The sequence below is a fragment of the Stomoxys calcitrans genome, chromosome 1 (genome assembly GCF_963082655.1).
Source record: "Stomoxys calcitrans chromosome 1, idStoCalc2.1, whole genome shotgun sequence".
Taxonomy (NCBI): domain Eukaryota; kingdom Metazoa; phylum Arthropoda; class Insecta; order Diptera; family Muscidae; genus Stomoxys; species Stomoxys calcitrans.
The window spans coordinates 142,445,938-142,518,026 of NC_081552.1; the positions used below are offsets into that span (position 1 = coordinate 142,445,938).

Here is a 72,089-nt window from a genome sequence, read left to right on the forward strand (position 1 = left end):
CCGCCCCCCTTCAGATATCAAAAAATGTAGTACCCTATTTTCACCACGGGGTCATTATGTGAAAATCTGTGAAAGTTTCAAGAAAATCGGTTCAGCCGTTTCTGAGTCTATAAGGAACACACAAACATACAAACATAAATTGTTTTTTATATATAAGATTATAGTCTTGACACATTATAGCAAATATCAATTTAATTTGTCAAAAACATATATATTTTCGTTCCACCTGCCGAAATTTTTGGTTATGGAACTGGTGAAGATAAGTTAAAATCTCTTAAAGATTTTGGAGGTACGTACGTGAAACCCTTATAATCTGGCCCTAACTCAAAAATAGCATGTGGAACAAAAATGCATCAAGCCGTTGGCTTAACATTTGTCAGTCTCTGCATGTTTATATTTTGCACGTCCTTGCTTTACCCAAATATTTGTTAGCAATTCGTTAGAAACTTGAATACAAACCTACATGACTTCAAAGTATCAAAAATTCGAGGCATCTTTCTTCGGATTTCAAACGTTTCGATACAAGAAATAAAGACTATGGAGTTTTTGTATAAGTAGTAAGTAAGTAAGATGTACTTTGTACATTTTATGTATAATTATGTTTAGAAATAAATACAATAAATGACTTTATTCCCCGGAAAGGGACATACTACAATATTTAAAGGTACATTTGTAATGGAGTTATGTTTAATCTTCAATTAGACTTAAATTGAAATATCCATTCTGATAGAACTCCAAAGCTAAGTCCTTCAGGCGGGAATGATATTCAGGTGTTAGTTTTTGTGTGCACTTGATTTTTTTTGCGCTACTATTCATTTCGCTTATGGCATCAAGATTGGGTATATTGTTGGGATCGAAGGTCACCGCAGGCAATATCCACATGCATACAGCTAGCCCATAAAGTACATGCTTGTAGTACTCCTCGGTAATATTGTGCAATGAGTATGTATTCCGCAGCGAATCCAGATCCCTTATAGAGTGTATAAATTGCTTCTCCAGCGTGGCTGACAACTCCACAGAATAGGTTTCTAGCAAATGCTTGGTGTATGCGTCTCTTAAATCGCGTTTTGTGCTGGTGTAAATGAAATGCAAAATATCAAATACTAAAGATGTGTAACGCATCGCTTGAAGGTCGAAAAATCTTACGTCGCGTGGCAAACTCTTTGTGGTATTGATTGCGTTGGTTCCATTATAAGCTTCTTCGTCAAATTCTTTGCAGTCTGCATTGGTCGTTGTGAACATAATATTGTTCACCCAGAGATCACCGTGGCACATCACACTCATATGATCAGTTGGGTTGCTAATGCTGTTCTGAATTTTTCCAAATAACTTGTATTGCAGTTTCTCTATTAATTTTATCGGCTCTGTTAAGCATCCATCGCTATTTGACGTTCGTAAACTATCCAGGGACTCTTCAATAGACGTTTCCAATATGTTCCTATAGAATTCTTCAGCTTCTTTGCAGTAGACTATTTCGCGCACTTGTTTGCATTTGTCACGAAACATTTCGTTGTCTAATTGTTTGGCAGCAATGGAAGCTGCGTGAAGTTTCGCCAGTTGCTGAAATAAGTACAGACGTGATTATATCGTTTTCGTATGAAATCGTCCTAACACTTACTTTCATAACAATTTCGCAATGATTCAACTCAAGACCCTTTATGCGATTTTGCATTCGGAAGCCTTCCTCCTTTAAATCCTCCAAGACAATGATCTCTCCCTTGCCATCATGTCCAGCATAGAAACATTTGGGAAATATCGTATCGGGCATATATCGATCTAGTAGAGGGACTATATGATTGTAGGCATTTATCTCGTTGCAAAACGCTTCATCACATCGGTACAATTGCCGTCTAGATAAACTAGGTATCTGTCGTTTAATAATGATAGACTTTGAATCTGAAATAAAAGATACATAATTGTAAATGTTAGTGAGTTTGTGTCTTTATTCTATTTAAACTGGTGTTGAAAGTACTGAGTGGAGAGGCTTAGTTTTTTAATCGCTCCGGAAAAGTGTTTCGCCACATAGTATAAGAATATAAGATTTTTTCGCTATAGTTTTCCAGTAAAGGCCGGTACTATATTTGGTTTTCGCGTTGAAATTCCATATAAAAAAAAAATAAGCGGAAAAATTCGCCGAAATGTGTTCGTTTCGTCATAACTTGTTTTTTCATCTAGGGAAAATTTACATTTCTGGACGCCCATTGAAAGCATAAATAAGAAAGTATTTTTTTTAACATAAGTAAATAAACTCGAAAGAAAAATAAATATTTCTTTCACAACATGCAATTCAATCAATCTGTACGAAATAATAAGGTTTTTGAAAGAAGGTGTTGCGCTTTTGGTCTTGCAATTACAACAACAATATTTGGATAAATGTGGAAGATGCTGACAAAGGCTTTTGGAAAGTTGTGCTTTTTTATTTAACTTATGACAGTGAAAATACTACAAAATCTAACTATTTTTACAAATAAATTCCGAATTTGTCTCTTTTAAAATTGTTTTGTGTTTCATTATATATGTTAATTACGAAGGGGTGGGTTTTTGTTGAAATTGCAAAAACATACATGAATTTCAGTTCGACCCATACACTCACATTTGTGTGTACACATGCTCGTAAGCAGCTGATAAATTGTTTGATGCCATATTATTTTTTTATATGTAAATGGCTACATTTTGGCCAAAGAAACCCAACACAAGTAAAAGAGTACTAAATTCGGCCGGGCCGAATCTTATATACCCTTCACCATGGATCGCATTTGTCGGGTTCTTTTCCCAGCATCTCTTCTTAAGCAAAAAAGGATATAAGAAAAGATTTGCTCTGCTATTAGAGCGATATCAAGATAAGGTCCGGTTTGGGCCACAATTAAATTATATATTGGAGACCTTTGTAAAATGTCAGCCAATTTGAATAAGAATTGCGCCCTTTGGGGGCTCAAGAAGTCAAATAGAGAGATCGATTTATATGGGAGCTGTATCTGGCTATAGACCGATTCAGACCATAATAAACACGTATGTTGATGGATCCGTCGTACAAAATTCCAGGCAAATCGGGTAATAATTGCGACCTCTAGAGGCTCAAGAAGTCAAGATCCCACATCGGTTTATATAGCAGCTATATAAGGTTATGAACCGATTTGAACCTTATTTGACACAGTTATTGAAAGTAAGAATAAAAAACGTCATTCAAAATTTCAGCCAAATCGGATAGGAATTGCACCCTCTAGAAGCTCAAGAAGTCAAGATCCAAGATCGGTTTATATGACAGCTATATCAGGTTATAAACCGATTTCAACCATGCTTGGCACAGTTGTTGGATATCATTACAAAATACTTCGTGCAAAAATTCATTCAAATGGGATTAGAATTGCGCCCTCTAGAGGCTCAAGCAGTCAAGACCCAAGATCGGTTTATATGACAGCTATATCAAAACATGGACCGATATGGCCCATTTACAATCCAAACCGACCTACACTAATAAGAAGTATTTGTGCAAAATTTCAAGCGGCTAGCTTTACTCCTTCGAAAGTTAGCGTGCTTTCGACAGACAGACGGACGAACGGATGGACATGGCTAGATCGACATAAAATGTCGCGAAATATATATACTTTATGGGGTCTCAGACGAATATTTCGAGTAGTTACAAACAGAATGACGAAATTAGTATACCCCCCATCTTATGGTGGAGGGTATAAAAAAAGAATAAATGATGACTATTTATTAGGTAGTCATATGGTATGGTGGTTGTCTATGAATGACTTTTCATAGACAACCACCACATGATGATCCACTCCAAGCGAGTAGCACTAACATTTAAATTAGCGCTATCTGGCAGTCTTCAATTGAATTTACTTGATCCAATTGGATTTAGTTGATCCAATTAAAAACAGCCAACATGAACAGAGAGAGTACAGAGTGGTAAAAATTAATCTTTGTTATGACAACCTATCGGTCCTTTGAATAAAGGAAAATAAAATATAGGAATTTCGTTGCGGTTGTTTGCGGTATTATTTTTGAACTTTCCCACGCAAGTCTATCATTATTAAACGACAGATACCTAGTTTATCTAGACGGCAATTGTACCGATGTGATGAAGCGTTTTGCAACGAGATAAATGCCTACAATCATATAATCCCTCTGTTTTTAAGGTTTTTAATTGCCAATCTTTGCCATAGAAAAAAATTATATTAATACAAAAAATTTCTATAGAGAAAAAAACTTTGCAGAAAAATTTTATTAGTTAAAATATTGTCAATATTTTAGAGTAAGAATAAGAATAAATTTTTCGCGTGGTACCTTTCCCCTTACCCTAATTTTCAAAAATGACTGAATTCGGAGATGGGTAGGGTGATTTAACCGAAATTTTGTTTACACACTTACAGCGACCTAAAAACAAAAAATTTGGTATCAAATACTGGGGTGGGGTGCTTAGGAGGACCGCCCACCCCCAAAACCCGGCAAACGGATTTATAGACCAATCACTTCAATATGGGACTAAAATGAAAGGTATTTGAGAGTAGAAAACGAATCTGATATTCAATTGCGGAACTAAGAGTTTCGTGGGTCACCCCACCCTCATAAAACCCCTCAAATCGGACATATTTACCAACCAAGGCAATATGGATTTTAAATGAAATGTCTTTGGGAATAGAGCACGAAATTAACTTTTTCTTTTGGGACCAAGTCTCTGGGGGTCCAACACATCCCAAGAAGGACTTTTACTGACCATTGCAATGTGGGGTTTAAATAAAAGGTTTCTGAGTGTAGAAAAATCCGTAGGAAGATTAGATTTCATTTTCAACAACAATTACGCAGAAATATTCAAATTTAGAGTACTTCTCTCCAACATAGCATAATCGGGCGCAGCAGAGCGGGCCGGACTCAGCTAGTCTTACATATAAAATTCAATTTGTGTTTGTTTGTTTGTATGTTTGTTTGTCGGTTTGTTTGTTTGAGCCGTATAGACTCAAAAATGGTTGAACCGAATACCTTGAAATTTTCACAGATTGTGTAGGTTGGTCTGGAACATAGGCTATATAATTTTTTGATATCGGAAGGGGTGCGGACCCTTCTCCTTACCCCAAAAGTACTACCCAAAAATAAATCTGGACTGATCAGAACAAAATGGGATTCAAATGAAAGGCATTCAAGAGAAGAGTACGAATTTCATAATAAAAGTTGGGTCCAAATGCCTGGGGGGCCGCCCCAGCCCCAAAACCCCTTGAAAAAGGTTTATTTCACGATAATGACAATATGGGATTCAAATGAAAGGTATTCGGGAGTAGATTACGAATATGGTCATGAAGTAGGACTAACCTTTATGGTTTTATTGATAACGGAAGGGGGCGGACCCTCCACCGTAACCCCAAAAACATCAACCAAAATCAAAAGAGGACCGATAAGGACAATAGATAACGAATCTGGCATACAAATTCATGTCGAAGTATAGGGGGTCACCCCACCCCCACAAAATCGCCAAAAATGGTCACAAAAGCCAATCACGGGTATATGGGACTCGGGTTTGTTCCGTATAGACTGCAAAACGGCAGAACCAATTTTTTCGAAATTTTCTTGTCTTAATTACAAATACTATTGAAAGTTAGTCGTACTTATTTTTGAAATTTCTCCTTCGAATATTTTTATATTAGCCTTTAAAAGAACATTTCATTGACATTTTGTCTTTAGAACAAATTGCATTAAAGTATATTCTTTGGAGAAAATTTCAATAAATTTTGTCTTTACAGAAAATTTTAAAAAAAGTTTTCTTTAAAAAAATAATGTCGGGGTAGCCTGGCTATGCCCGGGCCTTTAGTCTCAAGAAAAAAATTTCATTATAATTGTGACGTAATAATTTCTCAGAGAAAAGTTAATTTCATTCTGTGTTCAGAAAAAAATGTTTTAAAATGTTGTGTACAGAACCAATTTTATTACTATTTGGTCTTTGAAAAAATTTCATTAAAATTTTGTCTTTTTGGCCTGGTTACGTTCCTGAGCGGAAACATTTGCGACTGAGACGTGTTGGATGATAACATCTTTTCTGTTCACCATTATATTAGTTTCAGCCTTGGGGAAAATACTGCAGAAGTGGTAACTCGGCTAAACAGATGAAAGACGGATTGGGATAGATTTCGGCACACATTCAGTACAATTATCCCTTCTAGACCAGAAAAGAAAGTGGAGATGGCGGAGGACACCGACATAATAGTCAAGCGTGTCAGCATGTCCCGGAGTCAAACCAAGGAGCAAACAGCGACCGCCATGGCGGACCCCGGAATTGGTTGGTCTGAGGAAGAGCTTCAGAAAACACTTCAACAGGGCGAAAGCCACAAGGCCACCACACGATTGGGACGTCTAAAAGGCTGAGTTAAGAAAATACAAGGGAGCGCTGAGAAAGGCTCAGAACAAATCCTAGATGGAAATCTGCAGCTACGTGGAGGATACGTTTGAGGTATCGAAGCTAAGAAACATCCTATCCTCGAAACTTATGGAAAATGTCTAGTGAGGAAACACTAGAACTACTCGTTGATAAAAATTTCCCGGGAAATTCTCCAACGGACAACGTTGCGCCAGAAGAGGTTGTCACTAGAGTTGGCAAACTAACGATAATCGCAACATTCGATATTTTCGATAATTTTATAATAAATATCGATAGTATTTATTTCAAACAAAAATGAGAAGAAAACAGTAAGAGCGTGCTAAGTTCGACCGGGCCGAATCTTATATACCCTCCACCATGGATAGCATTTGTCGAATTCTTTGCTCGGTACCTCTTTTTAGGCAAACAAAGAATTATGAATATGAACTGTTATGCTATTGGAGCTATATCAAGTTATAGTCCGGACCATAAATGAATGGAATGCTGAATATTGTAGAAGTCATTGTGTAAAATTTCAGTCCATTCGGATAAGAATTGCGCCTTGTAGGGGCTCAAGAAGCAAAATCGGGAGATCGGTATATGGGAGCTGTATAAAGCTTTAGATCGATTCAGGGCATATTGGACACGTATGTTAAAGGTCATGAGAGAAGTCGTTGTACAAAATTTCTGCCAAGTCTGATGAGAATTGCGCCCTCTAGAGGCTCAAGAAGTCAAGATCCCAGATCGGTTTTATATGGCAGCTATATGAGGTTATGTACCGATTTGAGTCATACTAAGCACAGTTGTTGGAAGTCATAACAAAACAATTCATGCAAAATGTCAGCCAAATTTGATGAGAATTGCGCCCTCCAGCGGCTGAAGAAGTCCAGATCCAAGATCGGTTTATATAGCAGCTATACCAGGTTATGAACCGATTTAAACCATACTTGCAGGTTGTTGGAAGGGACACCAAAACACCACGTGCAAAATTACAGCAAAATCGGATAAGAGCTGCGCCCTCTAAAAGCTAAAGAAGTCAAGACCCATGATCAGTTTATATGGCACCTATATAAGGTTATGAACTGATTTGAACCATACTCGGCACAGTTATTGGAAGTGATAGAAAACACCATCAGCAAAATTTTAGTAAAAATCGGATAAGAATTTCGCCCTTTAGCGACTCAAGAAGTCTAGTCCCAAGATCGGCTTATATGACAGCTATTAAAAACATGGACCGATTTGGCCCATTTACAATCCCAAACGACCTACACTAATAAAAAGTATTTCTGCAAAATTTCAAGCGCCTAGCTTTGCTCCTTCGATAGTTAGCGTGCTTTCGACAGACAGACGGACAGACATGGCTAGATCGACTTAAAATGTCATGACGATCAAGAATATATTTACATACACTTTATGGAGCCTTAGACGCATATTTCGAGGTGTTACAAACAGAATGAATCCTATGGTGGTGGGTATAAAAATCTGGAAATCGATTTATATAAAGGGTGATCTTTTAGTTATTATCTTTTTGAAACATTGCTTTAAACAGCTCATGCACGTTTCGTGTTTCATCTTCTGTTTGGTCTATCTATATTGAATCGACTTACAAACGAACAACGCTTCCAAATTATTGAATTTTTATTATCAAAATTATATAACGTAGCCGTTGAATGGAGCGGACGTGTTTTTATTTCGCTCCTCGGAATAGGTACTACCTATTACGAAAAAATTGTAAAGCCTTTTGGAGTAGGCTAGAAATGGACTCCAAAACTCAACATCTGCGGTGGTGGCGTCAGACCATAGCGTGTTGTCGGCTGTGCATCCGGAAGGATTCCACCAGATCATCGGTCCCAAGTGGAGAATCTGGTAAACGATCGGATTTTTGAACATGTTTGGAATTCTGTAGAGGGTCCACCCATACAAATGATGTGCTGCGAGTTTGGAGGGGACATCTTTACGCTGCGTTTTGCGTCTGCAGCGACCAAACTAAGGTTTGGTCGCAGAGAAGTGGGAGGTCTTCCACAGGGAGGAGAAGGAGAAAGGAACTCTCCTTGTGGTTGGCATTGATCAAGCCTCCGTGACGAGTTTGGTTAAGACTAAATGGTTAATCGCACTACGGGAGCAAAGCTGTCTTTTTCAAGATTGTGAAGATTAGGATAGGCAGAAATTCTCATTTTGAGACACCAGGCCGTGCAGTGGCAGGAGACTCAACACCGCCCAAAGAACAGGGGGCCGACAAAGAGACAATCACTTCATCTCACAATATTGGAAAGACTAGGATAAGCAAAGATCCTAATACTAAAATATCAGGCAGTGCAGTGGCGAGAGACCCAACGCAGCCTAACAAATAGGAACCCGACGACGGACCCATAACCGGCTTCAAGATTCGGAATACTGGGATATGTAAAGATCCAAATATTGAAACATTAGGCAGCGCAGCGACAGGAGTCTCAATTCAACTCAACGAACAGGGAGCCGATGATGGTACCATCACCTACTCCCAAGAAACCCATTTACTTCCGATTTGGAAGGCTAAGATAGGCAATGATCCTAGTATTGAAACATCAGGCAGTACACTGAATGGAAATCCAATACAGCTCAACGAACAGGGACCCGACGATGGAACCATTACCGACTTTATAAAGATTAGGAAGACTAGACTAGGCGAAGAACCTAAAACGATTACATCAGGCAGTGAAGGGAAAGGCAATGCAGTCTAAAGAACAGGGAGAAGACGATGAGATCATTGAGGTAATCCAGATAAACTTCCACCGGAGCGAGACTGCTACACACACTCTGATGGAGAAAATCAGCAAGGGCAAGATTCATATTGCCTTAATTCAGGAGCCATGGACGACCCGGAACAAAGTTTCTGGACTGAACCATGTCAACTACCAATTATTCTATGCTAACACTGGTACTCGGCCGAGGACCTGCGTTATTTGTCATAAAAATTTTAATTATGTATTTTCGCCAGAGTTGTCAACGTCGGATGCAACAGTGATGAGACAGGGAGAGAGTGGGGCATACCTGGCATCACTTTATCTGCCTTTCGACTCTCCGACACCGCCACCAACGTCGGAGCTGCAACTGTTGGTGAAGAAAGCAACAGACAGGAAATGAGGTACTAATAGGGTGCGATGCGAACTCTCACCACATAGAAAATCTGATCGATGAGGTTCAGGATTGGAGGGTTTTCATTGAGCATTCCTTCGCAGACCATCGCTACATTGGGTTTAAAATAGCACGGCCAGCGCCGAATCCGATAAGCTTCCGTAATAAGTTGAAAACCAACTGTCCAAAATTCGGAAGACTACTCAAAAGAAGACCTGGGCAAGATAATTTAGATTGTCCAATAATAGAAGACATTGACGACAATGTCAACAGGATCACGACTGCACTAGTGGGGTCCTTCGAAGATAAGTGTCCTCTTTGGGAAAGGAAATCAGCAAAAAAAAAACCCCTGGATGACCGGGGAGATTCGCAGCATTGGGAAAGAGGTCCGCAGACTTTTTAACAGAGCAAATGCAAATGCAAATTTGCCATGAACATTCCACTAAGGAACAGGGGCAAACATCTCACATATCAATGAGTGCAGTCCGATTCAAGTTTAAGCTCAATGATAAGGGGGACTCCTTTATATAGCCGAGTCCGAACGGCGTGCCACAGTGCGACACCTCTTTGGGGAGAAGTTTTACATGGCATAGTACCTCACAAATGTTGCCAGCATTAGGAGGGGAAAACCACCGTTGAAAATTTTTTTCTGATGGTATCGCCAGGATTCAAACCCAGGCGCTACGGCGGCCTCCTTTAAACAGAGCACGTCGTAAAAAAGCGAAAGTTTATTGGGATGTGTATTACACACGGCTCAAGGAATACAACAGGATTACCAGAGCGGCAAAACGTGCCTCCTGGAAGCTTTTCTGTGACCTGGTCGATAGCGTTAATGACGCCGCCAAGTTAAAAAAGTTTCTCTCAAAAACCCATGTCCAAACTGAAACTTTAGTAGACGACATGGGAATGAGAGCAGAGACAACGGAGGATTTGTTGAGGCTTTTGTTGAAAACCCATTTTCCACAGGATACGACGGGACTCACGGAGACACCGGAAGGTTTATAATTACGGAATTTATGGTGAAGGAATCCTTGAGGAGCTTCAAACCATTTTAGTCACTTGGACCTGTTGGAATATATCCGGCGTTACTACAGAAAGAGGCAGATTATGTGAGCCTTATCTGGCCAAAATTTTCACAGCGTGCCTAGGACTTGCATTTACTCCGAAAGCCTGGCAGGAAGCAAGGGTGGTGTTTATACCCAAGTCCGGCAAGGCAAGTTATGAGACACCAAAAGCCTTACGTCCTTTGTATTTAAAACCATGGAACGTATTGTGAACACCAGCGAACTGTTCAAATACAAACAGCATGCCTATGTCAAGGGAAGGTCGGTGGGGACTGCCCTGCAAGAGGTTGTGCATAAAATAGAAGAATCCTTCGATGCCAAAACGTACACACTGTGCGGACCGACACACTGATCCAATCCTTAGACCAGTACCGGGTGGAGGCTGTCCTTAGAGATTGGATAAACCATATGCTAAGGAACAGGTGGATAAATTGTGTGTCCTATGGCACAAGGCCCGCCATGTTTTTTATCGCTATTCCTATGGGGTGACCACCATAAATGAGCTATTACGGATGGTGACTGAGGAGGGATTTGAGCCCGTCTGCAACGCAGACGATGTTACAATACTTCTAAGGGGTAAGGATCCGAACCAACTATGCAGAAGGGCTGAAAGGGTCTTGAATATGGCATATGACTGGGCTAGACCCACAGGTCTCAATGTTAACCCAGAGAAGACTGAAATATGCCTGTTCACGTACCACGTTTCGTCAGATATCGAAATCGCCTTCTTTGAGATCTAAGACACGAAATTGAATTGGAAGTGTCATATTCAGGAGCGTACTGAGAAGGCTCACAGATGTTGGGCACTATGTAGACGGGCTCGAAATGGGGCCTGAATCCGAGGATAGTCCACTGGCTCTACAGGAGCGTGATTAGACCAATACTTATTTACGCCTCAGTAGTTTGAAACGGATCGTTACTGACCCCTTTTATGCTGTACGATACGGCCATTTGTGCTTACAATACGACACGGTGATCAATGTCTTTGTTAATAAGGATCGATGGTAATTAGGGAAATTTTTATTTTTTTTGGAGGTGATCTGGTAACCCTGCCTGATAGTTGACAGTACACTAACACTCTTGCACCAAGTTATTTTGCAGTCAAGGCATTTCGACATTCCGAAAAGAGTTTTCAAAGAGACCAGAACAAGACTTGCAATACCAAGAGTGGTGGGCAGTGAATGAAAATTAAACATTACCCTGGTTACAAAAGATTTTTTTTTATAAACGGAACATAAATTGTTCATTGGTAAGCATGATTGAATATGAGCTGACCCTGTGAAGAGAATTTAATTAAAGACCTTTAATTATCTTCTCCATTGACTTCTATAGGCGATTGGATTTTCTTGCACACATACACCTGTGTTGCGGCAATTATTTTACGACCGTGGAGTTGAGAAATTTTACGCAGTGAGGTGAACGTTGACCAGAGGGGTTTCTGATAACTTCATCGGCCTCCTGGTGCGGATTTTTTTTTGCTGGGAAACTGTGTCGGCTGCCACCACTAAGGTGTTTCTGGGGGCGACCGAAATTATCATCGGTCTTTGTGTTATACACGACTACACAAGACATAGACGTGATAGGTGCCCAGCTACTCCATAATTTTACCATTTCATCTTGGTAAGTGCAATTGCACTAAATCATATCACTGCCGCAGCCTGTTACTCCAACAGGCGTTGAATTTGTCGCTGAGAAGAGTCTGCTTAGGGGAAGAGAAAGGAGCCCTAAGTCGCCATAGGCGCACATTGTCTTTTTGGATTTGTCAAATCGTATTGGGAGTTGCGGCTGCCCATACGTCCCAGCTTTTGAGCCCCCAAGCTCGTCAAATTGGAAATATTTTTCGGTGATGTATACATGAAATTGAAGCACATGTAGTAAAAGTAGTATATAAGTACTCATAGGCATATACATAATCCATATACATACTAAGTTTTTTTTTTTTTTCTTTTTCCTTCATTTCTCATCATAACGGTACTAAACATTGATCTTTAAACAACACATACATACCCATAGTGAATTTGAGTGTAAAGTAAATCACCAATAAATGAAATGGGTGCATAACATGTATATGTGTATGTATGTGTGAGAAACATTTTTACATTTAACTTAAATTTTGGACTTAAGAGAATACATTCTTGGTGGTGTAAAGACTGATAGGTGTCATACCGGTTTTTTTTTTGTTATTGTTGTTTTCCCATCCACACTTTTACAATGCAATAGCCAAAATGATAACGGTTAGTTTCTGATTTTAGTATTCTGGATTATTGAGCTCTATCATCCACGACAATAATTTTTTTTTCCTTTCTCCCTGGACATAAATGAAATAGCAATAGCAAAAATAAAATGAGACATTTATTTTATTTTTTTTTTTTTCCCAACATAATGCAGACATCTAACGGTCTCTAAAGCTTTTTATTTTTGGTGTTTCTCCAAAGAACGTTTTATTTTAAACTAGGATGAATTAATAAATTCATCATGTATTTTCTTAGTGTCATTCATTCAAATTATACTTGAACAAAATAGGCTTAGTATATAAATTTAATTATATTTTTGTTTTGTTTTGATACTTAAGATTTATGATGGCTATGCCAAAATATACTGAATTTAATATGAATTGCTAAGTTCGCTTTCTTTAAGAGGAATGTGGGGCAAGGCTCATCTTTAGTTTTAGAAGCTGGTCATAATAGGGACATTGGGTGGAATAAGGGTATTTTCAATGTCAAAAGGCGACAGGGTGGGGACATTGTACCTCGGTATGTCACTACATCTGGACATACCAAACACATTCACAGGTAAGACTAATACAGTGGCTCAAAGAAAAACAACGTGTAAGTTTTTGAAAGTCGATGATCTTTATTAACTTTTGATGGCATGAAACGTTAAGAAAAAAATATGTTCGCGCGTGAAATTACGGGTTGAGACCCTACATCCTGGTGGAGCTAGCCAGGGCAATTTTACATCATAACATGCCACAGCTTGTGATTCCCGCAGATTTATACTAAACAATATTCCAGATTGGAATGAAAAATAGCGCGTAACATAGATGGCGCCCAACGAAAATACATTTATGTATGTATTTTTCATCATTTTTGAAAATTGAGATTTTACCGTTTAGACGAATTTCTTTTTATAGAATTTTAAGTTGGATTTTGATCTGACTAGAACATGAGCCACTGTAAAAGTCATACCATTGTGAAGGTGTTTTATTTTACTATCGATTGCAAAGGTTTTTATTATTGGTAAGGCGTTGCTACTGGATGTACTATGTATACATAAACGGTGCGATTTGACTATTTGATGATATTTGCATTTTTGTAAGCGAGACTGATCGAGATGTGGATTACACATTGGCTACTCATCATGGTATATATTGGCGAACTAGAAGTCCAGACTGACACGCAGGAGTTGTCAGGCCTTTGTTGCGTTAGGGAACCAGTTTACCCGGAACATTGTGTTCGTTCTATTGAGTTCAGACTTGTCTGGATTTTAGGGCTTCGGACATAGGCGAACCAGGCAGGGCGTACACAGGGCTAATGGCAGGTGCTGTTGCACATCTGCATTTTCGATCAGAGATTTTTTTTTGATATTCTGAGTCATCCATAGGGGAAGTTTCTTTATTGTAAGGAATAAGATGAGCCAGAGCTACGAGGAAGAGTCAGAGCATTCATTTAATGCCTATGTGCTTCCTAGATATTATGACCAAACTTTCATGAAAGGTGAACTACCCACATTCCTCTTAGCATAACATAAACAAAGTTGAATACTATCTTTTTTTTATATATCTATATACCGCATATATATATATATATATATATTATATATAATATATATATATATATACTATTTACCGCATAATAATTTTGGTTGTATTGAACACGTTATGAGTAGACCTGAAACTCGTTCATCGGCATCGCGACTGAATACATCATTACGGACAAGTAGGGGAAGAGGATCTCCGGCATCTCGTGGTCTGAGGAGATCTATGAGCACAGGGGGATTGGCACAGTCTAAGACCAAGTTAGGAAGTTCTTCGAATACTGGGGGAAGGTCGAAGAGTGATTTACCCTGCATAGACCGGATATCTGGGTTGGCAACGGTTCCACCACGACAGGGTGCAACTGTTTCTATACAGCCACGTGGCGAAATATTTTCTGAATCTTTGTCTCAATCGGAGGACTTTCAAAGGGAGTCGCAAATGGAGGAAGAGGCTCGAGACGACTGTGTTCCACTGGCGTCAGGTGGACATACGGCCAACAACGATGATGCGTCCACACGATCATTGATACTTTACTTCCGGGAAGTTATGAGGGAGACCCAGGAAGAGTTCAGAAGGGAACTAGGCAGTATCAGAGATTCGATTAATAGGACACCGGCCTCTAGGTCCACGCCAGCGGCATCTGATATGCATAATACGGCAAGGAGCACTCCACAGGAGCAGTCTTCGAATTTGAGTTTAAGTTTCCCTAAGAATCTCAAGGATTGGAATGTACCTTATGATGGGACAGGGAGCGTGGCAGATTTTTTATTCAAAGTAGATACATTGACTGAGCGTTCGAGATGTCCTCACGATTACTTGATGGCTAACTTCCAGGTCTTTCTTTCGGGCAAGGCCGATGACTGGTATTGGTTCTATACGAGACAGAACCCAGACTTGACGTACCCTACTCTGAAGATCGCTATGACCAGAGAGTTTGGCACACTTGAGAGTGACCATGAGGTTATATTACGGATCTCAACTAGACGACAGCATGCCAAGGAGAGCTTTGACGACTATCATGCTGTTGTTGTTCACATGAATCAAAGACTGAAGACTCCTATGACTGACTCGTCGATGATTGAGATCATGAAGAAGAACGTTTACCCTGATCTCAGAACGATGCTTTTCATATCGGATCCAAAGGACCTGGGCGAACTTCGAGACCTTGCTAGGAAAGCTGAGAAGGTATTGCAGGAGAATAGGTCTCAGATGACACATGCGGCGCCACGTGCACGACAGGTGAATGAGATTCGTGTAGAGTCCGATTCGGAGGAGTATGAGGAGGAAACAGATCCTCAAGTCGAGGCGTTGAGGGTGACTCGTTTGAGGAATGATTATTCCGGAATTAAGTGCTGGAATTGCCTACAGATGGGGCACAGCTATATATATTGCCCAGATGAACCCAGACATACATTCTGCTTCAAGTGCGGACAAAGAGGTGTCACTACACCTAAGTGTGACAACTCCCATTCGGAAAACAGACGTCGGAGCGAGAGGTTAACCGGGGACCCTCGTTCTGTTTCCCAGATCCCGAGTCGCGATTGACATTGGAAGAAAGCCTCTCACAGGGAAGCTTTCCCTCCACAGTAACCAATCATGTCAAGCCATCACGCCGAGTTATTAAATGTCGAGAGAGGTACAGGAAGAGGTGCCGATACCGTGCTGCAGTAGAGACTTCGCTTTTGTCGAATTCGGACGACGGCAGACCTTATGCAAGGGTTACGATTTGTGAAACAGAATTTCTATGCTTATTGGATTCTGGGGCGAATGTTTCCGTTTTGGGTCATGGTAGTGAGGATTTTATTTCGAGTCATGGTGTGAAGTTGAATCGGTTCAGGTCAAAGATTTCTAGTGCTAATGGTTCGATGGATCATGTTTTGGGCTACTGCTCGCTTCCTGTGACATTCAAAGATGTTACCAAGACCTTGGTATTTTACGTAGTACCAACCCTTTCCCAGAGGTGCTATTTAGGTGTGGATTTTTGGAGGGAATATGCTCTCGCACCGCACATTGTACCAAGCGTGATGAGTTTGGAGAAGGGTGATGGTACTGACCTTCTTTTTCATGATCTTCGACCTGAACAGAAGCTGAAACTAGATTCTGTCATTTCACTGATGCCGTCTTTTGAGAAGTTGGGACTGGGGCGTACCGGTCTTATTGAGCACCACATTGATACTGGCGACGCTGTCCCAGTGAGGTCTAGACACTACCCTCTGTCTCCACCGAGGCAGGCCGAGGTCTACAGTGAGTTGGATCGTCTGTTGGCTCTTGGCGTTATCGAAGAGTCTAACTCGCCGTGGTGCAGTCCAATAGTGACGGTGCGAAAACCAGGTAAAATCAGACTCTGCCTCGACTGCCGAAAGTTGAACGCTCTCACTAAAAGGGACTCGTACCCTCTACCCCACATAAATGGCCTGTTGAGCAGGCTACAGGATACGCACTACATAACAGGGATCGACCTGAAGGATGCGTATTTTCAAATAGGGCTATCCGAAACTTCGAAGGAAAAGACCGCTTTTGCTGTCCCCGGACGCCCCCTGTACCAGTACAGGGTCATGCCTTTTGGGGTATGTAACGGTCCACAGACGATGAGTCGTCTTATGGACAGGACAATTCCTTCGAAGTTGCGTGACCGGGTCTTTATATATTTGGACGATCTCCTGGTATGTAGTCCGGATTTTGATAGCCACGTCACTCTGTTGGGCGAGGTGGCTCAGTGCCTTAGGGTTGCGGGTCTGACTATAAATGTGGGTAAGAGCAAGTTCTGCCAAAGGGAGATAAAATACCTCGGCTATCGGATTGGCGGGGGTGCCCTGAAAGTCGATCCCGATAAGGTCAAGGCAATTGTGGAGTTTCCTTTGCCAAGGACGCCACGTCAGGTGCGACGGTTTGTTGGCATGGCAAACTGGTACCGCTCATTCATAGACAACTTCTCCGACCTATCGGGACCCTTGACGGACTCTTTACGGAAATCGAATACACCATTTCGACTTTCTTCAAGTGCGCTTGAATCCTTCTCGAGATTAAAGCAGGCGCTATCCAGTGCACCAGTCCTGGCCCAGCCGGACTTCAACCGGGAATTCGTGGTACAGTGTGATGCCTCGTGTGTCGGTGTTGGTGGGGTCCTGTACCAGGTGGATGATCAGGGACAGGAGCACCCAATTTCGTACGTATCGCAAAAGCTGAATAAGGCTCAGCGCAATTATACGGTTACGGAATTGGAGTGCCTGGCGGCCATAACCTGTGTTCAAAGATTCAGACCCTATATTGAAGGCCTTCCTTTCAAGATTGTGACAGACCATGCCAGTCTTAAATGGCTCATGGCTCAAAAGGAACTATCTGGTAGGTTGGCCAGATGGAGCCTGAAGTTGCAGGCCTTTGATTTTAGGATGGAGCACAGGAAGGGATCTTTGAACGTGGTGCCTGACGCCCTATCAAGGGTTGACGTGGATGAGCTCGAGTTGAACCAGGTGCCCTTGGAAGTCGATCTTACTTCCCCTGAATTTAATAGTCCGGAATATGACACCTTGAGGAGGAAAATAGTCGGAAGTGGCGATACATTACCTGATTTACGAATTTGTGATGGCATTGTTCATAAGCGCGTGGAGTTTCGGAATGGAATGGAAGAGGAGGAATCGTTATGGCGGATCTGGATACCTAGAAGTCTAGTTAACAGTATTATAGAACTCGCTCACTCGGAAGGGTGTCATGGAGGATACGCCAAGACCTTATTTCGGCTTAGGCAAAAGTTTTTCTGGCCAAGGATGTCTAGTGACGTTAAGGAGTTCATAAGGAATTGCGATGAATGCAAGATGATAAAGCCGAATAACCGCATCACCAGACCCCCAATGGGAGAACAGTTTAGGACGCTCAGACCCTTCCAGAGGCTATACTGCGATTTTCTGGGCCCCTACCCCTGCAGTAAATCGAGGAATTGCCAACTGTTTATAGCGGTTGATCACTTTACGAAATTTCTATTCCTTAAGCCCATGAAGTCTGCCACGTCCATAGGGGTCATTGATTACTTACACAACGAACTTTTTTGCACATTCGGAATTCCTCAGTACATCCATACTGATAACGCGAAACAATTTACGTCAAAGGAAATGCGGGAGTTCTTCGCAACTTATGGTATTCGCCACATTACAACAGGATTTTATTCGCCTCAGGCTAACGCCGCAGAAAGAGCCAATAGGGAAATCATTTCCAAAATCAGATACTTCTTACGGGACGAAACTAATCATTTGAACTGGGATAGAGATATACCCAGGATACTCACAGTTCTTCGAAGCGATGTACATTCTGGCATTGGAACCGCATCATATCGGGCTGTCTTCGGGCAGAACATGATACTTCATGGGTCGACCTATGATGTTTTGGAAAAGCTAGATATGCTAAACGATGACACTATAGTTGAACATGCGGACCGCCTACAAGCCATAAGAGATAAGATATCGCACAACCTTGATGTGGCACACGAGAAGGCATCGAAGATCTATAATACCAGGACGCGACACGTGAATTTCGTGAGTGGTCAAGAGGTGTTTCGAAAAAACCACTCTCAGAGTAACTTCGGAAAAGGCCTAAACGCGAAGTTTAATCCGAAATTCGTGAAATGTAGAATACGAAGGAGGATCGGTAACGCATTGTATGATATTGAGGACCTTCGCGGAAATTATATTGGAAAGTACCATGCGTCTGATTTGCGAGCATGAACATAGTGGACGAAACGGTGCAGGTGTCGTATGGTGTTTGCCCGGCTGCGTGGGTCGAGCCACACGATAGGGCGTTATGGGATCCTGCCTGTTCGCTTAGCGATTATAAATCTCAAGACGAAGCAGTTTTGAAACGGATCGTTACTGACCCCTTTTATGCTGTACGATACGGCCATTTGTGCTTACAATACGACACGGTGATCAATGTCTTTGTTAATAAGGATCGATGGTAATTAGGGAAATTTTTATTTTTTTTGGAGGTGATCTGGTAACCCTGCCTGATAGTTGACAGTACACTAACACTCTTGCACCAAGTTATTTTGCAGTCAAGGCATTTCAACATTCCGAAAAGAGTTTTCAAAGAGACCAGAACAAGACTTGCAATACCAAGAGTGGTGGGCAGTGAATGAAAATTAAACATTACCCTGGTTACAAAAGATTTTTTTTTATAAACGGAACATAAATTGTTCATTGGTAAGCATGATTGAATATGAGCTGACCCTGTGAAGAGAATTTAATTAAAGACCTTTAATTATCTTCTCCATTGACTTCTATAGGCGATTGGATTTTCTTGCACACATACACCTGTGTTGCGGCAATTATTTTACGACCGTGGAGTTGAGAAATTTTACGCAGTGAGGTGAACGTTGACCAGAGGGGTTTCTGATAACTTCATCGGCCTCCTGGTGCGGATTTTTTTTTGCTGGGAAACTGTGTCGGCTGCCACCACTAAGGTGTTTCTGGGGGTGACCGAAATTATCATCGGTCTTTGTGTTATACACGACTACACAAGACATAGACGTGATAGGTGCCCAGCTACTCCATAATTTTACCATTTCATCTTGGTAAGTGCAATTGCACTAAATCATATCACTGCCGCAGCCTGTTACTCCAACAGGCGTTGAATTTGTCGCTGAGAAGAGTCTGCTTAGGGGAAGAGAAAGGAGCCCTAAGTCGCCATAGGCGCACATTGTCTTTTTGGATTTGTCAAATCGTATTGGGAGTTGCGGCTGCCCATACGTCCCAGCTTTTGAGCCCCCAAGCTCGTCAAATTGGAAATATTTTTCGGTGATGTATACATGAAATTGAAGCACATGTAGTAAAAGTAGTATATAAGTACTCATAGGCATATACATAATCCATATACATACTAAGTTTTTTTTTTTTTTTCTTTTTCCTTCATTTCTCATCATAACGGTACTAAACATTGATCTTTAAACAACACATACATACCCATAGTGAATTTGAGTGTAAAGTAAATCACCAATAAATGAAATGGGTGCATAACATGTATATGTGTATGTATGTGTGAGAAACATTTTTACATTTAACTTAAATTTTGGACTTAAGAGAATACATTCTTGGTGGTGTAAAGACTGATAGGTGTCATACCGGTTTTTTTTTGTTATTGTTGTTTTCCCATCCACACTTTTACAATGCAATAGCCAAAATGATAACGGTTAGTTTCTGATTTTAGTATTCTGGATTATTGAGCTCTATCATCCACGACAATAATTTTTTTTTCCTTTCTCCCTGGACATAAATGAAATAGCAATAGCAAAAATAAAATGAGACATTTATTTTATTTTTTTTTTTCCCCAACATAATGCAGACATCTAACGGTCTCTAAAGCTTTTTATTTTTGGTGTTTCTCCAAAGAACGTTTTATTTTAAACTAGGATGAATTAATAAATTCATCATGTATTTTCTTAGTGTCATTCATTCAAATTATACTTGAACAAAATAGGCTTAGTATATAAATTTAATTATATTTTTGTTTTGTTTTGATACTTAAGATTTATGATGGCTATGCCAAAATATACTGAATTTAATATGAATTGCTAAGTTCGCTTTCTTTAAGAGGAATGTGGGGCAAGGCTCATCTTTAGTTTTAGAAGCTGGTCATAATAGGGACATTGGGTGGAATAAGGGTATTTTCAATGTCAAAAGGCGACAGGGTGGGGACATTGTACCTCGGTATGTCACTACATCTGGACATACCAAACACATTCACAGGTAAGACTAATACAGTGGCTCAAAGAAAAACAACGTGTAAGTTTTTGAAAGTCGATGATCTTTATTAACTTTTGATGGCATGAAACGTTAAGAAAAAAATATGTTCGCGCGTGAAATTACGGGTTGAGACCCTACATCCTGGTGGAGCTAGCCAGGGCAATTTTACATCATAACATGCCACAGCTTGTGATTCCCGCAGATTTATACTAAACAATATTCCAGATTGGAATGAAAAATAGCGCGTAACATAGATGGCGCCCAACGAAAATACATTTATGTATGTATTTTTCATCATTTTTGAAAATTGAGATTTTACCGTTTAGACGAATTTCTTTTTATAGAATTTTAAGTTGGATTTTGATCTGACTAGAACATGAGCCACTGTAAAAGTCATACCATTGTGAAGGTGTTTTATTTTACTATCGATTGCAAAGGTTTTTATTATTGGTAAGGCGTTGCTACTGGATGTACTATGTATACATAAACGGTGCGATTTGACTATTTGATGATATTTGCATTTTTGTAAGCGAGACTGATCGAGATGTGGATTACACATTGGCTACTCATCATGGTATATATTGGCGAACTAGAAGTCCAGACTGACACGCAGGAGTTGTCAGGCCTTTGTTGCGTTAGGGAACCAGTTTACCCGGAACATTGTGTTCGTTCTATTGAGTTCAGACTTGTCTGGATTTTAGGGCTTCGGACATAGGCGAACCAGGCAGGGCGTACACAGGGCTAATGGCAGGTGCTGTTGCACATCTGCATTTTCGATCAGAGATTTTTTTTTGATATTCTGAGTCATCCATAGGGGAAGTTTCTTTATTGTAAGGAATAAGATGAGCCAGAGCTACGAGGAAGAGTCAGAGCATTCATTTAATGCCTATGTGCTTCCTAGATATTATGACCAAACTTTCATGAAAGGTGAACTACCCACATTCCTCTTAGCATAACATAAACAAAGTTGAATACTATCTTTTTTTTATATATCTATATACCGCATATATATATATATATATATATATTATATATAATATATATATATATACTATTTACCGCATAATAATTTTGGTTGTATTGAACACGTTATGAGTAGACCTGAAACTCGTTCATCGGCATCGCGACTGAATACATCATTACGGACAAGTAGGGGAAGAGGATCTCCGGCATCTCGTGGTCTGAGGAGATCTATGAGCACAGGGGGATTGGCACAGTCTAAGACCAAGTTAGGAAGTTCTTCGAATACTGGGGGAAGGTCGAAGAGTGATTTACCCTGCATAGACCGGATATCTGGGTTGGCAACGGTTCCACCACGACAGGGTGCAACTGTTTCTATACAGCCACGTGGCGAAATATTTTCTGAATCTTTGTCTCAATCGGAGGACTTTCAAAGGGAGTCGCAAATGGAGGAAGAGGCTCGAGACGACTGTGTTCCACTGGCGTCAGGTGGACATACGGCCAACAACGATGATGCGTCCACACGATCATTGATACTTTACTTCCGGGAAGTTATGAGGGAGACCCAGGAAGAGTTCAGAAGGGAACTAGGCAGTATCAGAGATTCGATTAATAGGACACCGGCCTCTAGGTCCACGCCAGCGGCATCTGATATGCATAATACGGCAAGGAGCACTCCACAGGAGCAGTCTTCGAATTTGAGTTTAAGTTTCCCTAAGAATCTCAAGGATTGGAATGTACCTTATGATGGGACAGGGAGCGTGGCAGATTTTTTATTCAAAGTAGATACATTGACTGAGCGTTCGAGATGTCCTCACGATTACTTGATGGCTAACTTCCAGGTCTTTCTTTCGGGCAAGGCCGATGACTGGTATTGGTTCTATACGAGACAGAACCCAGACTTGACGTACCCTACTCTGAAGATCGCTATGACCAGAGAGTTTGGCACACTTGAGAGTGACCATGAGGTTATATTACGGATCTCAACTAGACGACAGCATGCCAAGGAGAGCTTTGACGACTATCATGCTGTTGTTGTTCACATGAATCAAAGACTGAAGACTCCTATGACTGACTCGTCGATGATTGAGATCATGAAGAAGAACGTTTACCCTGATCTCAGAACGATGCTTTTCATATCGGATCCAAAGGACCTGGGCGAACTTCGAGACCTTGCTAGGAAAGCTGAGAAGGTATTGCAGGAGAATAGGTCTCAGATGACACATGCGGCGCCACGTGCACGACAGGTGAATGAGATTCGTGTAGAGTCCGATTCGGAGGAGTATGAGGAGGAAACAGATCCTCAAGTCGAGGCGTTGAGGGTGACTCGTTTGAGGAATGATTATTCCGGAATTAAGTGCTGGAATTGCCTACAGATGGGGCACAGCTATATATATTGCCCAGATGAACCCAGACATACATTCTGCTTCAAGTGCGGACAAAGAGGTGTCACTACACCTAAGTGTGACAACTCCCATTCGGAAAACAGACGTCGGAGCGAGAGGTTAACCGGGGACCCTCGTTCTGTTTCCCAGATCCCGAGTCGCGATTGACATTGGAAGAAAGCCTCTCACAGGGAAGCTTTCCCTCCACAGTAACCAATCATGTCAAGCCATCACGCCGAGTTATTAAATGTCGAGAGAGGTACAGGAAGAGGTGCCGATACCGTGCTGCAGTAGAGACTTCGCTTTTGTCGAATTCGGACGACGGCAGACCTTATGCAAGGGTTACGATTTGTGAAACAGAATTTCTATGCTTATTGGATTCTGGGGCGAATGTTTCCGTTTTGGGTCATGGTAGTGAGGATTTTATTTCGAGTCATGGTGTGAAGTTGAATCGGTTCAGGTCAAAGATTTCTAGTGCTAATGGTTCGATGGATCATGTTTTGGGCTACTGCTCGCTTCCTGTGACATTCAAAGATGTTACCAAGACCTTGGTATTTTACGTAGTACCAACCCTTTCCCAGAGGTGCTATTTAGGTGTGGATTTTTGGAGGGAATATGCTCTCGCACCGCACATTGTACCAAGCGTGATGAGTTTGGAGAAGGGTGATGGTACTGACCTTCTTTTTCATGATCTTCGACCTGAACAGAAGCTGAAACTAGATTCTGTCATTTCACTGATGCCGTCTTTTGAGAAGTTGGGACTGGGGCGTACCGGTCTTATTGAGCACCACATTGATACTGGCGACGCTGTCCCAGTGAGGTCTAGACACTACCCTCTGTCTCCACCGAGGCAGGCCGAGGTCTACAGTGAGTTGGATCGTCTGTTGGCTCTTGGCGTTATCGAAGAGTCTAACTCGCCGTGGTGCAGTCCAATAGTGACGGTGCGAAAACCAGGTAAAATCAGACTCTGCCTCGACTGCCGAAAGTTGAACGCTCTCACTAAAAGGGACTCGTACCCTCTACCCCACATAAATGGCCTGTTGAGCAGGCTACAGGATACGCACTACATAACAGGGATCGACCTGAAGGATGCGTATTTTCAAATAGGGCTATCCGAAACTTCGAAGGAAAAGACCGCTTTTGCTGTCCCCGGACGCCCCCTGTACCAGTACAGGGTCATGCCTTTTGGGGTATGTAACGGTCCACAGACGATGAGTCGTCTTATGGACAGGACAATTCCTTCGAAGTTGCGTGACCGGGTCTTTATATATTTGGACGATCTCCTGGTATGTAGTCCGGATTTTGATAGCCACGTCACTCTGTTGGGCGAGGTGGCTCAGTGCCTTAGGGTTGCGGGTCTGACTATAAATGTGGGTAAGAGCAAGTTCTGCCAAAGGGAGATAAAATACCTCGGCTATCGGATTGGCGGGGGTGCCCTGAAAGTCGATCCCGATAAGGTCAAGGCAATTGTGGAGTTTCCTTTGCCAAGGACGCCACGTCAGGTGCGACGGTTTGTTGGCATGGCAAACTGGTACCGCTCATTCATAGACAACTTCTCCGACCTATCGGGACCCTTGACGGACTCTTTACGGAAATCGAATACACCATTTCGACTTTCTTCAAGTGCGCTTGAATCCTTCTCGAGATTAAAGCAGGCGCTATCCAGTGCACCAGTCCTGGCCCAGCCGGACTTCAACCGGGAATTCGTGGTACAGTGTGATGCCTCGTGTGTCGGTGTTGGTGGGGTCCTGTACCAGGTGGATGATCAGGGACAGGAGCACCCAATTTCGTACGTATCGCAAAAGCTGAATAAGGCTCAGCGCAATTATACGGTTACGGAATTGGAGTGCCTGGCGGCCATAACCTGTGTTCAAAGATTCAGACCCTATATTGAAGGCCTTCCTTTCAAGATTGTGACAGACCATGCCAGTCTTAAATGGCTCATGGCTCAAAAGGAACTATCTGGTAGGTTGGCCAGATGGAGCCTGAAGTTGCAGGCCTTTGATTTTAGGATGGAGCACAGGAAGGGATCTTTGAACGTGGTGCCTGACGCCCTATCAAGGGTTGACGTGGATGAGCTCGAGTTGAACCAGGTGCCCTTGGAAGTCGATCTTACTTCCCCTGAATTTAATAGTCCGGAATATGACACCTTGAGGAGGAAAATAGTCGGAAGTGGCGATACATTACCTGATTTACGAATTTGTGATGGCATTGTTCATAAGCGCGTGGAGTTTCGGAATGGAATGGAAGAGGAGGAATCGTTATGGCGGATCTGGATACCTAGAAGTCTAGTTAACAGTATTATAGAACTCGCTCACTCGGAAGGGTGTCATGGAGGATACGCCAAGACCTTATTTCGGCTTAGGCAAAAGTTTTTCTGGCCAAGGATGTCTAGTGACGTTAAGGAGTTCATAAGGAATTGCGATGAATGCAAGATGATAAAGCCGAATAACCGCATCACCAGACCCCCAATGGGAGAACAGTTTAGGACGCTCAGACCCTTCCAGAGGCTATACTGCGATTTTCTGGGCCCCTACCCCTGCAGTAAATCGAGGAATTGCCAACTGTTTATAGCGGTTGATCACTTTACGAAATTTCTATTCCTTAAGCCCATGAAGTCTGCCACGTCCATAGGGGTCATTGATTACTTACACAACGAACTTTTTTGCACATTCGGAATTCCTCAGTACATCCATACTGATAACGCGAAACAATTTACGTCAAAGGAAATGCGGGAGTTCTTCGCAACTTATGGTATTCGCCACATTACAACAGGATTTTATTCGCCTCAGGCTAACGCCGCAGAAAGAGCCAATAGGGAAATCATTTCCAAAATCAGATACTTCTTACGGGACGAAACTAATCATTTGAACTGGGATAGAGATATACCCAGGATACTCACAGTTCTTCGAAGCGATGTACATTCTGGCATTGGAACCGCATCATATCGGGCTGTCTTCGGGCAGAACATGATACTTCATGGGTCGACCTATGATGTTTTGGAAAAGCTAGATATGCTAAACGATGACACTATAGTTGAACATGCGGACCGCCTACAAGCCATAAGAGATAAGATATCGCACAACCTTGATGTGGCACACGAGAAGGCATCGAAGATCTATAATACCAGGACGCGACACGTGAATTTCGTGAGTGGTCAAGAGGTGTTTCGAAAAAACCACTCTCAGAGTAACTTCGGAAAAGGCCTAAACGCGAAGTTTAATCCGAAATTCGTGAAATGTAGAATACGAAGGAGGATCGGTAACGCATTGTATGATATTGAGGACCTTCGCGGAAATTATATTGGAAAGTACCATGCGTCTGATTTGCGAGCATGAACATAGTGGACGAAACGGTGCAGGTGTCGTATGGTGTTTGCCCGGCTGCGTGGGTCGAGCCACACGATAGGGCGTTATGGGATCCTGCCTGTTCGCTTAGCGATTATAAATCTCAAGACGAAGCAGTTTTGAAACGGATCGTTACTGACCCCTTTTATGCTGTACGATACGGCCATTTGTGCTTACAATACGACACGGTGATCAATGTCTTTGTTAATAAGGATCGATGGTAATTAGGGAAATTTTTATTTTTTTTGGAGGTGATCTGGTAACCCTGCCTGATAGTTGACAGTACACTAACACTCTTGCACCAAGTTATTTTGCAGTCAAGGCATTTCAACATTCCGAAAAGAGTTTTCAAAGAGACCAGAACAAGACTTGCAATACCAAGAGTGGTGGGCAGTGAATGAAAATTAAACATTACCCTGGTTACAAAAGATTTTTTTTTATAAACGGAACATAAATTGTTCATTGGTAAGCATGATTGAATATGAGCTGACCCTGTGAAGAGAATTTAATTAAAGACCTTTAATTATCTTCTCCATTGACTTCTATAGGCGATTGGATTTTCTTGCACACATACACCTGTGTTGCGGCAATTATTTTACGACCGTGGAGTTGAGAAATTTTACGCAGTGAGGTGAACGTTGACCAGAGGGGTTTCTGATAACTTCATCGGCCTCCTGGTGCGGATTTTTTTTTGCTGGGAAACTGTGTCGGCTGCCACCACTAAGGTGTTTCTGGGGGCGACCGAAATTATCATCGGTCTTTGTGTTATACACGACTACACAAGACATAGACGTGATAGGTGCCCAGCTACTCCATAATTTTACCATTTCATCTTGGTAAGTGCAATTGCACTAAATCATATCACTGCCGCAGCCTGTTACTCCAACAGGCGTTGAATTTGTCGCTGAGAAGAGTCTGCTTAGGGGAAGAGAAAGGAGCCCTAAGTCGCCATAGGCGCACATTGTCTTTTTGGATTTGTCAAATCGTATTGGGAGTTGCGGCTGCCCATACGTCCCAGCTTTTGAGCCCCCAAGCTCGTCAAATTGGAAATATTTTTCGGTGATGTATACATGAAATTGAAGCACATGTAGTAAAAGTAGTATATAAGTACTCATAGGCATATACATAATCCATATACATACTAAGTTTTTTTTTTTTTCTTTTTCCTTCATTTCTCATCATAACGGTACTAAACATTGATCTTTAAACAACACATACATACCCATAGTGAATTTGAGTGTAAAGTAAATCACCAATAAATGAAATGGGTGCATAACATGTATATGTGTATGTATGTGTGAGAAACATTTTTACATTTAACTTAAATTTTGGACTTAAGAGAATACATTCTTGGTGGTGTAAAGACTGATAGGTGTCATACCGGTTTTTTTTTGTTATTGTTGTTTTCCCATCCACACTTTTACAATGCAATAGCCAAAATGATAACGGTTAGTTTCTGATTTTAGTATTCTGGATTATTGAGCTCTATCATCCACGACAATAATTTTTTTTTCCTTTCTCCCTGGACATAAATGAAATAGCAATAGCAAAAATAAAATGAGACATTTATTTTATTTTTTTTTTTCCCCAACATAATGCAGACATCTAACGGTCTCTAAAGCTTTTTATTTTTGGTGTTTCTCCAAAGAACGTTTTATTTTAAACTAGGATGAATTAATAAATTCATCATGTATTTTCTTAGTGTCATTCATTCAAATTATACTTGAACAAAATAGGCTTAGTATATAAATTTAATTATATTTTTGTTTTGTTTTGATACTTAAGATTTATGATGGCTATGCCAAAATATACTGAATTTAATATGAATTGCTAAGTTCGCTTTCTTTAAGAGGAATGTGGGGCAAGGCTCATCTTTAGTTTTAGAAGCTGGTCATAATAGGGACATTGGGTGGAATAAGGGTATTTTCAATGTCAAAAGGCGACAGGGTGGGGACATTGTACCTCGGTATGTCACTACATCTGGACATACCAAACACATTCACAGGTAAGACTAATACAGTGGCTCAAAGAAAAACAACGTGTAAGTTTTTGAAAGTCGATGATCTTTATTAACTTTTGATGGCATGAAACGTTAAGAAAAAAATATGTTCGCGCGTGAAATTACGGGTTGAGACCCTACATCCTGGTGGAGCTAGCCAGGGCAATTTTACATCATAACATGCCACAGCTTGTGATTCCCGCAGATTTATACTAAACAATATTCCAGATTGGAATGAAAAATAGCGCGTAACAAGTTTGGAGGACGGCGATGGAGAAAAAGCAACATAAGGACCATACAACAGGTTCAGATAACATGTTGTATTGACATAGCGATGAGGACCACGCCCACTAGGGCACTGGAGACTATTCTAGATATCCGACCCATGGGCATACAGATTAAGTGTGATGCAACCACTACGGCTATGAGACTTAAGGCGATGGGAGAATGGATTGAGGATGGGAGCTGCTCATATCATCGCGGCATAATCGCGGCGACGATAGAAAGCCTGGAAGGAAGGGAAGACGTTCCCGATCGGATACCTGAGATGAACCTTGGGGTCTAGTGCGAGGCACTGCTGCAAGCGTCACAGTTTTGGATTGACGGGACCCTAGTATTGCCATTTGGAAGATCATGTTACACGGATGAATCAAAGCTAGAGGACAGAGTGAGCCTGGCAGTCTACATTGAGAACCCAGGGACTGAGATCTGTCTTAGACTGCATGACCATAATACGGTCCTGCAGGCGGAGATCCGGCCGATCACGGAATGCGTGAAGTGGTGTCGTACTAAAGCGAGGACGTTGTCATATTTACCGACAGTAAAATTGCCATAAGAGCAATAACAACCAGGACGGTATGGTCGCGAACAGTGTTGCAGTGTAAGAAGGAGAGTAATTCCTTCTCTGAAGATGGCAAAATCCGCATCGTTTGGGTGCCGGTCCAAAACGGAGTAAGGGGGAATGCAAGGGCAGACGATTTGGCGGAGAAGGCCAATAAACTTGGCTAACCCGAAGCCGTTAAGGGCGTAAGCGACAAATGCGCATGCAACCCTGTGGAACAGCGAAACGGTGGGTAGGGCGGCGAAAATCCTATGGGGGGATCCAGATCGTGAAAAGACGAGGCTTCTACTAAAAGGAAGTAAAAAGGAGGTCAGTATAGCTATTGGTATCATGACGAGACACATAGGACTACGAGCTCACTTTTGTAAAATCGGTGCGGCAAGTGATAGCATGTGTAGGGCATGTGAGAAAGATGATGAGACGTTGGAGCACTTCCTATGTCACTGCCCGGCTTTCGCGTCTTACAAATACCGGCACTTAGGTGGAAACACAATACCAGACATGAACCAACTTAGGGGAGTGGCATGGAAAACAAATAAGGATTTTGTAAGTAGCACGGAATTCCTAAATTAAAATTTTCTTTTTAGAGGTTACTTTTTAGTTTTTAGAGCGCACAATAAGCCGATTACTGGCTTAGGTGTATGTCCATAGTGGCATGGGGCGGAACTTCTCAAATATCAATGAGTGCAGTCCAAATTAAGTTCTTAAGCTCAAAGAGAAGGGGCCTCCTTTTTATAGCCGAGTCCGATCGGCGTACTGCAGTGCGGCAACTCTTTGGAGAGAAGTTGTTACATGGCATAGTGGAACCCGAACACGGGTGTTCAGAGTTATAGGCGGACATGCTAACATCTGTGCTACGGTGGCCAGTCGTCAGACTAACTTATGAGGAAGAGACGGATAAACCAGTGGGGTGCACAGTTTGTCCCTAGCCATTAAGTATGGATTGTGTTTCCGATTCAGATTCATACATCGACTGTGTCAATGAAAGTCATCACAGCTGAATCTAGAGATTACGACACATAGTGGGATGGGAAAAAAGTAGGTGGAATTAAGTCTGCCATTTAGGAACTGATAGAGATACAGTCATGAAATTTTACATGGTTAAAGCTGAGGTGTTTATATGCCCTAGAGATCCCAGGTGCTTTCAAATTTGGTCACCTCGTCCCTACAAAACTTTGTTCGGGCTGTCAATAGCGCATTTATGGTCCGATTTTCAAATTTTTTTTCTTAAAAAGCCCTTCAAAAAACAAGCCTTATTGTGCGGGATATCTTTTAAAGTGCCCAAGAAATTTGACTAAAAAATTTTTTACTATTTTTTTGTCGCGATATATGCTAAGGTCCGATTATTTCGTCAAAAGCTATGCGAGTTACAAATCAAAAATGTGAAAAAGTAATTTTTTGGCATTTTTTCGAAAGAAAAATAGTAATTTCATTGTTTCGTTTATATACAGAAAACGTGGCCCAGCGCTGTCAATTTTGCTTACTGTACTGTAAATAAGGCGTAATGTAGATGCGTTTTAAGTGTAATTTTTAAAAATTGTGTTAACTCTAATAGGAGATCAGTGAAGAACAATATTTACATTTTTTAACAAAAAAAAAAAAAAATTGGAAAGCCCTGCGAGTTCTCAAAACGCAAAGCTGAGATCCCCAATTTTATAACATACTAGCTGACCCGGGCCAGCTCCGCTGCGCCTTCTTTTACTTTATATGGAACAAAAGCTTCCGTGGAATATATATTTTCGACAATTAAAGAGCTTTTAGTGAAGTACCATGTAACGAAATAGTATATCGCTTGACTAACAATTCAATAATATAAGTGCCTTTATCTGAATTCCATATGATCTTTATTCGTCTACAAATTTAAGTTTGGATGTAAGGTGTACTCCTTTCTTAAAATACTTTATTTCAGCCCAAAATTCTCATGATATCTGATTTAGGGGTGTTTTCGGGGGTGAGGTGGTTCCCCAGACACTTGGTCCTGAAAAAATATCAGCATCGTGCTCTTCTTTCAAATACTATTTATTTATACCCCATATTGCCATTGGTTAAGGGGAGTTTACACGATGAGGCGTCCCCCAAACAAATGGCCCTAAAGTAGGTTATCAAATTCGTATTCTAATCTCAAATACCTTTGGTTGAGCCACATATTGGCATATTCAAAAAATGTTTACCCTTTGGGGGGTGTTTTGGGAAAGGAGTGATGCCCTAAATACATGGTCCTACATTTGGATATCAAATTCGTATTCTACTCCCAAATCAATTTTTTCTTTACCCCCAATACCTTTCATTTAAGCTTCACATTGACATGGTCGGTAATTATGCCCGATTTAGCAAGGTTTTGGCGATTAGGGTGGTCCCCTCAGTGAGTAAAAACCCTCTTATTTGAGCCTCATATTGCAATAGTCAGAAAATAATTACTATTTGTGTGGTGTTGTGGGGGTGACGTGGCCCCATAGACACTTTTGCCGAATATTGAAATCAAATTCGTGTTTTACACCCAAAGACCTTTCATTTGAGCTTGGTCGTAAATTTGTGCCCTTTGGGGATGTTTTTTGTGAGGCGGCCCCTTATACACTTGGTCCCATATTTGGATATCAGATTCGTATTCTACATTCAAATACCTTTTATAAGCCCCATATTCCCATGGCCAGTAAATAAATCCTGTTTGGGGGGTGTTTTGGGAAAGGGGTGGGCCTCTAGAAACGTGGTCCCACATTTGGATATCAGATTCGTATTCTACTCGTAAATACCTTTAATTTGTGTCCCATATTGTCATGGTCGGTAAATATGTCCGATTTAGAGGTGTTTTGGGGGTTGTGGTGGTCCCCCTAGCACTTGGTCCGACAATTGGATATCAGATACGTTTTCTTATCTTAAATACCTTTCATTTGAGTCCCATATTGTCGTGATTGGTCTAAATATATGTTTGGTAGGTTTTAGGGTGGGGCAGCCGCCGTAGGTTCCCTTATCCGGAATTTGGATACAACATTTTTATTTTTAGGGTAATATATGAGAGCACACAAAATTTCGGTTAAATCGCACCACCCATCTCCGAGATCTGGCGTTTCTGAAAATTTTGGTAAGGGGGAGGGTCCGCCCCCCTTCAGATATCAAAAAATGTAGTACCCTATTTTCACCACGGGGTCATTATGTGAAAATTTGTGAAAATTTCAAGAAAATCGGTTCAGCCGTTTCTGGGTCTATAATGAACACACATCCATGCAAACCAACAAACCTACAAACAAACACAAATGGATTTTTATATACAATATAAGAATTTCATTGCCCCAAGTATTATCTAATTGCATACAAAAATTTTTTTGCACCATCCAAGGATTGTAGCACACGTCTTGAACTTTCCAGAAGCGTATAATTTGTATACATAAAGTCGTTGCTGGCAACCTTCAGTCTGTCAGCATGTTTTCCGATTAGACAGTGAACTGTCATGACGAATACAATGACATAGACGTCTGTTCTAGCCAATGACAGCAAAGCAGTAGACCTCTTCAAGTCTAGATGAGGCCACATAGTTTTGGAATGCTCACAGCCCTCTCTTTGTGACCATCTATCATTCATTGCCCTTCTGGCCTGGTCCTGAAAACTTAGCTTAAATGTCGTGGAGGCATACCCACAGATTCCAGTATACCAGGAATGTGTAGGGTAGTTCCTGGTCTCTCACGCTCGTCTGCTTTATAATTCTCTGGGATATCTCTTTGGCCCGGTACCCAGAGCAGGTGAATTTGAACTGTGCAGCCATCTCGTTGAGAGATCTGTGAAAGTCGAGGGCGGTTTTTGTGATCAGAAATATGTTCTCCAGAGATTTAATGGCTGCCTGGCTGTCTGAGAAGATATTTATGCCAATCGTCGTTATGACATTATATCTTAGCCATTCTACCACTATCTTAATTGCAAGGATCTCTGCTTGATACACACTGCAGTGGTCGGGTAACCTCTTCGATATGACTAGTTCTAGATCTTTAGAGTACACCCCAAAGCCCACCTGGTTGTTTAGTTTGGAACCATCGGTATAGAAGTAAATGTAACTTCTGTTACCAGGGATATCGTAGTTCCAATCGGTTCTATCAGGAATAGTGGTACAGTCATTTTTATCAAAAAGCGGCAAGGTAGGGTGTTATCCACACTGCCTGTAACAACGGATATTGTATCAAGGATAACACAGTGTCCGTAGCCGCCACATGACCAATGAGAAAGCTCCCTTACCTCACGGCAGTGGTCGCAGCAATTTGGGTAGTCACAATGTCCAGAGGCATAAGATGTAGCATTAAATTCATTGCTTCAGATGGTGTCGTCCTCAGCGCGGCTGTGATGCACAAACAAGCATCCTTTGGATCCGTTTAAGTATTGAGCAGTAGATGATCTTTTGAAGAGCCGTAAACCGGGCCAGAATACCATATAACATAATAGGTCTGAAAACTGCAGTATGTACCCATTGCATGACACGCAGTCTAAATCCCCAACTTTTGCCAATGGCCCTCTTGTAGGTGTATAGAGCAAGAGTGGCCTTTTTTGCCCTTTCCAAAATGTTGGATTTGAAGTTCAATTTCCTGTCCAGCAAAACACCCAGGTATTTTACGCTTTCTGTAAATGGAACATTCTCTCCACCTAAGGAGACAGGTTCAACTGTAGGCAACTTGTATCTCTTGCTGAAAAGAACTAATTCTGTCTTGTACGGATTTATACCCAGACCACTTTCGGTAGCCCACTTTGTTGTTGCATGTAGAGCTTCCTGAAGTATATCTCTTAGAGTTCTGGGAAACTTTCCTCTAACCGCATTTGCCACGTCATCAGCATTCACGACCACTTTTACGCCCTTTTCTTCCAGATACAATGATACATTGTTAATGGCTATATTCCAAAGTACATCTGTTTTACACCTCCTTGAGGAGTTCCTCTGCTGACCCATCTTTTTAGATCCACAGATCCCCAGCCTGCCGTAATGCATATCTTAGTAAATAAGTTATTAATGAACTTTCTTACTGTAGAGTTGATGTCTAGAAACTCCAACTCCTTCATGATTGACGTCGGTTTTACATGAGGATGACGGACTAATAGGACGAAAATCTTTCGCCTTCGTGTGGTAGGGTTTTCCTGCTTTCGGAGTGAAATGACCTTCGTGTCCCTTCATTCCACAGGTATATATGACATTCTGATACCAGCAGAGTATATCTCTCTAAGCCAGGGAACCAGTCCATCAGACACAGCTTGTAATTCAACCGGTGATACATCATCAGGGCCTGGCGACTTAAAGGAGTCGAAACTTCTAATCGCCCAAAGGTTTTTCGGCACAGACACAATTTCCCTAATGGCCTCCGACGAATGCATATCAGTGACAATCCCTTTTGGTGCCACGTTGTCCGTTGGAGAATTTCCCGGGAAATGTGTATCAACGAGAAGTTGTAGTGTTTCCTCACTACACATTGTCCATACATTCTCTGACTTCTGGATATACTCCGCAGTAAAAGGTCTCTAGAACAAAATCTTCCTCAGTCTAGAGGCCTCAGATGATTCCTCCATGGAGCTGCAGAATTCTTTCCTGGATTTGTTCTGAGACTTTCTCAGCTCGCCCTTATAATTTCTTAGCTCAGCCTTATAGATGTCCCAATCGTGTGGTGCCCTTGTGGCTTTTGCGAAATTGAAGAGTTTTCTGCAGTCCTTCCTTCGACCATCCAGCTCTGGGGTCCACCATGGCGGTCGCTGTTTGCTCCTTGGCTTAACACTAGGACATGCTGACACAAGCGAGTCATTCAGGGCCTTCATGATGCACTATGACCACTATGTCTTAACCCTCCGTAGTTTCCACTTCCTTTTCTGGTGTAGAAGGGATAGACGTGCATAATTTGTGCCGAAATTTATCCCAATCCGCCTTTCTTCTCTTTAGCCGAGGGAGCACTTTTGCAGTATTTTCTCCAAGGCTGAAACTAATATAACGACGATCAGAGAATCTGTGGTCATCCAACACTTCCCAGTCGCATATTCTTCCACTTATATCTTCCGATACAAAGATAATATCTAGTACCTCCTGCCTGTTCCTGGTAATAAAGGTCGGTTTATAACCTTTATTACAAATAGCCAGATTGCAACTTATAATACTACAGCTCACCCCTTTCGTTGACATTCGAACTTCCCCATATCTGGTGATGTGCATTAGCATCACGTCCTACAATGAGGCTCTTCTTCCCTGTAGAGCGACTTCAACCAGCAACTTAAGGTTTGAAGGCGGCATCTCTGAATCGTGTGCCATATATAGGGAAGACAGCCAGTAATGAGACTTGTTTATTTCAAGGCTGGCTACTATTAAATCTGCAGTGCTTAGCGACGGAAGAAGAAAAACATTTAGACTATCTGTATCTGTAGTAACCAGACCATAGCCAGGATTTAGAACTTCCACCACTGTTGTGCTAGCCTCGTCTTCTGACTCCACCAGGAGTTCATTCTCACAAGATTCGTTAGAACTTGTCATGATGAGCTTCCGTACGCAGGGGCAGGTGAGAAAGCTGTGGAACCACTTTTCCTCTGGACACTTGCGGTGTGGACGATTTCTCCTTAGATTCTTCACTAACTGCTGATGTCGAAGAACTTTCTGAGTTCCGTGCTTCGCCGCAAGCGCGCACTTCGAGCCCAGTCGAACTTTGTGACCCACCCACACATGGCTTGTCGGGTCCCGTTTTGGATGCCATCCCCTTCTGTCTCGATTGTGGCAGGTGGATCTCCTGCAATCCGCCAGACTTTAGCGATGTGGTCAATAGTTCCTCAGCCAAGTGTTCAGCAACAACTGCTGAGTCGTCTACTGATTCCCCAACCCCACCGCTTCTATAAACCTTCAGTTTCAACTTGTTGAATCCGTAGGATACAACCCCTTCAAACATGTTGAGGTCTGCGAGACAGCCTGAGTTTAGTACGAACACTGCATGTCTCCGGTCACCATCAGCCTCATCCAATCTACCAATCTTCCAGTCGGTGGTTGAAAGATGGGGATTATATTCCCTTAGTCTTCCAAGTATCGCTTCAGGATATGAGGGAATCTTTGGTATCCAAGCATGCGCCATTGGTCGAGAAGGAATATCTTCCTTCTTGACTAAATCTAGTGCTGCGTCTGGCCAGATCTCACCAATATTTTTTAACGCACAACGATACATTTCAATTGAGCGTTGATCGACAAAGGCAATTAGTCTGTTTCGGCCTAGATACCAGCCTGCATCGCCACAAGCTGGAGAAGACCCAGGAAATTCCGCAAGGACATCGGAGTATACTGATGACAGTCCATTGACTATCCCACTCCAATTACTCCTAGGTATGCAGCGCTGTTCTTCTCCCTTGTCGACAACTGCCATCACCAAACTCTTCCCTAGTGACATTAGCAAAGGTTCTTGGACCCATCTTACTGTTGTTCGCCCTAGTTTTTTTAGGCATGGGATATCCTCCAGGTGACCGCAGCCTTTTGGCTGACTGCGGTGCAGTTTCCGAATCTAGACGTGTAGTCTTTAGGGTAGCCTGTGCAGGGGATTCCTGAGCCCAATTTAAGGAATCTCTCGAACCTAGCCTATCAATAAAACTGAGAGTGATGCGTCTTCTATTATTCCAACCTTTTAAAGAACGTGCTGGTTTGCCGGAGAAGGCCGATGGCCTAGGCAAGTTATAGGCATGCGAAGAAGTATAGGTTCGGCCTTGTCCTTAAGTCTCGAACCAGGTGTCTTTTGTGAAAAGCCCCTGCTGACCAGTCGTCTGTCGACAAGTGGAGCAGCGGCTCCGCCAGCTGAGGTTTCAGTTGCAGACAACATGTAGGGGATTCCTGAGCCCAATTTAGGGAATCTCTCGAACCTAGCCTATCAATAAACCTGAGAGTGATGCGTCTTCTATTATTCCAACCTCTTAAAGAGCGTGTTGGTTTGCCGGAGAAGGCCGATGGCCTAGGCAAATAAATTATAGGCATGCGAAGAAGGAATCGGTTCGGCCTTGTCCTTAAGACTCGAACCAGGTGTCTTTCGTGAAAAGCCCCTGCTGACCAGTCGTCTGGCGGCGAGTGGAGCAGCGGCTCCACCAGTTGAGGTTTCAGTAGCAGACAACATGTTACGGCCTGACACCACCACCGCAGCTGTTGGGTCTTTGGAGTCCATTCTAAGCCTACTCCCGGGCTCTAGATCTGCCGCTCCACTGGAAACAGACGCAGATCATCAACCGCCTGATGGATACCTCTATCGTTGCTATCCTTGAGTGACTTAAATTTTTCTTCCAAAAATAATGACCTATTACGAGTTACAGGAAAATTCTGTAATTCTGAAATTCGGAGTGAAATAACAGTACGTCCGCTTCACTCAACGGTTCAAACAATTCCCTTCATGACAGACAAGGTGTTTCGTAATTATAACTGTGTACCAAGGCATGCAGTTTGTTCATTACTTATATGTTTGCAATATGAAATTATTGACCTAGGCCATATTTGGTTGAAGTATGTCATGAACAATGACCTATTTGACCTTAATCCACAATTGTTTAATTGCATCAGTATAGTATGTAGTCGAAATAAGTCATAAAACATGAAGTGTTTTTACCCCCTGCCACACAACACACACAATTAGAGATTTAAACAAGTAAGAGCGTGCTAAGTTCTGCCGGGCCGAATCTTCACCATGGGTCGCATTTCTTGAGTTCTATGCGCGGTATCTCTTTTTAGGCAAACAAAGAATATCTAATTAGAACTGTTATGCTATTGGAGCTATATCAAGTTATAGTCCGATTCGGACCATAAATGGTTGCTGCACATTGTAGAAGTCATTGTGTAATATTTCAGTTCATTCGGATGAGAATTGCGCCTTGTAGTGGCTCAAGAACCAAAATCGGGAGATAGGTTTATGTGGGAGCTGTATCAGGCTGTTGATCGATTCAGATCATTTTGAACACGTATGTTGAGGGCAATGAGAGAAGCCGTTGTACAAAAGTTCTGCCAAAATCGGATGAGAATTGCGCCCTCTAGAGGCTCAACGGAAAATGACATGACGATCAAGAATATATATACTTTATGGAGTCTCAGACGTATATTTTGAGGTGTTACAAACAGAATGACGAAATAAGTATACCCCCATCCTATGGTGGAGGGTATAAAAAAGGTTGGTTCTATTTTTATACCCTCCACCATAGTAATACGAGATTAGTATACCCCCATCCTATGGTGGAGGGTATAAAAAAGGTTGGTTCTATTTTTATACCCTCCACCATAGTATGGGGTATACTAATTTCGTCATTCTGTTTGTAACACCTCGAAATATGCGTCTAAGGAGTAAAGATAGCCGCTTGAAATTTTGCACAAATACTTCTTCCATGTTTTGATATAGATACCATATAAACCGATTTTGCGTCTTGATTTCTTCAGCTTTTAGAGGGCGCAATTCTTAACTGATTTGTTTGTAATCTTGCACGTGGTGTTTTTGTGTCACTTCCAACCACTGTGCAAAGTACGGTTTAAATCGGTTAATAGCCTGTATAGGTGCCATATAAACCGATCTTGAATCTTGACTTCTTGAGCCGCTAGAGGGCGCAATTCTCATCCGATTTGGCTGAAACTTTGTACAACGGTTTCTCCCATGACCTTCAACATACATGTGAAATATGGTTTGAATCGATCTATACTTTTGAAGGAGTAAAGCTGACCGCTTGAAATCTTGCACAAATACTTCTTATTAGTGTAGGTCGGTTGGGATTGTAAAGGGGCCAAATCGGTCCATGTTTTGATATAGCTGCCATATAAACTGAACTTTGGTCTTGACTTCTTGAACTTCTAGAGGGTGCAATTCTTATCCGATTTGGCTGAAATTTTGCTCATGGTGTTTTGGTACCATCCGACAACTGTGCCAAGTATGGCCTTAATCGATTCATAACCTGGTATAGCTGCCATACGAACCGATCTTGGGCCTTGACTTCTACAGTTTCTAGAGGGCGCAATTTTTATTTGATTTGACCGAAATTTTGCATGAAGTGTTCTGGAATGTCTTATGATTGGGATGTGTTTTACACACGGCTCAAGGAATAAGTTAATGACATACCACCCAACCGATATCATTTCTCCCACTCTATATTTGGTCTGCAATTCAAATAAGACGGTGAGTGTGCAACTCACACTCGGTATTTGCACTGTTCTCTTGCTTTGATTTGCAGAGCATGTGCATACCAAATATAGAGTGGGAGCAAAGAAATCGGTTGGGTGGTATGCCATTTACTAATACAATAGGAATATCGGAGCGGCAAAACATTCCTCCTGGAAGCTTTTCTGCGAACAGGTCGATAGCGTTAATGACGTCTCCAAGATGAAAAAGTTGCTTTCAAAACCCCATGTCCAAACAGAAGCGTTAGTAGACCACATGTCAGTGAGAGCAGAGACAACGGAGGACATGTTGAGGTTTTGATGAAAACGCATTTCCACAGATACGACGGGACTCACGGAGACACGGGAATCTTGAAACAATGAGTTTGACCAAAGGCTTATTAATTCATTGTAAAAGAAGCCTTGAGAATATTCAAACCATCACTTGGACCTGATGGAATATTTCCAGCGTTACTGCAGAAGGAGGCCGACTATCTGTCCCCCACCTGGCAAATATTTTCACAGCGTGCCTAGAACTTGCATATACCCGGTATGGCAAGTTATGCGACACCAAAGGCCTACAAGTCGCAAGTTATGCGACACCAAAGGCCTTACGTCCGTTCTACTCAAAACCATGGAACGTATTGTGGATACAATTATGAAAAGTAGGAAATCCAGCGAATTGCTCAGATATAAACAAATAGCATGCCTTGGTCAAGGGAAGGTCGGTGAAGACTGCCCTGCACGAGGTTGTGCATAAAATAGAAGAATCCTTCGTTGCCAAAACGTACACACTGGCGGTATGCATTGACATCGAGGGGGCTATTAACAATGTGCGGACTGACACACTAATCCAATCGTTAGGCCAGACCGGGTCCTTAGAGACCATGACGTAAATTAAAGGGAGAAAGTGGAACAGGGTACGCCATTGGGGGGCATTTTATCACCACTCCTATGGGTGACCACTATAAATAACCTACTACGAATGCTGACAGAGGAGGAATTTGAAGCCGTCTTTATTTTTATTATACACAGCGGCGAAAAACAGTAGTCCTTCTATAAAATACTAATGAAAGTTGACATTACAAGAGAGCTCATACACATTCACACTCAACCTCTAGCATTTTGCATTACAGAAGGTCTAAAAGACGGCATTTTATCAGCCTATGAAAATGCCACTAGTCATTCCACGACAACTTTTCAGAATATGGCTAAATGAATGAGATATAAAACTTTCGTATCTTTAATTTGATTTTTATACCCTACACCAACGTGGTAAAAGGTATTTGAACATTGTGTATTTGTATGCAATTGTAAGAAGGGGAGGAATTAGAACCCCATTGTTTGGCTTAGCATCACTTCCCGATTCGATTTAGCTATGTCCGTCTGTCGAAATAACGATAGCGTTCGAAATGGTCTATATACTGATATAGTCCCCATATTACCCGACCCGCGGGTTTGATTTTTTAAGCACCTAGAAGTCACAGTTTTAACCTTATTTGGCTGAAATTTGGCACAACGATTTCCACAACTTGTGCCAAGTATGATCTGAATCGTTCTATATACTGATACTAGCTGGACAGGGCCCGCTCCGCTGCACCTTCTTTAACTCTCTTATTTTATCTGAGCACTATTCTGACACTGGCAGGAAATAAGCCCTATTTTGGGGTGCTGGTACGGCCTTTCAGATATTTCGCCCTAATTTGGATATCATTTTCGTGCTCTACTCCCAACTACCTTTTATTTGAGCCTTATATTGCTGTGGTTGGTAAATATATCCGGCATGGGGGTATTTTTGGGAGTGAAGTGGACGCTCATATAACATATTCGGGATCTAGTCTCAAATACCTTTTATTTGAACCAGTATTGTGCTCTACTCTCAAATTTCCTTTTTTTTTTAGCCCCAATTGCCATTGGTTTAGGGGGAGTTTATGGGGTGAGACAACCCCCAAACACTTGGCCTCAAAATTGGATATGAAATTCGTTTTCTACTATCAAATACCTATCATTTGTGCCCCTTATTGCCATAGTAGCAAACATGGCCGGTTTGAAGGGAGTTTAGGGGGCGGACGCTGAAATAATATCAGCATCGTGCTAGAGCACGATTTTGTTTGGCCCCTTAGTGTCAAGCACTTTGAAGGTGGCTATCAAGATATTCAGGGCAACGGGTCTCGTACAGATCCACACTAATTATTATTTTGCTGTTGTTTTGGTTATCTACATTTAAAATCACATTTCAAAGCTACCACTTGAGATACCACATTTTTAAGGATCCGTAGGTCCTCCTGGGTCTATCCCAATTTGAGGGTAAAAAGTGTATTCTACTACCAAAGACCTTGTATTCCTGTCCTATTCTATCCTGATCGGCCTTCATATATTATTTTTAATTCTTTTTTTGGGTAGGATAGGGGAGTGGATTGCTCTCCAACACATCCTTTCATTTGACTACAATATATTCTCGGCCGTCCTTCATGACAGTTTGGTGTTCTTTTTATTGGGAGGAGATTGTCGCTCGCCCAGACGCTAACACCTAAAAGGCAATGTATTTGAGTCTTTTGTTGTTGCGATATACATATCCTTGAATTCTTATACCAACATTAGATTCGAACTCTACTGACATAGACCTTTCTTTTAATTCACATATTATCCCACTCGAACTACACGTCCTATTGAAGGGTATTTAGTGGCCGGGCCGATCCCAGGCTCTATCCCAAATATGTATACCAGATTCGTAGTCAACTCCCAAAGGCCTTTCATTTGACGTTGGACATTAACGCCCGTTTAAGGGATTTTGGTGTTGGGGAGGCCCCGTAGACAGATACAAAGGGGACCCCCGAACACTTTGGGATGGGGCATCCCCCCAGGTTATTGGATGAAAAAATTTTATACCAATTTTGTGTTTTTGAGATACCATAAGGTGGCATACGAAATTTCGCTAAAATCGGCGCACGTATCTCCGAGATGTGGCGTTTTTGAAAATTGGGGTATGGGGGAGGGTCAGTCCCCCCTTCGGATATCAAAAATGTAATACTGTTTGTACCCCCTATTTAACCGGGGGTACAAACTGTACCATATGTGAAAATTTCATGAAAATCGGTTCAGCCGTTTTTAAGTCTATACGGAACAGACAAACGAACTAACAAACAAACAAAGCGCAACAATTTAATTTTTAGATAATAGATGCAATAAATTAGACTCCTTAAATATCCATATCCCGACATGACTTCGATATGATTGTTGTAAAACAATTCAAATAGGAACTGAATTAACAAAGGTAAATTTTTAGCTGAATCCATGGTGGTGGGTACCCAAGATTCGGCCCGGCCGGATTTATCACGCTTTTACTTGTTTATCTTTCTTTTTTAAAGAGGATATGATGGAAATGCGTTTTAAGTGAAATTTGAACAATAAATATCGACTTTAACTCGTGCTATATGTATTTCATTTTTTTTTGTCACAAAATTGGAAATCCCCCCTAGTTCCCAAAGCGTAAAGCCCAGACCCCCCATTTGGGTTATATTGTTTTACTTTATATATTTCCTAAACTCATGCAAAATGTTCTTGGATCCAAACAATATTTGTAGCCTCCACAATCATTTTTCTTAAAAAAAAAACTGCCAATTTGGAAAAAATTCCAAATTTTCTGAAATTTAAATTGAATACTACCTGATTCTATTCAAATTTCAACGATCATATCAGGAAATAGGTCTATATGACAGCTATATCCAAATATGGTTCGATCTGGCCCACATTCAGCAAAAAGGTGTAGAGGTCTACTAAAACTCACAATTTCAAATTTCACCGAAATCGGATAAAAAATGCTCCTTTTATGGGCCCAACACTCTATTTCGGGAGATCGGTCAAAATGGCTGCTATATCCAAATATGGTCCGATCTGAACCATATTTAACAAAATGGTGTAGGGTTCTACAAAAACTCACTGTTGCAAATTTCATTGAAATCGGATAAAAAATTCTGCTTTTATGGGTTCAATACACTATTGATTTCGTTAAAATAGGGCAACTATATCCAAATATAGTCCGATCTGAACAACACTTCACAGAAATAAGTAGAGATCTACCAGAACTCACTGTGCCAAATTTTATGAAAAATGACCAATTTATTGCCTCAAGACTTTAAGTCTAGAGATCGGTCTATATAGTGGCCATTGCAAATGCAAATTTTGCCCATGAAAATTTCATTAAGGAACAGGGACAAACTTCTCACACATCAATTAATGCAGTCCGATTCAAGTTTAAGCTCAATGATAAGGGGCCTCTTTTATATAGCCGAGTCCGAACGGCGTACCGCAGTGCGACACCTCTTTGGAGAGAAGTTTTACATGGCATAGTACTTCACAAATGTTGCCAGCATTAGGAGGGGAAAACCACCGCTGAAAAATTTTTTGGATTTGAACCCAGGAGTACAGGAGTACTTCTAATAAAGAATGCCCGAAAGTGCCTTGCATATGGCATACATCTGGGCTAGACGTAGGTGTCTCAATGTTAATCTAGAAAGGACTTAAAATGGCTGTTCACGAGGAAGACGAAGGTGAGCCAATTGATGCTCCACGTTTCCTAAATAAAACCATTTCGATATTTGACAAGGTCAAATACTTAGGAGTGAACTTGGACAGGAAACTGAATTGGAAGTGTCGCATTCAGGTTTTTGTTGTACTGAGAAGGCTCACAGATGTTGGGCACTATGTACACGGGCCGTACGCTCGAAATAGAGCCTGAATCCGAGGAAATTCCACTGGTTCTACAGGAGCGTGATAAGACTAATACTAACATACGCCTCAGTCGTTTGATGGACTGCGATGGAGAAAAAGTGCAACGTTAGGACAATACAACAGGTTCAGATAACATGTTGTCTGTGCATAGGCGGAGTGATGAGGACCACGCCCACTTAAGCACTGGAGACTATTCTAGATATCCGACCCATAGACATAAGGCGACGAGAGAATGGATGAAGGACAGGAGTAGGTCATGCCATCGCGGTATAATCGAGGCGATCTTAAAAGGAAGGAAAGTGGTTTGCGCTCGGATAACTGAGGCCACATTTGAGGTCGAGTGCGAGGCACTGCTGCCAGCGGCACAGTCTTCGATTGACGACTGTGCCGCTGGCAGCAGTATTGGCATCTGGAAGACCATGTTAGACGGATGGATCAAAGTGGGCCTGGGGGCCTACATTGCGAACCCAGGGACTGAAATCTGTTTTAGACTGACTGACCATAATACAGTTCTGCAGGCATAGATCCGCGCGATCACGAAATGCGTGAGGTGGTGAGTGTAAGAAGGAGATTAACGCCTTCTTTAAAATGGCATGATCCGCATCGTTTGGGTGCTGGGCCATAGCGGAGTAAGGGGGAATGAAAAAGCTTCGAACGTACTTGTAATACTATGGAAAAGCGAAACGGTCAGCAGGGCGACGAAAAACCTATGGGGACCTTAAGTCTCATAGTCGCAATGGTTACCTCGCACTTAATCTATATGTCTATTGTTCGAATATCTAGAATAGTCTCCAGTGCTTAAGTGGGCGTGGTCCTCATCACTCCGCCTATGCACAGGCAACATGTTATCTGAATCTGTTGTATTGTCTTAACGTTGCACTTTTTCTCCATCGCAGTCCATCTAACGTCTGAGGCGTAAGATAGTATTAGTCTTATCATGCTCCTGTAGAGCCAGTGGAATTTCCTCGGATTCAGGCCCTATTTCGAGCGTACGGCCCGTCTACATAGTGCCCAACATCTGTGAGCCTTCTCAGTACGCTCCTGAATGCGACACTTCCAATTCAATTTCCTGTTCAAGTTCACTCCTAAGTATTTGACCTTGTCAGATATCGAAATGGTTTTATTTAGGAAACGTGTAGCATCAAATTGTCCCACCTTCGTCTTCCTCGTGAACAGGCAATTTTAAGTCCTCTCTTGATTAACATTGAGACCCCTAAGTCTAGCCCAGTCGTATGACATATGCAAGGCATTTTCGGCCATTCTTTATTAGAAGTACCCCTGCCTGTCGTTGTTTTTTTTTAAAGTCAAATTTTTTTTTGCCATTCTTCCATATTAGTGCTACCATTTACCTTTTGCCGCCAGTGGGGATAGAACATGGGTAGAGATACCAAAAGGTATTTACCCGGTAAATTGGGTAAATATCCGGATATTTACCCATTTAAACCCAAAAGCTGGGTATTTATAATTTTTCAGATATCTTCGGTATAAACACATTTTCCAAACCTGATCTTCTGGTATCATAAAATCGGATTTTAGTTATATATAGCCCCTATATAGACCACCGTAGTGCAGAGGTAAGCATGGCGCTGAACGCCTGGTTTCAAATCCTGGCGAGATAATCAGAAAAAAAATTTCAGCGGTGGTTTTCCCCTCCTAATGCTGGCAACATTTGTGAGGTACTATGTCATGAAAAACTTCTCTCCAAAGACGTGTCGCACTGCGGTACGCCGTTCAGACTCGGCTATATAAAGGAGGCCCCTTATCATTGAGCTTAAAATTGAACCGGACTGCACAACAAGCCGATTACTTGCTTAGGTGTATGTCCATAGAGGCATGGGTCGGATTATATCCGCCAGATTAGGTTGAAAAGAGGGTGCAGATACCCCAATACACCTAAGCCAGTAATCGGCTTATTGTGCGCTCTAAAAATTGTAAACTCGAAAAAAAATTTAAGTTAGGAAATCCGTTATAAAAAATTTATATATATATATGTATATATATATATATGTATATATATATATGTATATATATATATGTATAAATATATATATATATATATATATATATATATATATATATCCTGGCGAGATAATCAGAAAAAAAATTTCAGCGGTGGTTTTCCCCTCCTAATGCTGGCAACATTTGTGAGGTACTATGTCATGAAAAACTTCTCTCCAAAGACGTGTCGCACTGCGGTACGCCGTTCAGACTCGGCTATATAAAGGAGCCCCTTATCATTGAGCTTAAAATTGAACCGGACTGCACAACAAGCCGATTACTTGCTTAGGTGTATGTCCATAGAGGCATGGGTCGGATTATATCCGCCAGATTAGGTTGAAAAGAGGGTGCAGATACCTAATACACCTAAGCCAGTAATCGGCTTATTGTGCGCTCTAAAAATTGTAAACTCGAAAAAAAATTTAAGTTAGGAAATCCGTTATAAAAAATTTATATATATATATATATATATATATATATATATATATATATATATATATATATATATATATATATATATATATATATATATATATATATATATATATATATTCAGTTTCATTCATTTAAAGATTCAATTCATTCATTCAATTCATTCAATTTTATATGGCCACTTTAGGTTATAGAGAAGTACACCGAGCCAGCTAAAAGTTACAAGATTTGACACATTTAAGGAGTTCTGCAAAGATCGAAATAAATGGTAGTCTGATGGTGCAAGGTCAGGGCTATATGGTGGATACATCAAAATTTCCCAGCCAAGCTCACTCAGTTTTTGGCGAGTGACACAAAGATGTGTGCGGTCTAGCGTTGTCCTGGTGGAATATGACACCTTCACGATTGACCAATTCTGGTCGCTTCTCCTTGATGGCTGTATTCAGTTTGTTGACAGTCAACATCCGAATTGATCGTTTGGTTCCTTGGAAGCAGCTCAAAATATACCACACCCTTCCAATCCCACCAAACAGACTGCATAACCTTATTTTGGTGGATATCAGCCGTTGAAGTGGTTTGAGTTGGTTCACCATGCTTGGACCATGATCGTTTTCGACTAACGTTGTTGTAAACAATCAATATTTCATCCACAAAACGGATCGAATTCATTGCGTTTGAGGTGCATATCACAAGCGTTGATTCTTCGGTTTGTTACCCAAATATCAAGCTTTTTCACCAGTCCAAGACTTTTTATGTGAAAATGAACGGTTAATTTTGGTATATTTAACTTCTGACGATCCAATTCGATTAATGCTTTGATTTGGTCATCATCAACTTCATTTGGCTGACCGAAAAATCCGCAATAACTTTTTGAGCAACCCAATATATTCTTGATCAGCGTAAAAATCTAAAACGATCTAGACATGTCCGTCTGTCTGTTGAAATCACGCTACAGTCTTTAAAAATAGAGATATTGAGCTGAAACTTTGCACAGATTCTTTTTTTGTCCATAAGAAGGTTAAGTTCAAAGATGGGATATATCGGACTATATCTTGATATAGCCCCCATATAGACCGATCCGCCGATTTAGGGTCATAGGCCAATAAAAGCCGCATTTATTATCCGATTTTGCTGAAATTTCGGACAGTGAGTTGTGTTAGGCCCTTCGACATCCTTCGTCAGATCGGTATAGATTTGGATATAGCTGCCATATAGACCGATCCTCCGATTTAGGGTCTAAGACCAATAAAAGCTACATTTATTATCCTCCGTCAATTTGGCCCAGATCGGTGCAGATTTGGATATTGTTGCCATATAGAACGATTCTCCGAATTAGGGTCTTAGGCCCATAAAAGGCGCATTTATTGGCCAATGTCGCCGAAATTTGGAACAGTGAGTTACATTAAGGCCCTTGACATACTTCTGCATTATGGCACATACTTCTGCATTCGCCGCAATTTGGGACAGTGAGTTGTGTTAGGCCCTTCGACATCCTTCTTCAATTTCTATATTCCATTGAATTATGATATGTGATTGGTAATGTTTAGCAAATTAAAATTGTTATTTAATATCGTAAACAGTATGCATTTCTCTTTAAAAAACAAGATGATATTGTGTTCTCTTTCACACACATGTAATGCCAATAAAAGTGTAAATGGGTCAATCATAAATTTCTTGCTTCTCTTCCATACAATCATATTTCATTTTGTATATTCCTGATGCAATTCAAGAGAAGACAGCTTGGTTGCACAGAAACAAAATAAAAATAGGTTTCGGTCAAGAAATTACTTGATCCAATTATTATAATATCAATCACAATTTTTAACAAGTAAGAGCGTGCTAAGTTCGGCCGGGTCAAATCTTATATAACCTCCACCATAGATCGCGTCTGTCGAGTTCTTTGCGCAGTATCTCTTTTTAGGCAAACAAAGAAAAATGAATAAGGATGAAAGAGGAGCTATACCAAGTTATAGTCCGATTCGGGGCTCAAGAAGCAAAATCGGGAGATCGGTTTATATGGGAGCTATATCAAGCTGTAGATCGATTTAGAAGGCCATGGGAGATGCCGTTTTACAAAATTTGTGCCAAATCGTATGACAATTGCGCTTTCTAGAGTCTCAAGAAGTTAAGATTCCAGATCGGATTATATGGCAGCTATATCAGGTTATGGACCGATTTGGACAATACTTCGCACAAATGTTGGAAGTGATACCAAAACACCACGTGCAAAATAACAGACAAATGGGATAAGAATTGTGCTTTCTAAAAGCTCAAGAAGTCAAAACCCAAGATTGGTTTATATGGCAGCTATATCAGGTTATCAACCGATTTGATCCGCACTACTTGCAAAATTTTAGTCAAATCGGATGAGAGACTTGCAATGGATATATATATATATATATATATATATATATATATATATATATATATATATATATATATATATATATATATATATATATATATATATATATATATATATATAATAATTAATTTATTGGAGGATTGTTTGTTCTTTCAGAAACACGTTTCACTAACCCAATTAAAATAAATAATTGATATTTTTCCCATAAATAAACTATTCTTACTTCGGTCGAATAATTGGAGAAACAAAATTAAATGTATTGCATTAAAATATTTTGTATACCCTACACTACCACTGTGGTACAAGGTATTGTAATTTCAATTATTTTTTAATTAAATATGCAATTTTATTAATTGAAAATTTCAATAACCGTTTTTATACCTCCCACCATAGGACTAATTTCGTCATTCTGTTTGTAACACCTCGAAATATATATACTTTATGGAGTCTTACTCCATAAAGTATATATATTCTTGATCGTCATGACATTTTAAGTCGACCTAGCCATGTCCGTCCGTCTGTTTGTCGAAAGCACGCTTGTCTGTCGAAAGTACGCTTGTCTGTCGAAAGCACGCTTTTCTGTCGAAAGCACGCTTACTTTTGAAGGAGTTAAGCTAGCCGCTTGAAATTTTGCGCAAATACTTTTTACTTGTGTAGGTCGGTTGGGATTGTAAATGGGTCAAATCGGTACATGTTTTGATATAGCTGCCATATAATCCGATCTTGTGCCTTGACTTCTTAAGCCTCTAGGTGGCGCAATTCTCATCCGATTTGACTAAAATTTTGCAAGTAGTGCGGATCAAATCGGTTGATAACCTGATATAGCTGCCATATAAACCGATCTTGGGTTTTGACTTCTTGAGCTTTTAGAAAGCACAATTCTTATCCCATTTGTCTGTTATTTTGCACGTGGTGTTTTGGTATCACTTCCAACATTTGTGCGAAGTATTGTCCAAATCGGTCCATAACCTGATATAGCTGCCATATAATCCGATCTGGAATCTTAACTTCTTGAGACTCTAGAAAGCGCAATTGTCATACGATTTGGCACAAATTTTGTAAAACGGCATCTCCCATGGCCTTCTAAATCGATCTACAGCTTGATATAGCTCCCATATAAACCGATCTCCCGATTTTGCTTCTTGAGCCCCGAATCGGACTATAACTTGGTATAGCTCCTCTTTCATCCTTATTCATTTTTCTTTGTTTGCCTAAAAAGAGATACTGCGCAAAGAACTCGACAGACGCGATCTATGGTGGAGGTTATATAAGATTTGACCCGGCCGAACTTAGCACGCTCTTACTTGTTAAAAATTGTGATTGATATTATAATAATTGGATCAAGTAATTTCTTGACCGAAACCTATTTTTATTTTGTTTCTGTGCAACCAAGCTGTCTTCTCTTGAATTGCATCAGGAATATACAAAATGAAATATGATTGTATGGAAGAGAAGCAAGAAATTTATGATTGACCCATTTACACTTTTATTGGCATTACATGTGTGTGAAAGAGAACACAATATCATCTTGCTTTTTAAAGAGAAATGCATACTGTTTACGATATTAAATAACAATTTTAATTTGCTAAACATTGGTGATGTGATTGGTCATTGCTAAACATTGGTGATGTGATTGGTCACATATCATAATTCAATGGAATATAGAAATTGAAGAAGGATGTCGAAGGGCCTAACACAACTCACTGTCCCAAATTGCGGCGAATGCAGAAGTATGTGCCATAATGCAGAAGTATGTCAAGGGCCTTAATGTAACTCACTGTTCCAAATTTCGGCGACATTGGCCAATAAATGCGCCTTTTATGGGCCTAAGACCCTAATTCGGAGAATCGTTCTATATGGCAGCTATATCCAAATCTGCACCGATCTGGGCCAAATTGACGGAGGATAATAAATGTAGCTTTTATTGGTCTTAGACCCTAAATCGGAGGATCGGTCTATATGGCAGCTATATCCAAATCTATACCGATCTGACGAAGGATGTCGAAGGGCCTAACACAACTCACTGTCCGAAATTTCAGCAAAATCGGATAATAAATGCGGCTTTTATTGGCCTATGACCCTAAATCGGCGGATCGGTCTATATGGGGGCTATATCAAGATATAGTCCGATATATCCCATCTTTGAACTTAACCTTCTTGTGGACAAAAAAAGAATCTGTGCAAAGTTTCAGCTCAATATCTCTATTTTTAAAGACTGTAGCGTGATTTCAACAGACAGACGGACATGTCTAGATCGTTTTAGATTTTTACGCTGATCAAGAATATATTGGGTTGCTCAAAAAGTTATTGCGGATTTTTCGGTCAGCCAAATGAAGTTGATGATGACCAAATCAAAGCATTAATCGAATTGGATCGTCATGTAACTGACCGTGAGATAGGAGAGAAGTTAAATATACCAAAATTAACCGTTCATTTTCACATAAAAAGTCTTGGACTGGTGAAAAAGCTTGATATTTGGGTAACAAACCGAAGAATCAACGCTTGTGATATGCACCTCAAACGCAATGAATTCGATACGTTTTGTGGATGAAATATGGATTGTTTACAAAAACGTTAGTCGAAAACGATCATGGTCCAAGCATGGTGAACCAGCTCAAACCACTTCAACGGCTGATATCCACCAAAATAAGGTTATGCAGTCTGTTTGGTGGGATTGGAAGGGTGTGGTATATTTTGAGCTGCTTCCAAGGAACCAAACGATCAATTCGGATGTTGACTGTCAACAAACTGAATACAGCCATCAAGGAGAAGCGACCAGAATTGGTCAATCGTGATGGTGTCATATTCCACCAGGACAACGCTAGACCGCACACATCTTTGGTCACTCGCCAAAAACTGAGTGAGCTTGGCTGGGAACTTTTGATGTATCCACCATATAGCCCTGACCTTGCACCATCAGACTACCATTTATTTCGATCTTTGCAGAACTCCTTAAATGGTAAAACTTTCGGCAATGATGAGGCTATAAAATCGCACTTGGTTCAGTTTTTTGCAGATAAAGGCCAGAAGTTCTATGAGCGTGGAATACTAAATTTGCGAGGAAGATGGCAAAAGGTTATCGAACAAAATGGCAATTATATATTTGATTAAAGTTCATTCTAAGTTTTATTAAAAATGCATTTACTTTCTTTTAAAAAAATCGCAATTACTTTTTAGGCAACCCAATATATACTTTATAGGGTCGGAAATGGATATTTCGATGTGTTGCGGAATGACAAAATGAATATACCCCCATGCATTGGTGGTGGGAATAAAAATTATCAAAGCAATTAATCACTTTGTTAAGAACGTTTTAATTAAACAATTTCAAGTTTAATTGATCGAATTCAAGCCTATATTTTTGTCTATAGTTTTTATACCCTCCACCATAAGATGGGGGGTATACTAATTTCGTCATTCTGATTGTAACTACTCGAAATATTGGTCTGAGACCCCATAAAGTATATATATTCTTGATCGTCGTGAAATTTTATGTCGATCTAGCCATGTCCGTCCGTCCGTCTGTCTGTCGAAAGCACGCTAACTTCCGAAGGAGTAAAGCTAGCCGCTTGAAATTTTGCACAAATACTTCTTATTAGTGTAGGTCAGTTGGTATTGTAAATCGGCCATATCGGTCCATGTTTTGATATAGCTGCCATATAAACCGATCTAGGGTCTTGACTTCTTGAGGCTCTAGAGTGCGCAATTCTTATCCGATTGGGATGAAATTTTGCACTACGTGTTTTGTTATTATATCCAACAATTGTGCCAAGTATGGTTCAAATCGGTTCATAACCTGATATAGCTGCCATATAAACCGATCTTGGGTCTTGACTTCTTGAGCTTCTAGAGTGCGCAATTCTTATCCGATTGGAATGAAATTTTGCACGACGTGTTTCGTTATTATATCCAACAACTGTGCCAAGTATGGTTCAAATCGGTTCATAACCTGATATAGCTGCCATATAAACCGATCTTGGGTCTTGACTTCTTGAGCCTCTAGAGTGCGCAATTCTTATCCGACTGGAATGAAGTTTTGCACGACGTGTTTTGTTATGATATCCAACAACTGCGCCAAGTATGGTTCAAATCGGTCCATAACCTGATATAGCTGTCATATAAACCGATCTTGGGTCTTGATTTCTTGAGCCTCTAGAGGGCGCAATTCTTATCCAATTTGAATTAATTTTGGCACGTAGTATTTTGTTATGATATCCAACAACTGTGCCAAATATGGTTCAAATCGGCTTATAACCTGATATAGCTGTCATATAAACCGATCTTGGGTCTTGACTTCTTGAGTCTCTAGAGTGCGCAATTCTTATCCGATTGGAATGAAATTTTGCACGACGTGTTTCGTTATTATATCCAACAACTGCCAAGTATGGTTCAAATCGGTCCATAACCTGATATAGCTGCCATATAAACCGATCTGGGATCTTGACTTGTTGAGCCTCCAGAGGTCGCAATTATTATCCGATTTGCCTGAAATTTTGTACGACGGATTCTCTCATGACCATTAACATACGTGTTTATTATGGTCTGAATCGGTCTATAGCCCGATACAGCTCCCATATAAATCGATCTCTCTATTTTACTTCTTGAGCCCACAAAGAGCGCAATTCTTATTCGAATTGGCTGACATTTTACACAGGTCTCCAACATATAATTTAATTGTGGTCCAAACCGGACCATATCTTAACATCGCTCTAATCGCAGAGCAAATCTTTTCTTATATCCTTTTTTTTTGCCTAAGAAGAGATGCCGGGAAAAGAACTCGACAAATGCGATCCATGGTGGAGGGTATATAAGATTCGGCCCGGCCGAACTTAGCACGCTTTTACTTGTTTAGTATTGCTTCCAACAAGTGTTTAGTATAACTTCTCTCATGACCTTCAACATACGTGTCTAATATGGTGTGAATCGATCAACAACTCCCAAATAAACCTGCCGATTTTGCTTCTTGAGCCCCTACAAGGCCCAATTTCTATCCGAATGAACTGAAATATTATACAATGACTTCTTCAATGTTCAGCATTCATTTATGGTCCGAATCGGACTATTACTTGATATAGCTCCAATAGCATAACAGTTCCTATTAGATTCTTTGTTTGCCTTAAAAGAGATACCGCGCATAGAACTCGACAAATGCGATCCATGGTCTATATAAGTATAAGGGTATATAAGATTTGGCCCGGCCGATCTTAGCCATCTCTTACTTGTTTCTAAAACTTTTTTTATATGCATATAAACTGTACTGTACTCTTACATACGGCAATTTAATTAATGAATTGTAATTAATGCCACATATTCATATATATTCTGTTTATTGACTTCTAGGTCAAGCATCGCTACATTGGGATTTGAGATAGTTACATTAAACAAGTAAGAGCGTGCTATAAAGAATGGCGATACATGTATAAAGTTTAGTGCTTAGAAATATTCCCGTTATTCGATAAAACTCAATGATAAATGTATGCGCTTGGCTACAGTAAATGTACTTACATATGTATATACATTCTCTACGTCATACCTTTGTGGTGGTCATTTGTATTGCGATGACCTCGAATTTGTATGCGTTTTACAACCGACATGTAGTTGTCACCGGAACTACTGCCGGCACTGCACTTCATATGCTGTATATTGAAGGACACAATGTTATTCGCACTGAAAAGTTTTCGGAGACTGTCGACATTTTCCTCGTACTCGTTTTCACAGGCCATTGTTGTTGAACTTGGTTCCGAATAACAGTTAACCTTAGCCTAACCTCATATTTACAAAATGTAGAGGGCTACACAAATACATATATATGAGCAGAGCATGTACACAAAATGTAATTGTATAAATGGGACTCGCGGGGTTTTGGGGGCACAGAGGGCTGTTTTGACAACAATTCAGTCTCGCACGACAGTCCCCTTACAATGACGTAGCACGAGATAGTTTTTATTGTTGCGAATGTTCCAATGACACAATTTCACTTTCACAAATATAAAATTGGTTAGCAATTTTTTCTTTATAAACAAACAGTGCTGCGGCCAGAAGTCGCTCCGCGCCATTCTGTATTGCTTGGTACTACTTTTTTGTATGCACACCATACACGACGTTGCATTTGTAGATAGGGCGGTCACGGGTGGCGGCACACGGGTTCGCCTCAAGGAAAGTAAAATCGATTGTGTCACTATTTGCAAGTCCCTCCTTCCTCCACCAGCTGCATCTGATTGATGATTTTATTTTTAAAGCGTAAAACTAGACGAGTGACAAGAAAAAATAATCCGCTAGCGTAGGCTATGATGACTACACATTGCTTTTGCAAAAGTCCATCGACGACTAAATATGTGCAATTTTAAATGAACTTGCATTGCAACACACTGCATTTGTTTCGCAGTCATGACAATTAAACCGACATTGGCTTTGGTAACAGCGCCGACGAATGCTCTGTTAGAAAATTATACGTATTGCGCTACACTGAAATTTCAATCACTTTGCGGACTGCATGCCATATGTGCAGTTTTGTCGATTACATGTAAAAGGAATAAAAGAACAATGTACAGTGTATTACAAGTGTATTTTTGGTGTGGTTATCCTCCTAGTTACAAAGTGTTTATGTGTCTTTAACTTAGGTACAACGTTGTCCTTGTCCTAAAGTCGATTTCCAAACCTTCAACGATGTTTTGGCCTAAAACAAAATATTTTTGTCCTTAATAATTAATTTCCTCACAGGAAACGAGATACTTATAGGGTGCGATGCGAACTCTCACCCCATTTCGTGCGGTAGTACCAACACTAATAAGCGGGGCCAAGTCCTGGCAGAGTTCTTGAATACTAACGACCCAATAACACTTAATATTGGTAACACCGCTACCTTTGTTAATAGGATTAGTAAGGAGGTATTAGATGTGACGATATGTTCGGAAAATCTAATCGATGAGGTTCAGGATTGGAGGGTCATCATGGAACACTCTTTCTCTGACCAACGCTATATTAGGTTTAGAATAGCACGGTCAGAGCCGAATCCGATAAGCTTTCGGAATAAGTTGAAAACCAACTGTCCGAAATTCAGAAGAAGACCTAGGCAAGATAATTTAGATTGTCCAATCATAGAAGATATTGACGACAATGTCAACAGGATAACGACTACACTAGTGGGGTCCTTCGAAGATATTTGTCCTCTTTGGGAAAGGAAATCAGCCCAAAAAATCCCTGGATGACCGGGGAGATTCGCAATATTGGGAAAGAGGTCAACATGCTATTTAACATAGCAAATGCAAATTTTGCCATGAACATTCCACTAAGGAACAGGGACAAACTTCTCACATATCAATGAGTACAATCCGATTCAGCTCAATGATAAGGGGCCTCCTTAATATAGCCGTGTCCGAATGGCGTGCCGCAGTGCGACACCTCTTAGAGAGAAGTTTTACATGGCATTGTACCTCACAAATGTTGCCAGCATTAGGAGGGAAAAACCACCACTGAAAATTATTCTTCTGATGGTCTCGCCAGTATTCAAACCCAGGCGTTCAGCGTCGTAGGCGGACATGCTAACCTCTGCGCTACGGCGGCCTCCTTTAAACAGAGCACGTCGTAAAAAAGCGTCTCAAGGATTACAACAGGATTACCAGAGCGGCAAAACGTGCCTCGTGGAAGCTTTTCTGTGACCTGGTCGATAGCGTTAATGACGCCGCCAAGATAAAAAAGTTTCTCTGAAAAACCCATTTCCAAACTGAAACTTTAGTAGATGATATGGGAATGAGAGCAGAGACAACGGAGAAGATATTGAGGCTTTTGATGAAAACCCATTTTCGACAGAATACAACGGGACACACACCGGACACCAGAGGAGCTGCAAACTATTGCATATATCATCCGAAAGCCTGGCAGGAGGCAAGGTTGGTGTTTATACCCAAGCCCAGCAATGCAAGTTATGCGACACCAAAGGCCTATAGACCCATAAACCTTACGTCCTTTCTACTCAAAACCATGGAACGTATTGTGGACACCATGATAAAGAGTAGGACATCCAGCGAACTTCTCAAATACAAACAGCATGCCTATGTCAAGGGAAGGTCGGTGGAGACGGCCCTGCAAGAGGTTGTGCATAAAATAGAAGAATCCTTTGATGCCAAAACGTACACCCTGGCGGTATGCATTGACATCGAGGGGTTTTTTAACAATGTACGGGCCGACACACTGATCCAATCGTTAGATCAGTACCGGGTGGACCCGGTCCTTAGAGACTGCATAAACCATATGCTAAGGAACAGGTGGATAAATTGTGTGTCGCATGGCATACATATAAGGGAGAAAGTGGCACAAGGCACGCAACAGGGGGGCATCTTATCGCCACTCCTATGGGTGACCACCATAAATGACCTATTACGGATCTTGACTGAGGAGGGAATTGGAAACTGTCTGCTACGCCGATGTTATAATACTTCTAAGGGGTAAGGATCCGAACGAGCTATGCAGAAGGGCCGAAAGGGTCTTGCATATGGCATATGACTGGGCTAGACACAGAGGTCTCAATTTTAACCCAGAGAAGACTGAGATATGCCTGTTCACGGGGAAGACGAAGGTGGGCCTATTCAACGCACCACGTTTCCTCAATGAAACGATTTCGATATCTGACAAGGTCAAATAATTAGGTGTGATCTTGGAAGGAAGAGGAAACTGAATTGGAAGTGTCATATTCAGGAGCGTACTGAGAAGGCTCACATTTGTTGGGCACTATGTAGACGGGCCGTAGGCTCGAAATGGGGCCCGAATACCAGGAAATTCCACTGGCTCTACAGGAGCGTGATTTAGTCAATACTTACTTACGCCTCAGTAGTTCAGTGGACTACGATGGAGAAAAAGTGCAACATAAGGACCATACAACAGGTTTAGAAAACATGTTGTCTCGGCATAGGCGGAGCGATTAGGACCACGCCCACTAGGGCGCCGGAGACTATCCTAGATCGTCGAGTGCGAGGCACTGCTGCCATCGGCACAGTCTTTGATTGACAGAACCCTAGTATTGCCATCTGGAAGATCATGTTACAAGGATGGATCAAAGCTAGAGGACAGAGTGGGCCTGGGGGTTTACATTGAGAACCCAGGGACTGAGATCTGTTTTAGACTGCCTGAACATAGTACGGTCCTGCAGGCGGAGATCCGGGCGATCACGGAGAGCGTGAAGTGGTGTCGTACTAACACGAGGACGTCCAGCGTGAACATATTAACCGACAGTAAAATTGCCATAAGAGCAATAACAACCAGGACGGTAAGGTCACGAACACTGTTCTTACAGTGTAAGAAGGAAATTGACGCCTTCTCTGAGGATGGCAAAATCGGCATCGGTTGGGTGCCGGTCCAAAACGGAGTAAGGGGAAATGAAAGGGCAGACGATTTAGCGGTGAACGCTAGAGGATTGCCGTTAATGGGCGACAAATGCGCATGCAACATTGTGGAACAGCGAAACGGTCGGACGGCGAAAATCCTATGGGGGGATCCAGATCGTGAGAAGAAGAGGCCACTGCTGAAAGGAAGCAAGAAGGAGGTCAGTATAGCTATTGGTATCACAACGGAACACATAGGACTACGAACTCACTTATGTAAAATCGGTGCGGCAAGTGATAGCATGTGTAGGGCATGCCGGGAAGATGATGAGACGTTGGAACATTTCCTTTGTCATTGCCCGGCTTTCGGGTCTAACAGATACCGGAACTTAGGTGGAGACACAATACCAGACATCAACCAACTTGGGGGAGTGGTATTGAAAACAAGTAATAATTTTGTAAGTAGCACGGAGGTCCTAACTTAAAATTTCCTTTTTAGAGGTTACTTTTTAGTTTTTAGAGCGCACAACAAGCCGATTATTGGCTTAGGTGTATGTCCATAGTGGCATGGAGGGTATTAATATCTGCACACTCTTTTCAACCTAACCTAACCTAAGAATATTCTGAATTAACATTGGATATAAAATTTCTTAAACATTAAGTAGAAAAATTCTCACCAAAGGAATTCTTTTCTTAAAAAATTGAAAATTTGGGCTGAATTAATTTCGGCATTTTTGACTAGAATGCTAGGACAACATTTTTTAGTGGATTCAGCACTCAATTGGAAAGGTGATAAACCCATGGACAAGCATACCGATTGACTCAGAACCACTTCCTGATTCGATTGAAGACATGCCATTTTGATCGGATGCCATTTGGCACAGATGGCTTTTTCGGCCTAAAGCCTAGTACTGACTTCGCCTTTTCGGCTGAACAACTGCGAAAACGGATTTTTAAAAAAATCGTGACGAAGAAAATGTGAACACATTACGTAGAAGTGGTACTAAGTTCTATAAGCAAAGTAGTAGCGACATGTCGCTGCGCCAATACAAATTCCGCTTCAGTTAATTGCCAATGTAATTAAATACTCACGAAATGGACATCAATTAACTCTGTATCAATGATGTTGTATTTGTTGTGTGTTGTTGTTTGTGTTCTGGCAAAGAATAGATTTCGTCTGATTTCGCAATAATTTAATAGGCATTTTCGCTGCGAATGAAGTCAGTACTAGGCTTAAAGACGAAATCTCAGATTTATATATAGTTTCCATATATATGTTCGTCCGATTTGGACTAATATAATATTCCAATATTTTAATGAAAAATTGCCTATTTTAAAGTAAAATTGATGTTCTCTTTACAAAACAAGCAGAAAAAATTGAGGAATAAAAGCAAGTTTCTTCAATAAATACCTCAGAAAGTACTACATCCATTTATGTATATTAGGGTGGTTTTACCTCAAAGGGAATAAATCGATGTCGATTTTTTTTGTCGGCAACCCCTTATATGTTTCATTTTATTAACTTTTAGATTCCCAAAATTTAAGCACAATTGGAAGATATTAACACGTGCTGCTGGGGCCTCAAAGTTTTGAATATCTCGATTTTTTGGCTAATTCTTTCGTTGAAACTGCTGAACCACCCTAATATACATCTGTACATATAAAAGAGTAGTGTAACTGACTGATATTCTCTCAGAAGAATTGGCTGAACCTTGGTACAAAAGTGCGGAATAAGGCTGGATTTTTTAAAATTCGAACTAGAACATACCTAAACAAGTAAAATGATGTTGTCTTTGACTTAAGACTCATTTGTTTATGCTAATGCTAGCCCTATTACAGCAACAGTAGCTAGTTAAAAATACGATAGATCCCGTTAGGTGTGAGACACTGAGTATATTAAAGGAAGGTGCTAGGTTCCATTTGCAAAAAAATCTCCGATCTTTGAGCTCGTCTCGAAAGAGGAACAAACAAAAACAAATTGCAAAATTTAATGGTCTTCGCCCTAACAAGCAAAAAACTTGCAGAACCCAGTCGGGATTCGAACTTGGACTCACGGAGCATCAGCGAGAGCCGTTGTCGTTGTCTAGCGTTCGAAGCCATCAATACAACTTCCAGCAGCCAGTAGTGTATTTTGTGTAGACGAAAGTACAGCTAATAGACAGGGTTGTCGAGTGTGGTTAATGTGATATTTATATCACAGAGGCGTTTTCGCAATAAATTCCCTATAAGTACAACATACGTCCCTTGAAGCCTAAAATGTAATGATATTCGTCCAAACAGGCAAAAAACTTGAAAAAAAACATTATTGCTGTGGACGCCCCCACAAATAGTGTGGCATAATGTGAGACCATTAGGTGATAGTATGGAGATAAAAGTTGTATGTGTGAAAGATAGGTACCACTGTTGCGGTGGGATGGGGTTGGGTATTGTGATGACAGGTGATTGCCAATTGCTTATGTTTCTTCTTTAGAGTACTATGTATTGTAATTATTGTTTGATTCGTAGTTATTGTTTTTAGTTGTCGGCTTTTATTCTATGATGGTCATAACGGCTAAGATCACCGCTGTTCATTCATTGTGTGTAAAGATAGAGGTGGATATTAAAAAATAGAGTTATGAGCAATCCTGCCCAGTCACTCAGTGCAGTATTTTGTTAAAGGGGTCAACTACTTTATTTGTTGCTTTGTTTATGTATTGCCAAGTTGCATAAAGACTCATCCAAAGGGGCGTATCATTCCCCTAACCCTAATTTTTAAAGTGTCTTTATCTCGGAAATGAGTGGCCAGACTAAAGCGATATTTTGCTTGCCACCATATAATGACCCAATACGCGAAGCCGGTTTAAAACTTTGGGATAGCGCCCCAACCACAAAATTATCATGTAATACGATTAGGACAAATGGCTGTCAAATGGGAGGTATTTCAAAGAAGTGTACCAGTCTGTTATTAAAAATTGCTCCAAAGTGTCTAGTGTCTGTGCCACACCGTCCTCGAACAACCCCCAACAAGACATACTTAACGATTGGGGTTATATGGGAATCATATAAAAAACTTCACCCGAAGTGTCTGGGGTCATCCCTCCCTCTCCAGAAACAGGCTTGTGTTTGTGTATATTGAACGATATTAAAATTATCTCAAATAAAAGGACTTGAGAGTGAACTACGAATGTGTTATACATATTTAAGGCACAGCGTCTGTTATAGCGCCTCACTCCAAAAAAAAGAACAATAGTAGATAACGAAACTGATATTAATATTAGGGACCAAGTATATGGGTGGCCTCCCACACCCAAAACACTCTTAAACGGGACACGTAGACCCATCACTATAATATTTGATGCAAAAGGTCTTTCCCTGTAGAGTAAAAATTTTATATATTTTTATTTGTTTGTTCTGTATATACTCTATACTTGGGTAGGACAGTCTGGAAGGAGTGACTGGCTTTATAATTTTTTTTATTATGGGAAAGGGGGGACCCTCTATCTTACCCCGAAAGCACCACCCAAAATTTAAAGCGGACCGTTGGAAACAATATGGGACTCAAATGAAAGGTTTTGTGGGGTAGAACACTAAACACGTATAAAAATTAGAGTCAGGTCTTAGAGGGGCCGTCTCGCTCCAAAAACCACTTAAAAATCGCCTCAAACGCATGGAGGCCGATCGGATCAATACTTAAATGAAAGGCCAACCAAACGGAAAGTGGAGCGATAGGAACGATATGAGACTCGACTGGAAGGTTTTTGAGTAAGACTATGAATTTGATATCAAAATTTTGCACCTTCCCAAAAGGGAAAAGTAGCCTGATCTGGGAAGTATTGGACTCAGTTTAGGTGTAGAGTACACATTTGGTTTTAAAATTCAGAAGCAAGCATGGGAGACCACCATATGATCACGAAAAGAACAAGTCGGCCAATCGAGACAATATAGGGCTTAAAGAAAACATAAGTGGAAGTGGAATATTAGGTTAGGTTTAAGTGGCAGTCTGCCATCAAAATCACTTAGACGTTTTCATCCAAGTGGAAATCCTTCTAACTGCTAGTGTGGGACAGACTCACAGAATGTGTTCTATAGTCTCATCTTCTTCGACGTCCTCACAGCTTCTGCAAAAGTCGTTACTGCCAATCTTCAGTCTGTCAGCATGTATTGCGATTGGACAGTGACCTGTCATGACGGACACAATGACTGAGACGTCTGTTCTAGCCAGTGGCAGCAAAGCGGTTGACGTCTTCAGAAATACGTTCTCCAGGGATTTAATGACTGTCTGGCTGGCATTATATTTTAACCATTCCAATTCCAAGGATCTCCGCTTGATACGTAGCCAATGAGAAAGCTCCCTTAACCTCACGGCAGTGGTCGCAGCAATTTGTCTAGCCACAATGTCCAGAGGCATAAGATGTAGCATTCAATTCAGTGCATCAGATGGTGTCGTCCTCGGTGCGGCTGTGATGCACAAACAAGCCATCCATGGATCCGGTTAAGTATTGAGCAGAAGATGAACTTTTGAAGCGCCGTCCACCAGACCACAACATCATATATCATTATAGGTCTGATAATTGCAGTATATACCCAATGTATGACACGCAGTCTAAACCCCCAAATTTTGCCAATGCCTCTCTTGCAGGTATGTAGGGTAAGAGTTGCATTTCTTGCCCTTTCCAAAATATTAGATTTGAAGTTCAATTTCCTGTCTAGCAATACACCCAGGTATTTTGCGCCTTCTGTAAATGGAACATTCTCTCATCCCAAGGAGGCAGGCGCCACTGTAGGTAACTTGTATCTCCTGCTGAAAAGAACTACTTCTGCCTTGCACGGATTTACGCCTAGGCCGCTTCGCTGTTGCACGTAGAGCTTCCTGAAGTATATCTCTAAGAGTGCTGGAAACTTCCCCTAACCGCAAGAGCGGTCAGCATACGTGACCACTTTTACATATTTTTCTTCCAGATACAAGCATTTATTGTTAATGGCTATATTCCAAAGTTGAGAAGACAGTACAACTCCTTGAGGTGTTCCTCTGCTGACTAATCTTTTTAGGTCCGCAGATCCCAAGTCAGCCGTAATGCATCTTTTAGTAGGTAAGTTATTAATAACCTTTCATACGGTAGAGTTGATGCCTAGAAACTCCAACTCCTTTATGACTGACGTCGGTTTAACATTATTAAAAGCACCTTCAATGTCAAGAAATGCTACCATTGTATATTCGTTGACAGCGAGAGAACCCTCTGTGTAGCCTACCAATCGGGACAATGTCGGGCTCATATTATAGGATTTTAAATTATTGTAGTGGATATAGAATGTATTTGAACAACAGATGCGATAAACAAATAAAGTAATGTAGATCCGAGAAAAACTCATTCAATGTTGCGTCTAACAAATAGCGGCACTTAGGTGGAAACACAATACCAGGCATGAACCAACTTAGGGGAGTGGTATTGAAAACAAGTAAGGATTTTGTAAGTAGTACAGAATTCCTAACTTAAAATTTTCTTTTTAGAGGTTACTTTTTAGTTTTTAAAGTGCACAACAAGTCGATTACAGGTTTAGGTGTATGTTCATAGTGACATGGGGTGGATTAATATCTGCACCCTCTTTTCAACCTAACCTTACCTAACCTAGGGTGTAGAAAAGCATACCGGGCAGCTAGTAAATATATAGTATTAAACGGTCAAATGCTTTATGAATGGATTGGAAAGAAATTGGCATCAATCGAAAAATATTTTTCCAGAGACGCGACAAATATATATGAAAAAATTTTTAGAAAAGCCATGAGAATGAGGAATTGCGTGTGGCCCTTCTTGGTATTCTTTGGCATGAAGGTCAGTCAGTAGCTTAAGCAGCGGCTTTGGTTAATAAAGTTTGTGGTTTAATATGTTGGCAACGGTTAAATACAACTTTGGCAACGCATTTATTTTAACATTGATATAAACATTAAAAAGAGTCTATGTAACCAATTGTGTGGCCACACTATGTACTTAATAAATTAAATAGTTGGCGCAGAGTTAAAACAAATAAAGAAAAGAGGGTGCAGTATTTTTGCTTATACTATGTTATGGGTGCAATATGTTTTAAGGAAAAAAGTCAAAATCTTTTTGTGTGTTTCTATGTTCGTATAGACTTAGATTGACTTGCAATATTCAGATAGTTTAAAATAATCATGTGATGATAATAGTGACCTTATATTTCAATATCAGGAGGGGATTCAGTGAGGGATTGCCTTGCAACTTAACAACCCAAAGCTGCAGGTAGCGCGATCTGGTAATATGGGGTCTCGAATGGAAGACAGAACGAGACTCCATATCGAAATTTTGGGCCAACAATCTCAAGGGCCTCCAAACCTCGAAAGGACATGGTGCCAATTTAAACAAATCTGGGTCAAAATTAAAGGATTTTATGAGTAGAGTTCGAACGTAACATTCAAACATTTAACAAGTGGCTGTGAGTCCGCCTCATACCTAAGTTGACATGTAGCCCAACAATGGCAATATGATATTCAAATGAAAGGCATACGACAGTAGGGTAAAAATTTGTTCCGTCCACATGTAAAAGCTCTTAACAATAAGTTTAGTAAGCACCTGAAATATTGTAGTAGCTATATAAATTCAAGTTTCCAGCGCTTGCGCCTCCTTCAATTCTCACCAAACGGACATATAACCCGATAATAACAATATGGAGCATAAATTAAAGAAGCGGGATAAGAATCCCGAAATTGAATTGTTGCGTTTTGTTTGAAATTGTTACGCTTTGTTTGTCTGTTTCGTATAGACTCAAAAACGGCTGAACCGATTTTCATGAAATTATACAGAGCTCCCGGTGAAAATAGGGTACTACATTTTTTGATATCCCTCCTCTTTACCCATATTTTCAAAAATGCCAGATGTCGGAGATGGGTGCACCGACTTAAGCGAAATTTTGTATGCCACTATATGGCACCGCAAGAACACGAAATTGGTATAAAACTTTATGGTCATATAACCTGGGAGGACGCCCTATCCCAAAACCAACACGAACGGACATGTTTACGGATTGGGACAATATGGGTATCAAACGAAAGAGTCCAATAGGACTCTTTCACCGCTTTGGGCAATGTGGGTATCGAATGAAAGTTACTTAAAAGTAGAATAAAAATCTGACATAAATGTTTATTTTTTGGAGTCTGAAGCGCCCTGCATGACACTTTTACCGCTTTGGGCAGTATGAGTATCAAATGAGAGGTATTTAAGAGTATGGGACGTACTTGGCATAATAATGTCACCTTTGGTGTCGGGGCTGTTCCCCACAGCCAAAAACATCACACAACAGGACACTTTTACCGCTTTGGGCAATATGGGTACCAAATGAAAGGTATTTAATAGTAGAGTACAAGTCTGACATTAAAATTTATTCCTTGCGATATCAAAGGCTATATCGGATAAAAGATATATGTGGGAGCTTTATCTAAATCTGAACCGATTTTAATGAAATTTTGCACACGTATTTGGAAGAAGGAAATGAAACAACTCATACCAAATTTCGGATGGAAGATATGTATGAGTGCTATATCTAAATCTGAACCGATTTTTATGAAATTCTGCACAAGTATTAGGACGTCAAAAAGAATATATCATGCTAAATTTGTAACGATCGGAACAAAATTGTGGGTTCTTCAGCCTCAATAGGCCATATCGGATGGAAGAAATATATATGAAAGAAACAAAACCGTGCTCTAGCACAATGATGATAACATTTCAGGGTCCGCGCCCTAAACTCTCCTTAAACCGACAATGTTTGCCTACTGTGGCAATAAGGGGCTCAAATGATAAGTATTTGACAGAAGAAAACGAATTTGATATGCAATTTTGAGGCCAAGTGGTTGGGGGTAGTGTCACCCCATAAATTTCCCCTAAACCTATTGCAATTGCGGCTCACATAAAAGGAATTTAACAGTAGAGCTCGATGCTGATATATTTTCAAGGCTAAGTGCCCTCAAATGCCCCTCAATCTGGACATATTTGTGGATTATGGTAAAAAGGGACTAAAATCTGATATCTGTTTTATGGCCAAGTGTTTCAAGGACGACTCATCTCTAAAATCCCCCCTGAACCACACATATTTACCGACTATAGCAATATTTAGCTCAAATGTGGTTTTTGGGACTGGAGTATGAATCTGATATCCTGATTCGTGGCAAAGAGCTTGGCTACCCCAATCCACCATCAAAACCAAAAGAATGAAGTAGATCCAGCATCCAACTTTAATGTGCGACCCTCCCCTCACCCTATTTTCAAAAACGACAGATCTCGGAGATGGGTGCACCGATTTACGCGAAATTCAGTTTGTTTATAATAATTCGAAAACAGAAATTTGGTTATACTTACTTGAGGTGGGATATCAAGGGCGGCCGCCCCAGCTCTAAAGCCCGCCAAATGGAAATATAGAATAATAATAACAATATTAGGCTCAAATGAAAGCTATTTGCGACTAGAGCACGAATTAGATACAGGGGGTCCACCTCACCCCCAAAAAACACCCTTATACCGGACATATTCACCGACCATAGTAATATAAGGCGAGATATCTGAAAGGCCGTACCATCACCACCAAACAGGACTTTTTTCCTGACGGTGCCAATATAGGGCTCAGATTAAATAAGAGAGTGAAAGAAGGCGCAGCGGAGCGGGCCCTGTCCAGCTAGTTGTTAATAAAAACGAAGTATGTAAAGCAAGTTTTAAGATCAATATCTCATTTTGTTCAAGGTTATGTGGCTTTTCGTAAATGTTATAAGACTTGACACATTTTTTTGTTTTGGATTTGTATGATTTAAAAAAACAAACTTTAAATTTTTTTACAAAATTATGGCTTTAGAGTGGTTTGTGCGTGACCTTTTTTTAATATTTAAATATAGCACGTTAGTTAAGTCACTAATAGGCAAAAGTTTATTCATTCGTGCAACGGGAAATGGTTTTTAAGAAAAAAAGTCAAAAAGTCATCATCCTTATATATATGCTTTGTTGGGTCTCACATCTATATTTCGATGGGTTACAAAGGGAATGATGAAATTAGTATACCCCCATCCTATGGTGTAGGGCATAAAAAGTAACCTCGAAAAAAAACGTGCTACTTATAAAATCTTTAATTTTTTTTCCATACAACGCCCATAAGTTGGGTCATGTCTGGAATTGTGTCCCAACCTAAGTTCCGGTGTCTGTTAGCCGCGAAAGCCGGGCAATGGTGTAGGAAATGCTAGCGGCTCAACATTCTCCCCACATGCTCTACACATGCCCTACATATGCCCTACACATGCTATCACTTGCCGCACCGATTTTGCATAAGTGAGCTTGTAGTCCTATGTGCCCCGTTATGATACCAAAAGCAATATTGACCTCTTTCTTACGTCCTTTCAGTAATAGCCTCGTCTTCTCATGATCCGGATCTCTCCATAGGTTTTTCGTCGGTCTACTGACCGTTTCACTGTTCCACAGTGTTACACACGCGTTCGATGCGTAAGCCCTTAACTCGGACTGCGTCGACCTGAAAGGCTTCGGGTTAACCAAGGCTATTATCGCTCCTCCTATGCCAAGACAACAGGTTCTCTAAACCCATTGTATTATTCTCAAGTTGCACTTTATCGTCATAGCAGTCCACCAAACTACTGAGGTGTAAGTGAGTATTGGTCTAATCACGCTCCTGTAGAGCCAGTGGAATTTCCTCGGATTCAGGCCCCATTTCGAGCCTATAGCCCACTACATAGTTCCCAATATCTGTGAGCTTTCTCGGTACGCTTCTGAATGTGACACTTTCAATTCAGTTTCCTGTCCAAGATCACTCCTAAGTATTTTACCTTGTCAGATATCGAAATTGTTTTATTGAGGAAATGTGGTGCGTCAAATTAGCACCGGGTCTACCCGCTAATGGTCTAAGGACTATATCAGTATGTCCGTCCTTATATTGCTAAAAGCTCTTAGGATTCTTCCATTTTATGCAAAACCTCGTGTGGGGCAGTCTCCACCAATCTCCCTCGACATAGGCATGCTGTTTGTATTTGAGCAAATCGCTGGATGTTGCTTCCAGGAGGCACGTTTTGCTGCTCTGATAAACTTATTGTATTGCTTGAGCCGTGTGTAATACGCATCCTAATAAACTTCCGTTTTTTTAGTGCGTGAGCTCTGTGGGTGATAGTCTCTTCGAAAAGTGGTTATGGTCCCATCGTCTGCTCCCTGTCCTTTAGGCTGCATTGAGAGCAGGCGTTGAGACCATCATCCACTGTTTAGTTGTAAATGGTCTAATTTTTGTCAGAACTACTGAAACTCTGCTGCTACTCTACTCTACTGTCTTTTGAAGTTGACTTACATATTTTTTTTTAATTTTTTTCTTACTTTACTTTACAAGCGTAGAATAGATTTCCAAGCGCCTCATTTTCTGGGCTCATTCTCCGATCTCTGACACCCACTTGGTTACTCCATCGGGATTTTCCTTTTCCTTCTTCCCCTTCTGCTTTTTCTATTATGGTCGAATTAAAAGACTTCTTTGCTGGAGCCTGTTCATTCATTCTGACAGCATAATCTAGCCAATGCAACCGTTGTACTTTAATGCGTTTAACTATCTATACGGACGATTTGATTTTACGAAGGATCTTTCTCTCAAACACTCCAAGTACACCCTCATCTGCTTTCGCAAGTACCCATGTTTCGGAGCCCTACAACAGCACAGGTAGTGTCAGTGTCTTGTTTTGTCTGTCGAGAGGTGGCTTTGTTTCTGAACTGCTTGCTCAGTCCAAAGTAGAATCTGTTGTCAATATTATCTTTCTTTTTATATCAAAACCGGTGTCATTTAATTCGTTTACGGCGTTGCCGAGTTAGACTACGTGGGAGTTGATACCATCCACTTGATCTTATCTCTATTTACTGCTTGATCCACTTCCGTTGATTCGCCATCGATACCTTTCAAAGGCTGCAATTACTTCTTCCGATGAACGATGTCGTCGGCATAGGCGACCAGAATATGTTCTCTTGTGAGTAGAGTGCCATGCCACCTGCATCTCGTATAATTTTCTCCAGCAGCATATTAAGAAAATCACATAATATGTCTCCCTGTTAAAAGGCTCGAAGAGGTTCTCTCCGATTTTAACTGAGTAGCGTGTATCAGCAAGCGTTATCCTGTAAAGTCGTATCAGTTTTATGCGTATGCATTCTTCCAGCCAGATTGCGCAGTTGAGCTGACCCATACACTTTATCTTCGTGTCGCTTCCGCTCTTAAACAGCTCATCCGGCAACCCATCGGCTCCCGCTACCTTATTGTTTTTTTAGCCTGGTTACGGCTACGTGTACCCCGTTCTGAGTAGGTGGTACACATTCTATACCAACATAAGGAATTTTGTCTGTGGTATTCTCGTGGCTATTATCACTGGATACCAACAGCTGGGAAAAGTGTTATTTCCATATCCTCAGCCCACTATCTATTAACAGATTCCCTTCTTTCTCTCCCGGAGGACGTGCTTGCACCAAAGCCATCGGTTTTATGTTAAATTCTTTGATAGAGTTTTCGGACTTCATTCTGGCTTCTGAACATCTCGATTTGCCCACACTCACGTCTTTCCATTTCTTTCTTCTTCTTGTGGAATAGACGTTTCTCCTCTCTCCTTTTCTCCCAATACCTCTTTTTCGCCTGGCGCGTTGGTACGGACTGTAAAGTTGCCCTTTAGGTCGCGTTCTTAGCTTCAGTAGCTTTTTGACACTCCTTGTCATACCATGGTTTCCCCAGGGATACATTTGGTACCTAAGTACGGATGTTGCGGCTCTTTCCATGCTATCGGGATTGGGAGTGCTTTCCTCATGGGTTCGCCGAGTGGAGTATACCGTTGCCTGTTGTGTTTGCAGCTTTCCGACGACCAGCTTCCGAGCAGTGTTAGATCGTACGTTTCTCGCCACACTAAAACGGGTGCGAACCTTTGTTGCAACAAGGTAATGGCGATGTTCGCCCCTCGGATCAATCGTACATCTCTAGTTTTGATTGGGTGACAGCCATGTGAAAGCTTCGATATTGGAATCTGATGCTGCTAACTACAATGTTCTTTGCCGCGGCGAAGTATATTGGCGCCCCAATCCATTATCGGAAGTTTGGATAAAGTGCAGGATAAATCTGCCGACTGATGGGCCAAAGGTATTTTCCTAATGCCATATTGGGGGTGCGATATGACACATCATGGTAGTGGGGGCGCATGTCTCACGCCCACTATGACATACCATATCATACCATAACTATTAATATCTCCCAGCACGATTTTAATATCATGGGCGGGACAGCGGTCATACATACTTTCTAGGCGTTTGTAGAACATATGTTTGGCCTGTTAGTCGGGGCATGGGCGCAAATAAGGCGCGTTGAAGAATTTGGGCTTTGTGTGGATTGTGGCTAGCCTCTCTTTCACCGCAGTAAACCTGGAGACAAGGGGTTCCATTCTCTGACTTACCACAAATCCATATCCAAATTTTACTGGCCGCTATAATATAAGGCGTCACCTTTACGTGTTGTTGTGGAGCTTTTCCCGAGCTATCACACTTCCTGTATGGCGGTAATGTCTGCCCTGTGCTTCTCCAATATATTACCCAGCGCGTATACTGCACCTTCTCTAAAAAAAAGTTCGGACATTCCATGGTCGTGGTCCCTTGGGGTTGTCAGCATAGCGTGGGTCCGTCTTCAATCTTCTTCGTTTTTCAAAGTAATTTCTTCAAGTTTTCCGTGTGATGTGCTACTAACCCGACACCCCAACCTATCTTTCTATCGTTCTACGGGTAAACTAGTGGCACATTTTAGCTCACTAAAATGTAAACGGGTGTTGAAGATCGCTACCCATATGACATCGGAAGGCGATTTGTGTCCACGTTTGAGATGACTAAGTAGGAAGAAAAGCCTGGATGAAAAATCCAGCTTATCTAGTGGCTAGTGTTTGCTAATACCGCAGCCCTATATTTGCTGGAACAACAGTAATGCCTGCTTTCCCATTTTCAGCAGACAAAAACTGATGTTTTAGCAAACATTTTTGCTGTTTTGAATAACATCAACATCCTCATTTATTACCCGACTTCGAGGTAATAAATAACAGTGAGTTGGCTAGGCCTCTCGTTGTTCGAGGCAGCGATGGTTCAGATCGGGTTAAATTTACATATAGCTTCCATATAGCCCGATCTGTCGACTTAGGGTCTTAAGCCCATATATGTCGCATTTTTATTTTCGATTGTGCTGAAATTTTAAAAAGTGAGTTGTATTAAGACCCTTGATATCTGTCCGGAGGCCAACGAAGCGCAGAGGCTAGTATGTCCGCCTATGACGCTGAACGCTTGGGTTCGAATCCTGTCGAGACCATCAGAAAAAAATTTTCAGCAGTGGTTTCCTCTCCTAATGCTGGCAACATTTGTGAGGTACTATGCCCTGTAAAACTTCTTTCCAAAGAGGTGTCGCACTGCGACACGCCGTTCGGACTCGACTATAAAAAGGAGGCCCCTTATCATTGAGCTTAAACTTGAATCGGACTGCACTCATTGATTAGTGAGAAGTTTGCCCCTGATCCTTAGTGGAATGTTCATGGGCAAAATGTGCTATTTGATATCTGTCTTGAATATGATTAAGATCGAAC

The 72,089-nt window shown here is 41.1% G+C and overlaps 1 protein-coding gene and 1 long non-coding RNA gene across 3 annotated transcripts; one reads left to right on the forward strand and one right to left on the reverse strand.

Moving 5' to 3' along the window:
• Window positions 1-543: 543 nt before the first annotated feature.
• Window positions 544-55,516, reverse strand: LOC106094485 (uncharacterized). Of its 2 annotated transcripts, XM_059362849.1 has the most exons (4): window positions 54,703-55,516; window positions 1,619-1,896; window positions 1,147-1,560; window positions 746-1,072 (listed from the first exon to the last, which is right to left on the reverse strand). In XM_059362849.1, exons 1-4 carry the CDS (start codon window positions 54,890-54,892, stop codon window positions 830-832), a joined length of 1,125 nt encoding a protein of 374 aa, XP_059218832.1. In that variant the 5' UTR covers window positions 54,893-55,516; the 3' UTR covers window positions 746-829. The 2 variants fall into 2 exon arrangements, with proteins under 2 accessions (XP_059218556.1, XP_059218832.1); XM_059362573.1 differs by having other exon boundaries at window positions 544-1,560.
• On the forward strand, window positions 11,440-13,144 carry LOC131995127 (uncharacterized). The gene is made up of 2 exons (XR_009397217.1): window positions 11,440-11,779; window positions 11,863-13,144. It is a non-coding gene; the product is annotated as an uncharacterized LOC131995127 (long non-coding RNA).
• Window positions 55,517-72,089: the final 16,573 nt, after the last annotated feature.

Bases quoted from the DNA above. Each gene is read 5' to 3' on its own strand.
- LOC106094485 (XM_059362573.1), bottom strand. From the start codon at position 54,892: ATGGCCTGTGAAAACGAGTACGAGGAAAATGTCGACAGTCTCCGAAAA. The intron at 1,897-54,702 runs GTATGACGTAGA...CTTTTATTTCAG, and splicing joins TACAAATGACCACCACAAAG to ATTCAAAGTCTATCATTATT. The intron at 1,561-1,618 runs GTAAGTGTTAGG...TACTTATTTCAG, and splicing joins ATTGCGAAATTGTTATGAAA to CAACTGGCGAAACTTCACGC.